Raw genomic sequence first — 71,941 nt, 5'->3', positions numbered from 1 at the left:
CATTACAGTTTATGGCCTGGCTCCTCCAGCCTTCCTAGTCAGATAAGCAGCTTTGACAGCAGTGATTTGCAAGGTTGGGAGCAGTGAACAACCAGCCAGATCAACAGTGTGGGTGGAGGAAATCGATTTACCCCTGAAGAGAAGGCCACCTCCTGCAAAGCCACTAGGACAGCGTGGTTGAGAGGGCCGCGGCGGCAGGGGGCGGGGTGGGCGGTGTGCTCAGACAGACTCGGCATAAGGATGGGCTCACAGGCACAGACACAGGCAGGCAGGATCTGGTTATGAGCCCAAGAAAGCAGGTATGGACCAGTTCCCCCCGGGGGGGGGGGGCCAGCAATGCAAAGTGCAAGAGTGGGAGAGGGTGGGGCAGGGAGATGGGCTCACCTACCACCGTCCTGCATGGAAGGAGGCAGGCACTCCTGGTCCCACTCCTTTGGGCGTGTGCTCAGCCTCCCTGAGCCTGATTCCCCAGGGGTGAAGAGGGCAGTAGCTATCTCCAGGTGTGTGACATTCGTGTGGAAGGGCGCAGCCCCGTCCCGCACCTATAAGGTTGCATCCTCCTGACCAGTCACATCTTCAGAACCTCAGGCCCAGATTCCACAGGTGTGACCAGCTGCGAGCCTCCGGCTGGGAGCACAGACACCAGTTTATTCATGTGTTCAGCTTGTCTGTGAGCTCCCTGCGGGAAAACGTTGGCCACATCTTATTTTGCCTTGTATCTCCTGGGTGTAGCCAGGGCTTGACCAGGAAGGTGCCTGGGTTCATTTGAAGGGGGCTGGGGACACCCATGGCACCTGGGAAGTCACAGTAAAATTGCGTCCACTGGGGCCTAGAGTGGGAAGGAGAAGCCTGAAGGGAAAGGCCCATTTTCTATTATCTTATCCTAAGTAACTCAGCCCCACTGAGGCCTAACGTGATTACCTGCCTACCTGTCTCACTCCCATCAGGCAGGCTTTCTAGAGGGGAGTTAACCAGTGTGTCCATATTACACCCACAGACAGCCAGTTTCAACTGGCCAGGTAGATCTGAAATGCAAATGTGGGATGAAGGGAAGAGGGTCCTCACAAGGTGGTGTGGAACCCTGGCCAGGAGGCCAGGAGGCCAGGAGGCCAGGAGGCAGGAACAGCATTACTGGGCAGAGTGACTTTGGCTCTCTTTAAGTCCTAAATGCACCTGGGAATGGGACTGTGGGTCCAACAAACAGTCACTGGCCCCTGCCTACCAGGCACTGTTCTAGGCACATTGCATGTGTTAGCTCATGTCATCCTCACAGCAGTTGTGAGGCAGGTGCCCTCAGAGAACCCATGTTACAGATAAAGATGCAACCACAAACAAAATAGGGCTACAGGCCCACCTGCTCAGGTGTATACCTGGTGACACAGGGAGGGGATGTATCTTCGAGCTTCGCCACCACAGCACTCTTAACATGTAGAGCTGGGTCATTCTTCTTTGTGGTGCCTTCCTGTGCATTATAGGAAGTTTAGCAGCATAGTTGGCCCTCTCCCAGTTGTGGCAACCAAAAGTATCTCCAGACATTGTCCAATGTCCCCTGGGGCAGAATCACCCTGATGGAGAGCTGCTGTCTTAGAAAGTAGCAACAGATGATTTCAGGGCCCAGTTTATTACCTGCCAAGAGAGATGGAAACTGGAATTCAAGGTGGGCCACTGAGAGGGCACAGGAAAGGGTGCTGAGCTCAACCTGGTGAGTCAGGTGGGAGAATGAGCTGGTGTGAAGATGGGGAGGGGTCTGCGGGGGAGAGAGGGGTAGGAGATGTCCCAGATAGAGGGACAAGGGTGGTGTGAAGGGGAGCTGGTAGCATACCAGGACCACCTCAGAGCTTTTCATAGATTCACTTGTCCGTGCCCATGCCCACTGAACCAGAAGCTTCAGGGTAGGGTCTGTAATCTTCCTTTTACCAGGCCCTCTTTATGTGCATCCAGCCAGCACTGAGGTTGGAAATCATAGGAATTGGTCATGGCTGATGCTTCACATGTGAGCAAAAGCTTCAGAGAGCCTCACAGGACTCCCTCAGCCTCAGGATAGAGAGCACTGGGTGTGTGGCTGTGGCTGTGGCCTACTCTGTCACCCCATGGAACAGGCTGCTCCTTACCTGAAATCTGGTTACACCTGGGCTTACCCACCTATTTGCATGGCCTTAACACAGCCGTCTGCATGGTGGGAGGAAAAAAACATAGATAGTGTTTGGAGTCGAACAGAACTCAGTTTGAATTCACTATTTGGAGTTTATTACCATTGGCCTTTTTAAGAGTCAGTTTTCCTATCTGTAATATAAATACAAAAGTCTCTACCACCTGGGCATTTTAAGGCTGCAACTATATGAGTGAAACATGATGACGCAGTCAGTTGTCATCAAAGGCTCCTGCTGTCGGCATCTGGCACGAAGCAGCTGTTCAGTACATGGCCCCCAAGTTCTCGATGTTTTGAGTTCATGTGGACCAAGAGAGACCACCCATCGGAGCCTCTGGGAAAGTTTATTAAAACACAGAGACCCAGGTTAAAGCCAGGCTTCCACGGCATGGGGCTTTCCTCCCAAATGTCCTCTAGTTCTAGCATCAACCACGACGTCTGGGGGAATATGAGGGATGAGCTGCGAGCCACATCTCTGCTTTGGTGACCAGAGCCAGGCACCCACTCAGGCTCCAAACCCGTTTCCAAGCAGGTTTGCCCAGTTTTTCCACACCCTGAGGGCCTTCCTCTGGTCCAGGGCAGCTCTTACCACCACATGCCGATCATTTCCCGGGCCCCTCACTGAGCCACTGCTGAGCGTGGGGCTTCCACCACCACAATTGCAACTAGGGCGATGCCTGTGTCTGAACGTTGGCCTTTCACTTTCCCTGCTTCTTGGGGGCTGCATTTCCATCAGGAGCTCTGAGGTCCTTTCACTCTGGGCCTTTTGTTTCACACTCAGCAACCAGTGACTTTACATGGGCTCAGTTTTCTCTGCACCATACCCCAAATCTGCTAGTTGCGCCCAAAACCCAATTTTAAACATGCATTTGCTTCTAGGTTTAAAAAAGTCAGCACTTTCTCTCACAAATAAAATTACAGCTATCAAGTACAGTAAGTGTTATTTTTTTAGCTGAGCCTGCAATTGGCAAATGGGTCCATAGGAAACGTACAGGAAACAGTCTTGGGAGCAGTTTTAAAGATGATACCACTGAGTGTGCAATGCGCACCCACGTGGGTGAGTAAGCAGGAGGATCACGGGGCTGACCCGGGGTCTGTCCCAGCCCCGCCAGTCTCTAAACGGAGGAGCCGCGGCAGGAGAAATCGATCCTGCAGGTCCAGGGTGGGGCTGCGGGAGAGTCCCCGGTGCATCCCGCAGAGGGGCTGGCACCTCAGGAAGACAGTGAGCACGTGTCAGCGACGCTTACTTCTCAGCAGGGAGTTTACAGCCCAGGGAACCTTTGGCGATGCCCCCAGACGTGTGCAGTTGTCACGATTCGAAGGGAGGATGCTACCAGCATCTAATGGTAGAGACCAGGGATCCAGCTATCCATCCTACACAGGACAGACCCTCTGACAGCGGAGAATTATCCAGACCAAAATGCCAGTAATGTCAAGATCGAGAGAGCCTGGCTTACAAAGTATCTTTGCTTTCCGGGTGAGGAAAGGGGGGCTCAGTGGGACGAAATCCCTTCCCCAATATCAGCAAGCAAAGGAAACAGGGTTCAGCTTGAGGTGTAGCTCCATAATAAACCTCGGGTCACTGTTTAGCCACAGGGAGTTCTCCGCACCCACCATAAAGATGTTTGCATGGCCTGTCTTAGCCCTTTATCAAGCTATGACGTTAGCCACGTGCCTGAAGGAAAACACAAATGAACAAATGCACACGCAGTATTTAAAGTTAGGGAACAATGCATAGCTTTGTTCTCAAACTGCCAGATCGCTTTTATCAAATCACTTACCTTCCCTAAACCTCACTTTCCTCATTTAAAGAAAATAATAGCACAGAGGTTATATTACTGAGAACTACCTAATACAGCCATGCGTGCCTGCAATTCCTCCAGCTAATTAATCAATGTGAAGATTTATCAGTCCAACCTAAATTCTGATTTGCTTGTAAGAGGGAGACATGCTTTAATCCAAAGGAATGAGAGGTGAATGATGGCATTTCCAGAAACATGGCAAAGGGCAAAGAAGATGATTGGGTGGAGGGTCACCTACCTGTTTATCCTGGAACTGCTGCATCCGTCATGGGGTCACGGGAAACCAGCCAGAGGTCAGAGCTGATGTGCTGAGGGAAGCGGAACCTGCCAAGACAGGCGCAAACCTCAGCAGCTGGGCCCCGCTCAGCGGCCAAGTTCACCGCTGCCTTGTGAGGTCCTTGCACCTGCTCTTGGGATAACACTTTGTCACGGGTGCCTTGCTCTCAGGGTTCTTCTCCTTCTGATAGGAGACCACTGATACCAAACCAAAGGGTTTGAGCTAACTTAGACAGGCAATGGAGTTATGGGGATCTTGTGCGTGGTGGAGTGACATCATCACTTGTTTTAGAATTCAGTGATTTAAAACCTTTTTGATGTAAATAACATAAAACTCTCTTTTATCTGTGGTGTAAAATTCTGAAGAACTAGGAGAAGCCTACCCAAAGGGCAGATTTCTTTTTCAGAGCTTTGTAGGGAGGAAGTCGGCTGCTTGGTCATTAGTGAATTTCCCATCACAGGAGAGTCAAACAGGATGTGGGTGGTTTCTTGCCCCTTTCCACTGGCATCTGCTCTCCCTTCTTGTGCTTTAACTGCATTATAGTTGGAGATATGACCATCTAGCACGGGACCACTTTTCCCAGATGCCTTTGTAGTTGGAGGAGGGCATAGGATCAGGTGCTCACCAATAGAAAGTGGCCGTTTGCCTTTTCATTGCAAGCAACTTCACCTAGTTGCCCCCTTCCTGCGAGTACGAACCTGGAGGTACATGAGACTCAGGTTACCATGAGGACAGAAACAACAGAGTAAAGTGGGAAGATCCATCTGAATGTTTCAATAGATGCAGAAGAAATTGACGAAAAGTAACTTCCATTTCTGAGAAAAACTCAGAAAATTATAGATATCAGGCAACTCCTAACCCTAATTTAAGGAGTATTAACAGCCTACAGCTAACATCATTGTAAAGGGCTCGGTGCTTTCTACCTCACATCAGGAACAGAGCAATGATGCCAGCTCTCATCACGTCACTTAACATTTCACTGGAGATCCTAGCCAGTGCAATAAGGCAATAAAAAGAAATAAAAGCCATGTAATTGGAAAGGAAAAAGTGAAAGTGCCTTCATTACAGACCATATGATTGTTTATGTAGAAAACCCTAACAAACCACAAAAAAACCTACAATGAATTTACATTCCTACCAAATGAATTTGTCAAGGCTGCAGGATAAAATTCAAACACAAAAATAATTTTATTTTCGATAATTAGCAATAAAAATTAGAAAGGAGATTTTTTTAAAAACTTCATCTAAAATAGAAAAATAATAGCATACTTAGATATAAAGTTAATGAAAAATGTTTGAGACCTCTACACTGGTAGCTGAGAAACAGTCATGAGTGATATAAAAGGCTGACTAAATAAATGGAGAGATGTACTATGTTAATGGATTTAAAAGGATTCAATATTTTTAATATAACACTTCTGAAAATGATCTAAAGATGTAAAGCAATTCAAATAAAAGTACTAAGAGACTTTTTGAAGAAATTGATAAGCTGATTCTAAAATGTATATGAAAATACAAAGAACCTAGAATACTCAAAGCAGTATTGAAAAATAAATAAATCAGAGGATTAACATTCCCTGATGTCAAGACATTCCATAAAAAAATTCGTATTCATATAAGTGTGGTATTTGCATAGGGACTGACAAATAGATAAATGAAACTAAAAAAAGAAAACCAGCAGTAGATTCTCATTTATAAGGATGTCTGATTTTCTACAACAGTGTTAAAAGCCTGGAACTGTAGTATCATATTAATGGAAGTGTAAAACGTACAACCAATTTGGAAAAAGTTTCAACAATGTCTTACAAAGCTAAACATATTCTTACCCTATAACTCACCAATTCTAATTTTAGGTATATCAGTTCCAACAAACTGGATATGAACTTTCACAGCTTTATTTATAACTTTCAAAAACAGGAAACACTCCTCACATCCGTTGATAAAAGAGTAGAAATGTGAAATGTGGTATATTCATACAATGTATTATTATTGATGAGTTAAAATGAATGGACTACTGCTACACATAATGACAAATAAATCTTAACAGCATTGTGCTGTGTGAAAGAAGCTTTATAAAAATGAGAAATGTTGTACTATTTTAATCATTTGAAATTCTAGAATAAAAAATCTAATATCTGCAGGAAAAAAAGAACAGTGGTTTCCTCTTGAACAGGTGGTTTTGAACTTGGAGGATCACAGGGAAACTTTCATGATAATGGTCTGTGTCTCAGCAGGTGTTTAGGTTACACAAGGTATGTTCATGTGCAAAAAGTCAGTGAATGTATACTGAACGTATATGCAGTTCATAGTATATGAGTTGTATATCAAAAGAAAAACAGTTACATACAAATATTGAACTCTAATAATATGCATGGTGAAATATTTAAGATAAAGTGTATTATTGTCTACAATTTACTTTAAAATGTATCAAAAAACTAAAATGGAATGATGGATGGTTAGAGGGATAGATGATTAGACTGTGATAAAACAAGTAGAGTAATATACTCAAGGTCAATTCTATATGGTAGACATTCAGGTGTTTACTGTAAAGAACTTTCAATGTTTGTTTGAATATTTTCATTTAAAAAATATTAGGTATATGCAACTTCAGTGCCTTGTCTTGTTCACTATTTCCTGGGATGAGAAAACCTTTCCATGGTAATTTTTGTTTTGTTTTTGTTTTTTGCCTACTCCTCTCCAGATTCCTTTGACCAGAAGGTGGTCATACACTTCAAGGTCCCTAAGGAGTGATATTTTATTAATAGGATCCAATCCTTATAATTCCATTATTCTTATCAGGGATTGGTTAACAATTCCAGCCAAATATGTATACAGGAAAGCCCTGTGTAGAGATTGTAGAGCAGTGTTTTATATTCTAAAAAGGAAGTTAGGGGAGAAACATTCTTTTTTTTTTTTGCCTTTGAATGATAATGTTTGTGGGGGAAATGAAAAACATGTAGGCTTTCTCATTACCTTCTCTGTGGAAGGCCCCAGTTATATAAACATGACATAGCATAGTAATGACACAGGTCATGTTAGCTGACTAATGTCTGATCATTCCTTGGCTGAGAGCCACTATTGTTCTGGCTTCTATAAGACTGGCCAAGGACTCTCCGGGATGTGGTTTTGTCCCCTACGTACACCCAGCTGGCTGCCACTGGGAGAAGAGACGGTTTTGCCCCACCCCCGTGTATGTTTGGTCCTGCCATCAGCTAAAATAAAGACATGTCTCATCCTCCTTCTGTTCCCCAGTTTTCCTCCAGACTATCTATATCTAGTGTGAACCTCCCTGGCCTTGATCGTTGGCATTACAATGTTCGACTTGAGAATCTTGGAGCTCCTGCAGCCATCTTTCAACCATAAGGAGATAAGTTTAAGGTCAAAAGCCAACATGCTGAAAAGGCAGAACAGAAAGGAGAGCAGAACTTGGGTTTGTGATAACATCAACCCACTCAGAACCACCCTTCTTCTGGACTTCTTATGAGAGAAGTATGGGGTTGACTGGAGCTAAGGCAATAAGCATGAAAACAAAAGCAAAAATGCAAAGGTTGGTGGAGCAAAAAGATAAAAAGTGTTTAGCTTTTAAAATATCATTATGAGATGCTTACACTCTCACCTATCTCCAGACTGCTTGTTAAATAAACAATAAACATCTGTATAAGTTAGTTGGGTATTATGTTACTTGCACATGAGAGCATTTTGAGTGCACACAGCCTTGAAAACAGAAAGCATACACAAGAAACCATGAGAAAATGATGTCCAAATTTATTAATTGAGGTTATTTTGTTTGCTACAACTCTGCCAGTCACTTTCTAAGAATAGGTTTTTGTTACCTGAAGTCATATGAAAAACTTTATGAAGAGAAGGAAACTGAGGTGCTGAGGAAGGAGCAGAATTTCACAGAATGGAGAACTCAGAAGCAAGGAAAGGCCTAAATAAGGGTCCAGATGTCATAATTCAAAACTCAACTGACCAGCTGAAATCCTCTGCCCTACCTTTACTTCACAGACAACCCAAAGTGGTTTCTAGGGATAGAGGAAATCTCCCCACTAAATGTCTAGAGGAAAAAATGCTTTCACTCAAGTAAACTTCACATGGAATGAAAACTACTCTCTTTGAATAGTATCAGTTATGATGCTATAGTTTCCAAGTAATGGGAAAACTCAACTGAAAGAGCTTACTGAATAAAGAAGCATTAGCTTATAAAACAGTAAGTCCACTGATAGGATAAGTTATAGGAGTAATTGGTCATCTCAGATGTGTCTACATGTAGCCATATTTTTCCCATCTTTCTGTTCTCTATTCTTGGTGCCTTCATTTTATCATTAGGCCAGATTCCTTCCTGATTGCAAGACAGCTGTAGTGGTTCTGGCATTTAATTGTTTTTCTTCTTCTGCCTCCTCTTGAGTCTTCACTACAGCTTCAGTATCACTTTCTTCATACAGGCTCCCTATGAGGCCCAGTTTGCCTAGTGGCATGTGGTAGTATGGTATTTTTGGTCTCCATATTAACAGCTCAGTGTTGCCTATTTTCTCATGGTCCCAACGCAATATGTCCTAAAGAAGAAAAAAAGGCAACTTTAATTGGGACAGCTTGGGTGTTATGACCAGTAGTTTGCACAAGGCTGAGCTATGTCAAAGGAACTTCTCAAACTTCTTGCAAAAATAAAAAAGAATGAAAAATTAACAAACAAAATATTCAAGAATGGTGAGACAATAAAAAAAATATGTGTAATAGGGATACCAGAAGCAGAAGAAAGAGAGAAAGCAGCAGAAGAAATTTTTGAAGTAATTTTGACAGACGATTTTTGAAAATTAATAACAGATATGGGACAACATGTTCAGAAAACATCAAGCAGAATAAATTCCAAAAAACAGACAAACATATATAGGCCATCATGTCTCAACTTCAAAGAACCAAGACAAAGACAAATCTTAAAAGAACCCAAGGGCAGGGCTTGGGATCAAACACATTACTTTGAGAGGACCAAGAATAAGAATTACATCAGACTTCTCTTCAGAAACCATACAAGCAAGAAGAGAATGGAATGAAATATTAAAAGTGTTGGGGAGGGTGGGGACTATCCACCTAGAATTCTGAATCCAGTGAAATTATCCTTCAAATGTGAAGAAGAAATAAAAGTTTGTTCAGAAAAACCAAAACTGAGACAATATGTCACCGGTAGTCCTGCCTTGCAAGAAATGTTAAAAAAAAATCCTTCAGAGAAGGAAAGTGGTATAAGTCAGAAATGTGGATCTATATATAAAAAGAGAGGGAATAAAGAAAGGTAGATAAAAATAAAATATTTTACTTTTCTTATTCTTAAATTATCTAACAGATAACTTTGTTCAAATTAATAATAGCAACAATGTATTTGGTAATTATAACTTATGAATAAGTAAAGTGAATGACCACAATGTTATACGGGAAGGGAGGGAGGAATTAGGAAAACTTTGTTATAAGGTACCTGTGCTACCCATGAAGCAGTATAGTGTTATTTAAAAGTGGACTTGGATTAGTTGTAAATCTAATTATAAACCTTAGGGAAACCAATAAAAATATTTTAAGAAGTAAAATTGATATGGTAAGAGAATTTAAAAATGGAATAATATAAAATGCTTACTTAAAACCAGACAAGGTAGGAAAATATTGGAAGACAAAAATCAAAACAAAGAGCAAGGACAATTAATAGGAAATGGTTACAAACATGGCAGATGGTAGATATGTCTCCAAATATATCAATAACTACTTTAAATATGAATGGCCTAAGTACATAAATAATTAAAAGAGTTTCAGAGTGAATTTCTTTTAAAAAACTCAACAATATGTTGTTTACAAGAAAGACACTTTGAGTATAAAGACATGGGTAGGTTAAAAGTAAAGAGATGGAGACAGATGTACCAAACTAACACTAATTTTTAAAAATGGTATATTAGCCCTGCCAGTGTGACTCAGCGGTTGAACATCGACCTATGATCCAGGAGATCAAGGTTCGATTCCCAGTCAGGGCACATGCCCGGGTTCCAGGCTTGATCCCCAGTAAGGGGCATGCAAGAGGCAGCCAATCAATGACTCTCATCACTGATGTTTCTATCTCTCTCCCTCTCTGAAATCAATAAAGATATATCTTTTAAAATAGTATATTAATTTTAGACAAAACTTCAAGACAGAAAAGCATCCTGGATAAAGAAAAGCATCAACTAATGATAAAAAGGTTAATTCTCCATGAATGCATAACAATCCTTAACAGGTATACACCTGGCAACACAGAATCAAAATATGTAAAGAAAACCGGATAGAACTGCAAAGATAAACAGAAAAATTCACTATCATATTTCAAGACCTCAACATCCTTCAATTATTAATTGACAGATCCAGCAGGCAAAAAATCAGTAAGAACTTAGTTGAACTGAACAGCATCATTCATCTGCTAGATTTAATTGACATGTATACAATATTTCATCCCGAAAAAGCAGAATATACATTCTTCAAAAGCTCAAATGAAACATTCCCCAAGATAGATCACATTTTGAGCCATAAAACACACCTTAACAAATTTAAAGAAATAGAAATCATGCAATGTCTGCTCTTAGACCATAATGGAATTAAACTAGAAATAAATAATAGAACAGATAGCTGGAAAAATCCCAAAATATTTAAAGATTAAATAACATATCTATAAATAATGCACAAGTTAAAGAAGTCTCAAGAAAAGTTTTTAAATAACATTTTGAACTAAATAAATATGAAAATACAACATTAAAATTCATGGAAAGTTGGAAAATGTATAGCATTGAATGCATATATTAAAAAAGAAGAAATGCCTAAAATCACTAATCTAATCTTCCCCATTAGGAAACTAGGGGGGGGGGGGAAGCAATATATTCCCAAAGCAAGCAGAAGAAAATAAGTAATAAAATTAAGGCAGAAATCAATGAAACTGAGAATGAGAAATAATAGAGAAAACCAAAAAAGTTGAAGCCTAGTTTTTCAATAAAATTGATAAACCTCTAACCAGACTAAAGAAAAAGAACAGGAATACACAAATTAGTAATATCAAAAATTAAAAAGGGACTATCACTACTGATTCTATAGACATTAAAAGGATATTAAAGAAATATTATTAACAACTTTTTACCACAAATGTCATAACTAGAATGAAATGAACCAAATCCTTGGAAGATACAAGCTGGCCACATTCAATGAAGAAAAAATATGCAGTCTAAATAAGCTTATATCTATAAAAGAAAATAAATCAATAATTAATAAACTTTTAAACAAGAAAGTGCCAAGCCCAAATGATTTCACAGGTGAATTCTACCAAAGAGTTAAGGAAAAAATGTTACAAATTGTCTACAATATATTCCAGAAAATAGAAGCTATGAGGTCATCATTACCTTAATGCTGAAATCAGATAGAGACCTAACAAGAAAGAAAAATAATGCACCAATATCTCTCACAAACAGCTGCGAAAAGTCCTCAACAAAATATTAGCAACTCAAATTTTAAAATGTGTAAACAAAATTATACACCACAACCAAGTGAGATTTATTATATGTATGGAAGGATCATTCAACCTTCCAAAAATAAATTAATGTAATCCATCACATTAATAGGCTAAAAAAAAAATCTCATGCTCATATCAATAGAGACAGAAGAAGTATTTTAAAGTTTTAAAAAATCCAATACCTTTTCATGACAAAAACAAACAAAAACCTCTCGGCATACTAATAATAAAGGAAACTTATTCAACTTGATAAAAAACATCTACAAATAACCAACTCATAGCATCATACTTAATTTTGAGAAACTAAATACTTTCCCATAAATCTGAGAACAAGGCAAGGGAACATATCCCCCTCTCACCACTTCTATTAAATATTGTACTGGTAGCTAACACAATAAGACAAGAAAAAAAAGTCACACAGATTGAGAAAGAAAAAGTAAGAATATCTTTATTTGCAGATGGCATCATTAGTTATGTAGAAAATCTCAAAAATCAACGAAAAACTCCTGAAATGAATAAGTGAATATAGCAAGTTTACAGGATACATGGTTAATATATAAAAGTAACTGTTTCCTATATAGCAGTATTGAACAATTAGTATTTGAAATTAAAAACACGATACCATTTATATTAGCTCCTATAAACAAAATATTTAGGTATGAATCTAAAAAAGTATCTACAGAATCTAAAAACTACAAAACTCTGTGAAAAAAATCAAATCATGAAATCAAATCACATAAATGGAGAATATTCTATGTTCATTAGTAGAAAGACGTGTTGTTAAGATGCTAATTTTCCCCAACTTGATCTATAAATGCAATGCATATCCAATAATTACCTCAGTTAATAGGCTTTGTGGACATTGACAACCTAATTCTTAAGTTTATAAGAAAAGTCAAAAGACACAGATTAACCAACACAGTACTTAATGAAGGAGAAGAACAAAAATGGAAAACTGACACTTCTCAACTTCAAGACTTACAATAAAGGTACAGTAACCAAGACCGTGCATTGCTGAAAGAGGCAAATAGTTCAATGAAACAAAATAGGAAGCCGAGAAATAAAGCCATGCAAATTTAGTCAACTGATCTTTAACAAAGAAGCAAAGACAATTTAATGTAGACAGGATAGTCTCTTCAACACATGGTGCCGAAACAATTGAACATCCATATAAAAAACAAAATCTAGATTCAGGTTTTGGACCTTTCACAAAAATTAACTCAAATTGTATCATAGACCTTATTTAAAATACAAAACTATAAAACTTCTAAAAGATAATGTAGGAGAACTTCAAAGTGCCCTAGGTTTGGCAATGAGTTTTCAGATACAACACCCCCAAGTCATGACTCATGAAAGAAAAATTTACTAAGTTGGACTTGATTAAAAGTGAAAACTTCTGCCCTGTGAAACACATTGTTAGAGGAACAAAAAGATAAGCCAAAAACCTGGGAGAAAGTCTTTGCAAAACATGTCTGATGAAAGACTTGTATGCAAAATACAAAGAACTCTTAAAACTCAACAATAACAAAAAAAAACAATTAAAAACTAGACAAACAATCTGGACAGACCTCTCACTGAAGAAAGCATACAGATAGCAGATATGCATATGAAAAGATGCTCAGCACCATATGTTATCAGTGAATTGTCAGTTAAAACAATGAAATACCACTGCATACCTATTACTATTGACAAAATCAAAAAAAATGACAGTACCAAATGCTAGCAAAAATGTAGGTCAAAGGAACTCTCATTCATTGCTGTGGGAAATGCAAATCATAAAGACAGTTTGGAAGACATTTTGGCAGTTTCTTACAAAACTAAACATAGAGTTATAATCAAGATGGCAAAGTAGGTGGACACTGTACCCAGCTCCTTCCTTGACCACATGAAAATTACAACTAAATTATGAAACAATCAACTCATGACCATGTGAAGACTAGCTGAACAGAAGTCCTATAACTAAGGACATGAAAAAGAAGCCATGTTGAGACTGGTTGGAGGGATGGAGAAGTGAAACAGGCAGGCCACACACCCAAGTATGGCAGTTAAAAAATCCAAAGAGATATCTCAGCTGCAGAGATCCCCCTGAGGAGTGAGGGGTGTCAGCCCCACATCAAGCTCCCCAGCACAGAATTCCAGGGCCAGGAAGAGGAGCCCCATCTGACTATAAAAAACAGTGGGAATTCTATTCTAAAAAACAGGTGAGACTGAAGGATGCTGGAAACTCAGGCATCCTCTTAAAGGCCCTGAACACAAACTCTGATTTGCAGGCACTCACCTTGGGCTCCAGTGAAGAAAAAGTGGCTCAGGGGGTGCCAGAGACATAAAGGGAGAAACTGAGTGGTATGGCTTCAGGGCAACGGCTGCAGGGACTCCCACCATTGTTCCTCTATTGAGCCCTTCTCTGTGCAGACAACAAATACTGTCATTCTTATGTCAAGTCCTCCCACCATACAGTCAAATCTGAATCTACATTAACCTGTTGAATTCCTCTAGCTCCACCCTGACAACTTCCTCAGACCCAGCCACATTCAATTTGCCCACTGCCTGAAGCTCTTTGAGGAACAATCAGACAGGACCTGCATTGCGCTGTTTCTTTAAAAATTCCATTGACGCTCAGGGGTTGCCAGAGTCAGGCAGGGAGAAACTGAGTTGTGTGGGTTCAGGGTGAGGCTGGAGGGATGGCCATCATTGTCCCAGTGTTGAGCTTTCCCTGCACATGGCCAAACCTGATTCTGCATTAGCCTTGTGAACTCCATTAACTCCACCACAAATTCTCCCTGAGACCCTACCCCATCACAAAGACCTCAGGCCAAGGAGTGGCTGACCTCAGTGTATCTTGAGACTTTTGTTGAATGGCCTCATGTTCATCACTGGTGACAAATCTCAATCTGTATTAACCTGGTGAACACCACTCTCCCCACCCTGTCGACTCCCTGAGACCTTGCCTGGCCCTACTCAAATACTGCACAGGACTCTTTCAGCACCTGAACCTTACAGGCTGTGAGCAGGGGGTGACAAGTCTCCAAGTGCCTTGAACCTTTTGTTAACCTTCCCCAGGCCTGGTCTGGTGCCAGCCAGCCTCAATATGCAGTGTGGCCTTTCCCACATGCAACCAGTCACAGCACAGACAGCTACCAACCACGGATAATTTTATAGCTTCTAACACATAGCCCTAAGCTGGTCACAGGAAGCATTTGAAATTGACCTGCACCAGAGCCACCCTCACCCCAAGAGGCCCCAAAACCAACACAGTCAGTGAATAGCTTCAGACCACAAAGAGCACCACTCACTTAGCTCCACAAGTGGCACATTGAAAGTTTGAGAGGCACCAGACTCCACTGGAGCAAATCCCAATCCATGTGGTCAGTGCCCACAGAGCAACTCATATGCTGTGGTTGTGACCAATCTTCACAGGCAGTCAGCCTGAGGATTAATCCTACCCACTGATGTGCCAAGAGCAAACAAGGCTCAACTACAACAGGTGGCCACACAAGGGACACTCCTGGAGCACCCAGCTCAAGTGATCAGGGAGACTACACCACTGGGACTCACAGAATACCTACTAAATAAGGCCACCTTGCCAAGACTTGGAAACATAGCAGATCTACCTAATATATAGAAACAAACACATAGAGGAAGCTAAAATAGGGAGCCAAAAAAAAAAAATGTCCCAAATGAAAGAACAGGAGAAATCTACAGAAAAACACCTAATGAAATGGAGGTAAGAAGTCTACCAGATACAGAGTTCAAAACACTTGTTATAAGGATGCTCAAGGAATTTAGTGAGAACTTCAACAAAGACACAGTACACATAGAAAGGATAGAAACCATTTTTAAAAAGAGAAATGAATGATACAATAACTGAAGTAAAGAATACACTAGAAGGGATCAACAGCAGATTAAATGAAGCAGAGGATAAGATTACAATGTAGAAGACAAGATGGCAGAAAGCACCCATTTAAAAGAGCAAAAAAGAAAAAAATGAAAAAATAAGGTTAGTTTAAGGGAAGTCTGAGATGATATCAAGCATAACAGCATTCTCATCATAAGAATACCAGAAGGAGAATAGAGAGAGCAAGGGATTGATAACCTATTTGAAGAAATAATGACTGAAAATTTCTCTAGCCTGACAAAGGAAATAGAATAAAAGTCCAGGAAGTACACAAACTCTTAAATAGGATGGACTCAAAAAAGCACAAAAACAAGACATATCATAATTAAAATGGCAAAGGTTAAAGACAAAGAAAAAATATTAAAAACAGCAAGAATAAGACAGTTACCTACAAGGCAGCTTCCATAAGACTCTCAGCTGCTTTCTCAAAAGAAACATTTCATGCCAGAAGGGATTGGCATGAAATTTTCAAAGTAATGAAAAACAAAGACCTACAACCAAGACTACTCTACCCTGCAAGGCTATCATTTAAAATTGAAGGAGAGATAAAGAGCATATCAAACAAGAAAAAGCTAAAGTAGTTTATCACTGTCAAACCAGTATTACATGTTAAAGAGACTATTTTAAGAAGAAGAAGAAAGAAACATAAATATAAATAATAAAATGGTAATAATTACATACTTATCAATAATCATTTTAAATATAAACAGATTAAAGTTCTAATCAAAAGACATAGAGTAGCTAAATGGATTAAAAAATAAGACAGATACATATGCTGTCTACAAGAGACCCACTTCGGATCTAAAGACAAACACAGACTGAAAGTAAATGATGGAAAAAGACATTTCATGCAAATGGAAACAAAAAATAAAAGCTGGGGTAGCAATACTTACATGAGACAAAATAGACTTTAAAACAAAGGCTATAACAAGAGACAAAGAAAAACACTACATATAATAAAGGGATCAATCCAACAAGAGAATATAACCCTTGTAAACATTTATGCACCCAAATATATAAAGCCAGTATTGATGAACATAAAGGGAGAAATCAACAAACACTAATACAGTCCATCTGGCATGGTTCAGCAGTTGAGTATCAACCTATGATCCAGAAGATCAAGTTTCAATTCCCAATCAGGACACATGCCTGGGTTGCAGGCTCTATCCCCAGTAGGGGGCATGCAGGAGGCAACTGATCAATGACTCTCTCATCACTGATGTTTCTATCTTTCTCCCTCTCCTTTCCTCTCTCTGAAATCAACAAAGACATATTCTTTTAAAAAACACAGTAATACAGTCATAGTCAGGGACTTTAATACTCCATTGATATCAATGGATAGATCATCAAGACAAAAAATCAAAAAGGAAACAGCAGCCTAAAATGATACATTATATCACATGGATTTAATTGTTATTTTTAGAGCATTTCCACACCAGAACAGCAGAATATACATTCTTTTCAAGTGTACATAAAACATTTTTCAGGACAAACTATATGTTAGGCCACAAACAAGTCTCAATAAATTTAAAAGATTGAAGTCATATCAAGCATCTTCTCTGACCACAATGGTACAAAACTAAAAATCAATTACAAAAATAATAAAGAACACACAAACATATGGAGGCTAAATAACATGCTACTAAACAATGAATGGGTTAACATTGAGATCAAGGAAGAAATTAAAAGATACTTGAGACAAATGAAAATGAAAACAAAATGACCCCAAATCTATAGGACACAGTGAAAGCAGTTCCAAGAGCTCAATTGATAGCCATACAGGCCTACCTCAAGAAAAAGAAAAATCTTAAATAAGTAATCTAACATTACACTTAAAGGAACTAGAAAAAAGAACAACAAACAAAACCCAGAATGAGCAGAAGGAAGGAAATAATAAAGATCAGAGCAAAAATAAATGAAAGAGTCTAAAAAAATACAAAAGATCAATTAAACCAAGAACTGGTTATTTGAAAAAATAAACAAAATTTATAAACCTTTAGGCAAATTCATCAAGAGAAAAAGAGAGGACCCAAATAAATAAAATCAGAAATGAAAGAGGAGAAATGACAACTGACACCACAGAAATACAAAGGATCATAAGAAAATACTACAATTATATGCCACCAAATTGGACAATCTTAAGAGACAGATAAATTCCTAGAAACACACAATTTTCCAAGAAGAAACAGAATATATGAATAGACCAATTACTGCCAATGAAATCAAATTAGTAATCAAAAAATTCCCAACAAATGTAAGTCCTGGACCAATTGGCTCCATAGCTTTATTTTACCAAACATTCAGAGAACTAACATGTGTCCTTCTCAAACTATTCCAAAAATTTCAAGAGAAGGAAAGGTTCCCAAGCTCATTTTACAAGGCCAGCATTATTCTGATTCCAAAACCAGACAAAAGCATTTTTTTAAAAAATTATAGGCCAATATCTTCAATGAACATGGATGCAAAAATCCTCAACGAAATATTAGCAAACCAAATTCAGCGATACATAAAGATCATACACCCCAATTAAGTGGGAATTGTTCCTGCTATGGAAGATGGGTTCAATACTTGCAAATCAGTGAATGTGATACATCACATAAACAAAACGAAGGATAAAAATCATATGATCATATCAATAGGTGCAGATAAAGCATTTGACAAAATCCAGCACCCATTTGTGATAAGAACTCTCAGCAAAATGGGAACAGAGGGGACATACTTCAACATAATAAACACCGCATATGACAAATCCACAGCCAACATCATACTCAATGGGGAAATGCTAAAAGCATTTTCTTTAAGAACAGAAACAAGACTAGGTTATCCATTCTCACCACTTTTATTCAACCCAGTATTGGAAGTCCTAGCCACTGCAATCAGACAAGAAAAAGAAATAAAAGGCATCCAAATTGGAAATAAAGAAGTAAAATTGTCATTTGCAGGAGGCATAATATTATATACAGAGAACCTTAAAGATTTCACCAAAAAAACTACTAGAAATAATAAATGAATTCAGTACAGTAAAAGGATACATAATTAATATTCAGAAATTGGTTGCATTTTATACACCAGTAATAAACTATCAGAAAGAGAAATTAAGAAAACATTCCCATTTACAATTGTATCAATAGGAATAAACTTCACCAAGGAGGTAAAAGATCTATACTTGGAAAAGTATAAGACATTGAAGAAGATACAAATAAATGGAAGCATTTACTGTGCCCATGGGTAGGAAGAATTAATATTATTTAAAAGTCCATACTACCCAGGAAATCTATAAATTGAATGCAATCCCTACAAAATACCAATAGCATATTTCACAGAACTAGAACAAATATTCCTAAAATTTATATGGATCCACAAAAGACCCCAAGTAGTCACAGCAATCTTGAGAAAGAAGAACAAAATTGGAGGTATCATGTTACCTGATATCAGACTATACTACAAGGCCATAGTGATCAAACAGCAGGTCCTGGGGTAAAAGCAGGCACATAGACCAATGGAATAGAATAGAGAACCTAGAGATAAACCCACACCTATAAGGTCAATTAATGTATTACAAAAGAGACAAGAATATACAATGGGATAGACATTCTATTCAATAAATGGTGTTGGAAAATTTGGACAGAATCATGCAGGAAAAAATGAAACTAAACCACTTTATTACACTGTATACAAGAATAAATTCAAAATGGATTAAAGACCTAAATGTAAGACCCCAAACCATAAAACTTCTAGAAAAAAACCTATGCACTAAACTCTCTGACATTGCCTTTAGTAATATTTTTTCTGATACATCCCCTCAGGAAAGGGAAACAAAAGAAAAAAGAAACAAATGGAGCTACATCAAACTAAAAAGGTTTTGCACAGCAAAGGAAATCATCAACAAAATGAAAGGACAATCTACTGAATGGGAGAAGATATTCACCAATGATACATCCAATAAGTGGTTAACATTCAAAATTTATAAAGAACTCATACAACTCAACACCAGGAAAATTAAACAATTCAAGGGAAAAAAATGAGCAGAAGACCTGAATAGACCTTTCTTCAGAGAGAATATACGCATGGTCAGCAGACATATGAAAAGATACTGAAAGTCATTAATCATCAGAGAAATGCAAATTAAAACCACAACGAGATATCACCTCACACCTGTCTGAATAGCTATCATCAATAAATCAACAGACAACAAGTGTGCCTGGTGGGTACTAGAATCATTAGGGGGATCACTTCATAAATTACGTAATTGCCTAACCACTATGCTGTACACCTGAAATAAATATAAAATAATATTAAATGTCAACTGTAATTGAAAAATAAAATATTTAAAGAAAACTAAATGATGCCTTACTATATAAGACGGTTCTCCTACATGTTTACCATTTGAGTCGAAAAACCCATACCCAGACAAACTCTGCGCACAAATGTTCAGAGCAACTTATCAGTTATTTTCCAAAACTCGAAGTAAGATATTCTTTAATAGGTGAATGGATAAACAAAGACTGCTACATCCAAACAATGGAATATTATTCAACAATAGAAGGAAATGAGCTATCAAACCATGAAAAGACATGGTTGAAGCTTACACGTATATTGCTAAGTGGAAAAAACCTATCTGAGAAGGCTACATACTGTATGATTCCAATTACATGACACTCTGGAAAAGGCAAAACTACAGAGGAAAAAAATCCATGTTTGTTAGGAGTCAAGAATAATAACTAGTGGCCCCCGGGGCTTTCAGGGCAGTGACGCTGTTCTGTGTGATGCCGTAGTGGTGCACACACAGCATTGTTCGTTTGTCACACCCACAGGATACACAACACAGAGTGAGCCTTTATGCAAACCCTGGGCTTTAGCTAATAACGTATCAATATTGATTCATCAATTGGAGCAAATTACCACGCTAACACAAAATGTTAATGACCAGAAAGTGTGCATTCAGGGGCTGGGGGGTGTATGCAGAACTCATTGTACCATCTGCTCCATTTTTCTGTAAATCTATAGCTGCTCTAAAAAATAGTCTTATTAATTTTTTAATCACTTTTCTCATCTCACACTTTATAATGTCTATGTCCAAGTAAGTTTCCTTTTCCTCTGAAGTGGTTGTCTTGAAGCTGGACTCTCATCCCAGGAGTGCTCGCAGGAACCTCTGTCACCCTCCCGGGGTCTCCCTCGAGCTTCCCGTCACCGACACATGTCCTGGGAGAAGCCGCGACTTTGAAGAGCAGCTGCCAGTTTATCTGAACCAAAATTAACAAGTAGCATGGCTGATTACATTATTTTTTAAAGAAAAATAAGGCTGATTTTATGTGGCCTATAAATTAAATCTACAGACAATTCGCCACGTTGTGATGAAATGGAAAATTATTTCTAAGAAGGGCCACATCACTGGAATATGGTTGTAGCCTCTATATCTGGACTCTTCCCTAAATAAAAATAGCTTTATGTTATTTTTCTGGGTTATCATTTAAAATGTATACAGGAGAAGGAAATCCAGTTTAATCCCATCGCCGAAAGGAAAAAGTCAGCTTTCAGTCTAATCGCTGCTTCTTTGAAACTGAAATGTACCTTCCCTGTAGCTGCCTTTAGGATTCTCTGCGTTTTTTTCTTACCAGTATTCCAGTCATGTGTTTAGACATAGGTTATTTATAGCATTTATTTTTCTTAAGGTTTATAGCACTTCTTAAAACTGTGACTTGATGTCTTTTGTCATTTGGAGAAAATTATTGACCATGATTTTTTTCAAGTATGTCTTCTACCCCATTGAAGAATCTTCTCCCTCTGGGACTCCAATTATGACTCTGTTATCTATTTTCACCAGGCTCCATGTCTCATATTCTTTTTCTGTATTTTGCATCTTTTTTCTCTCTATGCTTCAGTCTGCTTAGTTTCTACTGACCTGATTTCCAGCTTACAAATTCTGTTGTAAGTTTTTCCAATCTGCTGTGAAATTCATATATTCAGTTCTTTTGAAAAATATTTTTTTATTGATTTTTGAGAAAGGAAGGGAGAGGGAGAGAGAGAAACATCGATGTGAGAACAAAACATGGATCAGCTGCCTCCCGCTCACTCCCCACCAGGGATCGAGCCTGCAACCCGGGCCTGTGCCGACCCGGAATCGAACAGCCACCTTTCGGGCAACCTTCCAGCGCACAGGATGATGCCTGACCAACTGAACCACACCGGCCAGGGCCAGTTCTCAATTATTATAGGTTAATGTATTTTTATTTCTAGAATGTTCATAAAATGTTTTTTATCATTTCCTGATAAAATTCTCTATTTTTTTCAGCTAATTCCTTGAACATATAGAGTTCATGTCTAATAAATCCAGTCTAAGGTGGCAGTGGATGGGAGAGTGAGTGAATACCTCATATCTAGGACTAAACCTTTCCTATTATACGTAGATAAGAGGGTTGCACTAGAGAATGCCTGAGGGTACTGTCCTGCAAAAATTTCTATGTTCTGATCTAGCTATTTTCCATCCTTTAAGATTTCAGTTTTGTGGAATTTATTTCCACCCTTTAAGCTTCACCAGTGCAGGGAAAACTATAATTAAAACAGTGCTGTTTCCTTTAGCTGTGTTTTGTCCCTTCAAAGCAGAAAGATCTTTCATACTTATTGTTTCATGTTTCTGAGAAAGCAAACACTGGCAGGCTCAGAGATGAATGCAGAGTATCTGTTCACTGTCCTATTAAGTCTTATCTGAAAATAAAATCTATTTCATGTTTATCATTTTTTATTGTTGCCATATTCATGAAATCATGATACTTTTCAGACTGCCATTGCCAGCAGTTCTCAACGCTGAATCGAAGCTTCAGATGGAACCGGGAAAGCCAGGGAGGCTTCAGCAGCTCGGCTCCCCCCACAGTGCTCCCCCCACAGCGCTCCCCTCACAGTGCTCCCCCCACAGCGCTCCCAGAGCTCTCCCCACGGTGGAGGGCTGGAGGCCCAGGGCTGAGCCAAACCCTGCGAACACATCCAAGCCTCTGCTGAGACAGGGCTGAGGTCATGTCCACTCACATTCCACCGGCCAAGTCCTGTCCACAGGGCAGACTCTGCTGGGGAGGGGAAGCATTTGTTGTCCCAGGGGTCACTCTGAGTTAATCCTTAGCAGTTAACCCCTGAGGGGTGAAGATAGGAAGAAAATGAGTCGCCACTTCCTGAGCGCCTCCTATGTCCCAGCCGCTGCTATTTTCAATTTCCACCACAAATCTGTAAGGAGAGAGTTGATATGCCCACATTACATACGAGAAAGCTACAGATCAAAGAGATAAATATCTAGCCCATTGTCACCAAGCCCAGACCAAAGGCAGGGTCAGGGAGGTTCCAGGGGCCCATCTAATGGCCCTTGAGCACTTTATAGTTCTTTAGGGTGCTCAGACCCACCGGCCATCTTATCTGACTTATGTATTTATTTATTCATTTATTTATGTCAGTTAACAGCACAATGAAATACTCTTCACAGCAAACAGAATAAATAAACTTTAAAAGACTCCAAACTAGCAAGTGTTTGGAAGGTGTGGCGTAGCAAGAACTCACACACAGCTGGTGGCGATGGAAACTGGCACTTTGGAAGACAATTTGACATGATCTAACAAAGTCCAATGCGTGCTCTGTTATAACCCAGCAAGTCCACTCCTCCTGAGCAGAGTGAGATGTGCATAGATGTTGCCGTCGATGGAGACACAGACGTACAGACAGACAACAACTAAAACAGTCTCCACCTGCGAGGACTGAAGAGGAAGGAAAGTCACTAGGCGCTTGGAAGAGCAAGACCATGGAGGTAACATTTAACAAAAAGATGCAGAATACAGAGGCGTTTGCTGCACCGCACGTGGGATGAAGGGACTGGGGAGCTTGAACTCGGGGTGGGAGCTGAAGAGAAAGGGATGCATGAGGGTCATGTGCTGGAAGGGGCACGGGGACAAGGCTGGTGTCATTTCTACTCAGAGCCTCAGCCGCGCTCCCCGGGGGTGGTACCCAGGGCCAGGCCTCGGGGCGTATCACAGACACTGAGGCTCCTCCCTTCACACACACCCCTGAAACCATGCTGTGGGCAGAGCCGAGGCCAGGAGACTGAGCTCAGTTATGTGTCCTTGGTATTGTCCATGTGTACTTTTTTGAAACAAAGGGACATAAATGAATCGCTGCTAAATTTCACCTTCCTAAGTCAAGCTCATTTTCTCAGCCAGCTGAGGTCTTTTTGGTATTTTAGTTTTTGACTTGCTAACGATGTGTCCTGACCTCACCTGGTAAGGGCCCCATCAGCAGAGCACACCACTGGGTTAGGCCAAAGAAGGCCCCAGCACAAGACAGGCGGACAGAGAAGTGGGGTAACAGCCCCGCAGCCCACCTGCTGCGGCCCTCCCTCTGTGGCTCTGCGGGGCCGTGTTCCTCCAAAGCAGCAACTGTCAGGAGGCCCCCACACGGGGCTCTGCCCAGGCCCAGCTCTCATAACCTGCTCCTTCTCAGCACTTTGAAACCTGAGTGTGGTTCATCCTAGGATGCCAAACAGGCCCCTCTAAACTCTCTGCACAGTCACCCTTTTCTTTAAATCCTGACCTGAGGATATGTTTTTATTGATTTTAGAGAGAGAGGAAGGGAGAGAAAGAAACATTGATGTGAGAGAGAAACATTGATTGGTGGCCTCCCATATGCACCCCACCAGGGATCGAACTTGAAACCTAGGTATGTGCCCTGATGGAGAATCAAATCCAGAACTTTTGGTGGACGGGACAACGCTCCAACTAACTGAGCCACTGGCCAGGACTACTCATCCTTTTCAACGGTGTCACCATTGTCCCTCCAGGGTCCTGACTAATTCACCGTCACAGGAAATGATAGTACATTGGCATTGGCACCCCTCCCCACTTCCTTTCCCCTCTCTCTCCAGATGTGGGAAAGGTGCATTATTATATTTGGCTCTTCTCTCAGTAGATTGTCTCTGTAGCCCTTAGCATGACCCTTAGGGCAGATAACCTTCGTGCCATCGACATTTCTGTTCCCTCTGTGTGAAGTGAGAACATCCACACTTCTCCCCCACCGCCATCAGCCATGGACCTGGACTTGTAAAATGTCAGTGTTATCGAAACCGGCAGTCTGCTCAGGGATCTCCGTTGTCATTGCTTGTTTTCTATTGGCTTATCCTGAACCTGAAAACCACCTAACAGCGGTGGTGTGTGGTCTCTATGGAACTGTTTCCACTGCAGAGCCCAGTGCTGTGGAACACCTGTGTCTCCTGTTCTTGGGGTCTCCATTTCCCAAAGGAAAATGCCCCCCAACTTGTGGCAAAGTGAATGATCTTTTCTCATACTTCATCAGTGGCCCCAAATCATGATGTTTGAGTTAGCTTCATACTCAGACCACTTATTAATACAGCTTTTTGTTTGCTTTCTGGGTTTTTAGTCAACATTTCTTTTTTATTTTTATCTTTATTGTCGAAAGTATTACAGATGTCCTCCATTTATCCCCTCCACCTTGTACCCCTCCCCCTGGGCCTTTACCCCACTATTGTCTGTGTCTATGTGTTATCCATATATGTATATAAATTCTTATGTTAATCTCCCCCCTCCCCACCTACCTACCCACACCTTCCCTCTAAGAATCATCAGTCTGTTCCATGCTTCTATGTCTCTGGATCTGTTTTGTTCATCAGTTTATTTTGTTCATTAGATTCCACATGTGACACTTGTCTTTCTCTGACTGGCTTCTTTTGCTTAGCCTAATACTCTCCAGGTCCCACCATGCTCTCTCCTAGGGTAAGGGATCCTTCGTTTCTACAGCTGCATAGTATTCCATGGTGTAAATGTCCGAGAAGATGCTTGATATGATTTCAGTCTTCCTGAACTTGTAGACTTGTTTTGTGTCCTAACATGTGGTCTGTCTTTGAGAATGTACCATATGCACTTGAGGAGAATGCATATTCTGCAGCTTTGGGGTGAAGTGTTCTGTAAATGTCAATTAAATCCATCTGATCTAGTGTGTCATTTAGAATGACTATTTCTTTGCTGATTTTTTGTCTGGAAGATCTATCCAGTGAAGTCAGTGGGGTGTTAAAGTCCCCGGCTATGACTGTATCGCTGCCCATCTCTCCTTTAAAGTCCTACAGAAGTCCTTGCTTTGTTTTTGTTTTTCCAGCCTGTGTGAGTCTTTTGCTCTGAGATTGGTCTCTTGTAGACAGCATATATTTGGGTCCTATTTTCTTATCCATTCAGCTACCCTATATATATTTTTTTTAATTTTATTTTTGTTTAAAATGTTACAGATGTCTGTTTTTCTCCCCAATGACCCGTTCCACCCCGTCCCTTCCCCCTCCCCAGTCCCTCTCCCCACCATTGTCCATGTCTCAGCTACCCTATATTTTGATTGGAGCATTTAATCCATTTATATTTAAGGCTGTTATTGATAGGTACTTATCTATTGCCATTTTATTTCTTTATTCCTATGTTTCTCATTCCCTCTATTTCAACTTCTTATTACAGCAGTCCCTTTAACATTTCCTGCAATGCTGGTTTGGTGGCAATAAACTCCTTTAGCCTTTCTTTGTCTGGGAAGCTCTTTATTTCACCATCTATTTTGAATGATAGCCTTGCTGGATAGAGTAGCCTTGGTTTCAGGTCCTTGTTTTGCATTACCTTGAATACTTCATGCCATTCCCTTCTGGCCTGTAGAGTTTCTGATGAGAGTCAGCTGGAAACCTTATGGGAGCTCCTTTGTAGGTAACAGGTTGCTTTTCTCTTGCTGCTTTTAAGATTCTCTCTTTGTCTTGAATTTATGGCATTTTAGTTATGATGTGTCTGGGCATGGGCCTCTTTGGGTTCCTCTTGCTTGGGACTCTCTCTGCCTCCTGAACTTGTGTGACTTTTTCTTTCACCAGGTAGGGAAGTTTTCTGCCATTATTTCTTCAAACAGATTCTCTAACCCTTGCTTACTTTTGACCTCCTCTGGCACTCCTATACTGCAAATATTGTTACGTTTGATGCTGTCCCACAACTCCCTTAAGACTGTCCTCCTGTTTTTCAATTGTTTTTCCTTTTTGGGTCTCTGAGTGATTTTTTTGTACCCTGTCTTCTAATTTGATGATCCGATCCTCAGCTTCCTCTAATCTGCTGTTCATTCCTTCCAATGTTTTGTTGGGTTTTTTTTTCTACTATGTTATTCTTAATTTCCTTCATAGTTTCTGTATCTTTTTCCATGCTGTTGAGCATCTTTAGGATCAGTATTCTGAACTCTATATCTGATAGATTGCTCATCTCCATTTTGTTTCACTCATCTTCTGGAAAATCCTTTTGTTCTTTCATTTGGGGCTTGTTTTTTGGTCTCCCCATTTTGGCTGCCTGTTTGGATTTGTTTCTATGTATTAGGTAGATTTGCTAGGACTCCCAGTCTTTTGGATGGTCTCAGGTACAGGCCATTCAAAAGACACTATTTGTGACTTGCCTTGAGTACCCTGTTTGAAGTTTTCTGCACTCCACAGCTTCTGGTTTCCTCTGCTGGGGCTGAGTGTGTTTGGACATCCAGGAGAAAATCAGGCCAGGTCAACATTTCTTTTTCCCTTGTGGGATAGCAATGCATGCATTCTCACCACATTCTCAGTAGTATTTAGCTGCTCAACTGTCTTGTTTCCTGCAGTGTACATCTCTCCTGAAGGTCCCCATTCTCCAGGACTTACTGAAAGCTCTAGAACCTCCCCTCTTCCCCCCCACTGTTTGGACCCTGCAACTCTGCTGACTGGGCTAGTTGCCTTTTCTGGCAGACTTGATTCTCCAACAGCTTACTTCTGTGTAAGAAGTAACCTTTTTGAGTCTTTCCATAGCCAAAGCCATCTTTATTCTTTATTCACAACTGATGTTTTAACCAGGTATAAGATTTAAAGTTCAAAGCCATCTCCACCCCCAGACTTAGAAAGCAGCCCTCTAGTCTCAGTCAGTGGTGTGAGCTCTGAGGCAGGCTGACTTTACTCTTCTGTAGATGGCACCCGCCCCCCGCTGCCACCCACCAGGCTCCGAAAGCCTTTAAAAGTCTTCACTGTTTCATTGTTGTTCTGAAGTTACATAACATATAAACACATCTTTAAGGTCAGCCCTTCCAGCCTGAGGAGCCACATTCTTCTCCAGCTCTGACCTGTTTCCTTCTCCTCTGCTTTATCTTCTTCATATGATTTATGTCATTTTCTCCCTTCTCTTTTTTCTGCTCACTCTTTGAGCAATTCAGATTAATTGGACCTTCTATATCACCCTTCACTTGTTTTCTTATGTCTTCTCTTGTGTTGCTCTCAGTCTAGGAGAATTTCTTTAGCTTTAACTTTCACCCCTTTAATTGATTTTTCATTTCGGCCACTGTATTATTTCAGGAATTCTTTGCTTACCATTTGCCTTTCCTTTTCCTAGCACACCACTCTTATTTTATGGTTTTAATATTTCTCAAATCTCTGAGCGTATTAAAGTTTTGCCTTGTTCCTTTGTTTCTTTTAAACTCTCTTCTTAATTATTTGTTTCTCTCCCTGAGGTTAGTGTGTCCTTTTGCTCCCCTTGGCCCTTTCTTTCCAGCCTCAGTTCTTCCATGGGTCTTGGCTGTCGGACAGAGCTGCCCATCTGCATTTGTTAATTATTCTAAAGGCTGGTGAGGGGGTTCCTCTCCTGTTGTCCGAATCCATCTGTTTCCCTATAAGCTTTTCTTCTGGGGGGCGAACTGGCTGAGGGTCCTGTGTTTCTGGATTGTGTGGTCTCTGCTTTAGGGCGAGAGGAAGGGGAGCTTCCTGACCACCAAGTCCCAGAAACAGGAGGCTTCACTGAAGGCGGCTCCTTTCGGCACTAGCAGCCTTGGTTCTCATAGAATTTCTTAATTATCTTAAAGACATCTACACGTTTTTGTCTCTAGGAGCAACTTCTGTGGTCAACTTAACGTTTTATACCCAAAGGTGGGGATGTGGGGAGGAATTGCCCCCACCCCAAGTGGAGCTTCAGCCAATCTCCTTATATTCATTCATCCCCACTTCCAGCCCCACCCTCCTGCTTGCTGTATCTGAGCCCAGGGCCCTGGGGCTCTGACTGGCTTAGCCTCTCCACCCTTTCCCCCACACACACACCCCAAGGCCACCCTGCAGCCTCCCCAGGCTTCCTCCAAGTTGGAGCCTCCATCTCTCTGTGTCTTCCCCTCAACATGCTCCACACCCCATCCAGTTCCCGGAATTCTGAGCCTCTTCACTTTGTGAGCTCATTTCTTTTATTATCTATCTCTTTAAAATACAATTGTAATGGCCTATTGAAAGGCAGAAAATACAAAATATGCTAAGTCTATTGCCTTTAGCTATACATTTGAAGGAATTTACATGAGAAAACTAGGTAAATACACCCATGTCCTGTGGCCTAAGCATGGCCTTTCCCGTCTGTAGGTGGGCATAGTCACAGCTGGCTGTGATCACGGCGCACTGTGTCTGCATGTGTGTGTTTCTGGCTGGGATCATGGCACACTATGTCTGTGTGTTTGTTTCACAGGGTAGTTTTGCAGTTTTCCTGCAGTGCCATGAAGCCTTTGTCTTTGTCACCTTAATGAGCGAGTGAGCCTCCATAGGGAACCTGCACCGACCCCCTCAGAGCACACCGGATGTTCGTGTCATTAACCCCACTTTGCACATGAGAATATTTGGAGACAAAGTCACTCAGCAAAGTGGCAAGTGGTGAGCCAGGAATGAGAAGTCATGTTGGCCTCATTCCAGTTCCTGCTCTGTCCTTGCTCACGAAATTGTTCTGGGGACTAAATGAGACCAAACATGTGGAGCTCATCGAAAAGTCTGGCAAATGTAATTACCATTCCAGTTCCCTTCTTGGTCCCAGGCCTACATACCCCAGCTTCCTCTCTCCTCTCTCTACAACAAAAGCTGTCAGGAGGAAGCTGCCTCCTTCCCTTAGGGGACTCAGAGTTCAGTTGGTAGCAGCTAGGAATGCGAGTTTCAGTTCAGCTTCACACCAACTTATACCCAACGGGAAAGGGCTGTGATCCAGGCAGGGCTGCCTGGAAGTTAGTAATTCGCCCTCTAATTAATGAAACATTTCCATTTCTGTATGTTCTGATGGGAACATTGGAACTTGCCCAGCAACTCCCTGCCTCCTTTCCTTGTGTGTCGGGGCCTCCTGCGTGAAGGGCCTCGCCAAGTGGAGCCATAACACCAGGGGCACAGGGCTCTGCCCCAGCCACCAGGCTGCACAGGAGGGTGCCAAGGAGACAACTGGTAGCACTTTCCAAGCAGAACTTCAGGTCTGGACAAACCTGGTTCAAATTCTAGCTGTCATCAGGCAGCGAGGAGTTATGAGCAGTTACTTTACCTCTCTGTTCCTCCGTTTCCTTTTTTATAAAACAAAGAAGAGGGAAAAGGAAAACCAAAGAAGCAAAACAAAGCCCCCCCTCAGGCTGACCAGTGGGCTGTGTTCTTCCCGATTCTCTCCTCTTCCCCGCCTGAGATTCGGGCCCGCCCTACCCCTGCCCTACCCCTGACCTTCCTTCCTTCCTCCCTCCCTCCCCCCCTTCTTTCTTTTTTCCAGTCTGAAGCTTCCTCACTTTTCCCCTCTAGTCCACAACAGGTCAGCTTTTAGAGTTGTCAACAACACATGAGATTTTGCCCACGGTCACTTCAGACTCCTCAGGCCGCCCGCCCGGCGTTCCTGCCGGGTCTCAATGCTGTTCCTCTGTCCTCAGGAATACAGTGGTTAGGAAGCTTCCAGAGGGAGCCCATTCTGGATGCTTAAAGATTGGCCCCTGGATGATGTGCCTTGTGAGTTAGGGCCCGGGTGTAGCTCTGGCTCTCACAGCCTCATCAACCTGGGCACCCCCCTCTGTGCCCCGCGAGCTGAGAGCCAGCCTTGAGCGGAGCCTGGAGGGAAGAGGGCCTGGCAGTTCGGGCCTGGCGGCAGCATTAGGTCCACTGCCTCTCAGCCCCCGGCCCTCCGCGCTTCCAGCGCCTCCTCAGGAGGATCTGTGCGCTGCTGGTTGCTGGGGAAGGGCGGCTCCTGGCCCAGGAGCAGGCCCCAGCCCTGGACCTCGTGCTTGCCTGGGCCCACCCGCCTTGCCCAGCCACCCCCCACCCGCACCCTCCTCACCCGCCGGCCACAGCCCGCTGCTTCTCTCCACTCCTCTCAAAACGGGCAGAGCCACAATTCGGTTTTCTTAAAAGCTGCCGACTTGCCAACAGATAAGTCAAACTATGTTTCTGTACTTACGCACAAGAACAGGAAAAAGGCCCAAGGAAAATATGTTTGCAACGCACATGAAAAGGTGGTGTTGTCTTTCGTGTATAAAGAGTTCAAAAACTCAATAAGAAAAACATGAACCACCCCTGTGAACAAGGAACCAGCAGGAACGAAATATTCACTAAAAGAACATCAACTGATAAAGAAGCATACAACAGCATAGCCAACCCTACTAGGACCTGAGAAAATGCACACAGATCATTCCAGATGTGTGTCATTACATAATTCTTCTTGATCTGAAATCTGATGCTTAATTCTGGCAGGAGGCTCTGAGGGGAGCCCTAGTACATCTCACGACTGATTGCTGCAGCCACAACCCATGAGTGCATCCAAGTTACAACACACTCCTAACCTCTGACTCAGTAATTTCATTGTTGCAACACAAGGTAACAAAAAAATATGACATGCAGATATTTATGTTCACGTGGTTTATGGCAGCACAATTTAACTGGCAACGAAGAGGGAACAACTCAGTAATTAAAACAAATTAAAGAGCTTTATACTTTCATGCGGTGGAGATTACGAACAATTTGGGGTGTTTTTTTTCCTCTCCATTTAATTTTTTTACACAAAGAGCATCTATTACTTGGACCAAGGGCAAAAGTTTTAGAGAACCCAAGTAAAATGTGCCCGCCTCAGCCTGTAAGAGCTCACAGCCTGAGGACAGAGCCCTCCCCCGGGGGCAGCCCTGAGAGCGTTAGTTTGGGGTGGGGATAAGGCCGGCAGGGATCCCCTCCCAGGAGCAGCTCCCGCCCTGTGCTGGGAGGGAGGAGACAGCCCCCCTGACCCCATCGCACCCTCTTACCCCTCAGGGCTCGGCTCGCACAGCCATCCCGCACACCACAGCGCTGCCCCGCAGGCTCAGTCCTCGCTGCTCAGCCTTGGACAGGTTCCCGTCACCAAGCCCACCTCAGTCCCTCACCTTTAAAATTGGGCCGTGACAGTCTCCTCTTTGACAGTATTTATGGGAATTAAATGAGATAAGAACTGTTTTATTGTTACAAGATGTAGCTGAGTTCTTTCTACTCCCTTAATAAATATGCAACACACAGACACACTAATAATGCATTTCAGAGAAATATAGCCTAATTTTTCATAAAATTATTTTACCTTCTTAAAATAGCCTTCATTTCTGTAAAATTAGACACTTCCAAGGTTAAATCTTCTAAAATATATCAAATGTTTCCCTGCTAGTTAAACTACTCAATGAATATTATTTGCCTTCTTTTCAGAATGGCCTGAGGTCTTTCCTGTAACCCAGGAGTGCCCCCGAAGGAGAAGGGGACAGACGAACAGCGAGCGTAATATCACTAACCCTGAGGTGCCCGGTGAGACATGGTATTATCCCATTAATTAAGTGTTAACTATCTAATGTATTGCTCACCAAAACCTAACTGCAGATTGCTCCAATGTTCTAGATGAGAAAACTGAGGCTCAGAGAAGTTCAGTGCTGAAGGTTACCCAGCTACAGGGCAATGAAGATGCAAACCCAGATGGAGCCTGAAAGCCTGGGCTCCTGGACTGCCCCGGCACCTCCGCACCCCCACTCGTGGCCAGAGCCCAGAGGCTTTGGCTGAACAGTAAATGCCACTTGACTCTTACATTTGACCTCTATAGTTTGTCAAGCTTTACACTGTTTGTTTAGTTAGTTAATTTGGTTTTTGGCTTCTTCTTTCTAGAATTCTTGTTATGTTTGGGTGCTTTTAACCTGTCCTAGCCTGAGAAATCAAATACGCTAATGTCTTATGATTATGTCTAAAGGCCAGTAAGCCTCTGAGAAGCCCTCCCATAGTGAGATGTGACGACCTGGGGACTTGCTCATTGGTCACCTGGTTGATCTTTGACTTCCTTCCAGCTCCCCAGCTGCATTTCCAATAATTTAAGTTGTTTAATTTATGAACTCTGACCCAGGAAATACTATTATCCAACATAGACCTATATGCATTACAAAACAAAATGTTAAACTATTACACTAATCATCACTAGCTTCTTTAAATGGCTTTTCTACCCCCACAGTTATTTTCAAGACTTTGCCTCTGTAAAACCCGGGAATGGGAAGTGTTCTCTTCTCCATGTCAAGACTCCTCCACACACAACTCAAATACACATATACACACCTGGCCAGAGGTATTCTGCAAATAGTTCACTGGAAGTCAACATGTCCATGGCCAGTATAGAAGTTTCACTGAAGATTTATAAGCAAAGTGAGGTTCTTCAGTACAGAACTAAAGAGAATTACGAACGCTTTCGCACTGTCAGCCCGGCGTCCTAACAAGGATGCCTGGAGCTAGCCCAGCCCAGGCGGAGCTGGGCAGGCATCTGCTGCACACCTCCAGGGGGCAGCCTCCTGTTGTGTTCAGCATGAGCGCTACTCCCACTGGCATGCACTTGTGCTGACAGCTGGACCAGCGGCCTGGGGCTGCAGAAGGGAAGGGGGGTTCCCAGCAGTGCGTGGAGGACTGTTGGGTAAACCACAGTGGAAATCCCCACAGGGAAGATCAGACATCAGAAAAGAGAAGTACAGGGTGTGTCTCCTGGGGCGCGATTAATACGGGGTGACACGGTCAAGCCCCCTTCCTTTCTCTGGGGGAGGAGAGTACACCGCTCGCTACATTTAACACAACAGGTTAAATGCATGGGGGGGGGGGGGGCTCCATTTAACTAAGCAGTGCGCCAAAACCCAAGTGGGGTGTTTAGTTGTCTCGGTGCAGTGGCTTCTCCACAAACGTCCACTTTCACTGGAAGCCCAGACGAAAGTGATCCAAACACAGCACCTGGCGGTTGTCCAGCAGTCCTTGGGGCTGAGGCTCCGTCCCGAGCGTCAGCCGGGCTCTGGGGCAGCGCCCCCGACGGGCCGGGCGGCAGGACCGCTCCGGCCAGAGCGTCCAGCCAAAAGTCCCACGGCCTGTCCCTGCTCGGTCACCGTCCCGCCAGGCCCGCCGGCCTGGGGTCGCAGCTGGGAGCTTCTCAGTCCCCGGGGAGTCTCCGCCGCGGCCTCTGGATCTGCTGGCTGCAGATGGACACACGGACGGTTAGAGAAATGTGATTCTTGAGCAGGAAAGTGGGAGCGCGGAGTAGCTCAGAAGTGGGCGGGAGTGTGTTTAAAAAAAAAAGGGTGGAAACCCCATCAGCAAGTCTGCCGAAAAAAATAAGTGCGGTCTGCGTATCTGGGGCGGGGCCCCTCCCCGCCGGCGGCGCAGTGCGACCCGAGGGCCGTCCCGCGCGGCCGAGGTCAGGCGCCGCGACCCCCGCCCGCCCGCGCCCGCGGCCCCGGCCGCCGGGCCCCCGCTCCGCGCCGCCCACCATGAGCAGCCGCAACGCCACCTCCACCGCGCACCCCCGTGAGTACCCGCCGGGAGGGTCTGCGGGTCGGGCCCAGCTCCCGCCCCGCAGGACGGGGCGCAGCGGCCGAGGCGCGGCCACGGGCTCGGGACTCCGGCCGCGCCCTGCCCCTGGCCGGAGGCGCCCGCGGGTCCAGGCCGGAGCCCCCGCGCCGTCCCAAGGCTCGCGGGGCCGGGTCGCGCGGGGTCCCCCTGCCGCGCCCCCTGGGACCCTGCCCCCCCCCCCCCCCCCCCCCGCTCTCTCCGGCCCCGGAGCGGGGCCCCGAGCTCCCGGACCCAGGCGCGCGCGCTCCGCGCCCCAGCTCCACCTTGAAGCCCAGCAGGGGGGCCCCACCGTGGCGCGGGGTCCTCGCCCGGCGCCCGCACCCGGGCGCGCGAGCTGTGCGCCCTGGGCCTGGAGAGGCCTGGGCGCGCCTCGGCCCCGCGTCTGCCCGCTGTATCTATTTGCGTGTGGGTCGGGAAGTCTCTGGCGAAACTTTCCCCTAAAAGAATAAACAAGTGACCTGCCAGAAGAGGCAGAGCGTTGAGCAGCCCGAAAGAACGTCACAAGCTGCTGCTAGGCCGCCCAGGCAGGGGATTGGGGGCACTTTTGGAGAAAACTCCAGGTCAGCGCCACCGCCCTGTACTTGCTCTCCGGGGCTGTCCGGTTTGGGGAGGGACTCAGGGTGAGGAGAGCGCTGCCTCCAGCGCGACCGTGGCGCTTTGTAGTTTCTCATGGCCTGTTTCTTTTCGACCCCGCACGTTTGTTGCTGACAGGAAATCGTATCCCCTGCGATTCACTGGGAGGCTGTTCAGACATTTCTGGGGCCTTCCCACCCCTCCTCTGGGATTTGCAATCAAAAACTAAAAGTTTATTTATAAAAAGAATGAATGTTTATCCCTCTTACCCCGACCCTGGCTGTCATTAGAAACTGAGAGAGAATAAACATTGAGTCTATATTGCAATCATGTTAGCTAATTAATAGGGTAACAGTGTGGGTACTGGTGACACTCACTCGTTTTATGTCTTTAAAACCAGGTGGTTGTGAAGCCTTAAGGGCAACCGGAGGTGGATGAGTGCGAGCAGGCCCGTGTCTGTACTGTGCGCCTCAGTGTGCAGGGTGGCTCAATTGGGTCTGGGTCTGACAGAGCGGAGTCACAGAGTGGGGGCCTGGCAGCATGTGTTGGGATCATGTGTGCCACTTATTAGCCAAGGACAGACTCTGAGCCACAGTTCTGTCATCTGAAAAATGGAAATATAAAATATTCCTCATTGGGCTGTGAGAATTCAGTGTGTGTAAATGGCTCAGCACAGAGATTGAGGCATACTAAGTGTGAGATCAATGTCAGGCATCTTTGTTTTACATGAGACTGTGGATCTGTTAGCTCATGTGTGTTTCCGTGTGTCTTTGAGTGTAAGTCAAGACACTACTGAGCACTGTAATCCTTGCGTGTGGGTGCTTAGGAAGCTCAGGACTGCAGACAGGCCCCGTTTGGAGAGGCCAGGCTTGCCTGGCCCAGAGCATGGGCCTGGCCCCGCCTCCAGCTGTTCTCTGGGATTCAGGTTTCAGATCTTGACCAATGACCGCAAACACCGCCCTTCTGAGACTGATGGGATGCAGCCCTACTTGCATGCCATTCCAGATTACCCTTAGGACTTGGTTTCTGGCAGGATCTCTGGTGTGGGGAAGATGGGGCCCTATTTCTTGCTGCTAACTAAGGCAGGATGTCTCAGTTTACATCACTGTTCCTCAGAACCAGAGGTTAGACTGGAGAGGACCCACTGCTCCCTGACCAGGCCAGGCCTGCCCTCCTCAGCTGGGCTCCCAGAAGCTCAAAGGCCAGTTATTGCAAATGAGGGTGTGCAGAAATCCATTGCCTTGCCCTTTGATGAAAGAAGTCAACGTTCAGTAAGGAGATGGCCCAGTTTGGCAGCCTTGTGTAGAATTTGTTGCCTCTGACAGAGCAGAAAGGATTGCACTAGTCCAAATAGAATTCCATCTCAGCCATTGCTCAACCCCTCCAGACACCGGTGGAGTAGGGAGTCACGTGACATTGACACAGTTGGCCTGGGCCTCCCAGGGTGCCAGGTATCGGCATTTATTTCTGGGGCTTGCAGCATACCCTGGGAAGCAGAGGTGTGTGGGGACCAGGCATTCTGTGCTTGCAGTGGGACACATCAGCCCACCTACAATGAGTAAGAAGAGGCCCCTCACCAGGCAATCTGGGGGAGGTTGGCAAGTCAAGTCTCTTTGACTCTGGGTGGCAAATACCCTTCTGAGACCCCCACGGAAACACCTGCTAGAGACTAGCAAACACAATGGTCCCAACAAGCACAAGCTAAAAAAAAAAAAAAAATTGAACAATGAATGACGGAGTTAATAATAGAAAAGAGGAAGACTTTCTGCCTGCCTCAAGGGCAGTTGCTTTACTGATTTATGAGCATCCTTCTAGGAGTATTGTATGTATATACAATTACTTTTTATTTTACAAAATAAAACGTCCTTTATGTATTCTACTTCATCTTGTTTTTTTTCTTAAGAATATATGTTAAAGATTATGCCAGTTCCTCCTCGGGTGGACATGTAAGTTGTACACAGTCTGTATTTGATCTTTTCCTAACCAGACACAGCACTGCCATGGCAGCCCTTGTAAGCAGAATTGTACATGGATGGGGTTGTGTACTGCCAGGATAAATTCCCCCCAGAATTTAATTTCTGGGACAAAGAATGTGTACCTTTAAGATGTTAATAGACACTGAAAAAAATTGCCCTCCAACAGGTCACGTGATTACCAACATCACCAGTAGTCAATGAAAGTTGCCGTTTCCCCATATCCTTGCTCACTCTGCCGCTTTTATCTTGGTCAGTCTGATGAGTAAAACACATTGTGACTTTTGAATGTACTTCTGTAGCTACACGTCAGGCTGGGCAGGTTTTCCTGCCTCTAGAAGACAGTGTAGTTTTTCTGGAAAGTACCTCTGTATGACCTTTGCCCGTTTCCTGTCAGGCCCCTAGGCACCCCCTATGGGAAACACACCCCAGGAGTTAATGACGTGTCCCGCCTCCCATGGCAAACTAGAGGCAGAGCAGGGGCCCAGGTCGCACACGTGCTGTGGTCACCCTGGGTTTATCCTGCCTCCACCGCTTGCTGGCTTTGGGGAGGTCCGCAGTTCCTCGGAGCCTCGGCTTTCTCGTCTGCACATGGAGTAACGACAGCCACTTCCCAGGGCCACGTGGTGAACAGAGAATAAGGCTTGGCACCGCGCCAGGGAGTAATGGTACCGTGGCTGTTGTTAACAGATTTTATCAGCGCAAGCCCAGCCTGCAGGTGCTGGTAATCTCCGTCTCGCATGCAGACAGCTGCCGTTTTGTTGCTGATAATGTAACATTGACAACAGCAGCACCTAGATGCCAAGCCCTATGGGAGGCCTTGCCCGGGTCACCCCCACAGCCTGGTCTCACAGGCACCTTCTTACCTGTTTCTCTGGACACTCAAGGGCCACCTACCCCTGGGTTCCCAAGTACTGAGGCCTCAGCCAGGTGGTGGACACAGGCTGCAGACACCAGGGCCACAGAGGCCAACCTGAGGGGGTGTTAGGGTGCATGTGGGCCTGCTGTCCCTGTCCCCGTGGACCAGGCAGGGCATCCTGCCGCTCTCCCATCGTGGGAGCCGTGCCTGGGTCGTCACTGCTGTAGCTTTGCACTCAGGGGACTGCGTGTGGCACAGACACTCAGAACCTGCCAAACAACCATGGCTTCTCAGCCAGTCCTGTGGTCCAGCCTCGGCTCACCACTGCCCGCCAGCGCTCCCTTTCTGTGGTCAGGCCTGACCCACACTGGGCCGGCTGACTGCTCTCCTCCCTGCCTCGCGCAGGCAGCTCGGGCCACTCCCTCCTCCTGTCTGGACTGCCCTGCCCCCCAACCTCACCCTCACAACCACCCGCTTCCGCCCCCCACCCTGACTCTCTGGGTACCTCCCCCACCCCACCAGCACACACATGCACACACATGCACACACTTGCACTGCCTGTCTAGCGCACACCTGCTTGTCAGTTTAGGCCTAGTAAATGCACTCCCACCTCCCTGGGCCCTCCTGACAACCAGAAAACCACCCACCGTGGCGCTAGGGATGCTTTTCAGCCCCAACAGACTCCTAGGTCTGCCCCCTTCACAGAACTCTGACCTCCCAAGGGTCTCCATGACCCACATCCCCACCACATGGGCTTGGCTTAGACTGGTGCTTAGGGAGTGACTTGGAAATGAATGGATGACTGCAGAGAAGACTGAAGGCCAACGCTCCCAGGCCTGTGTCCCCTCCAAATACCAAAGCACCTTTTAGAAATCATACACGCCATAGTCCCCAGTCCAGAGCTCAGCATATTCAGGGGGTTAGTAAATAATAACTTAAAAGCACAGAAAGTCAAACCAAAACAGATTCTAGGACATGGCTAAAGGGCCCAGCAGTCACCACCGAGCTCTCCGTCCCACTCAGCATTGATCCTGGTCAGGTGCTCCCTCCCTGCCTCCCTCACTGCCCCATCTTTGCCTAGGCTTTCATTCAGATCCTATGAAATCTGAACTTCTAAGGAAGTGTTGGCTCCTTCCCTTAATTATTACAAATTTTCATTTTTGTACATTCTCCCAGGACAATGCTAGTGTGCAAAGTTTGAGCCTCAGCACATGCTGACGAGCTAGTTTCCTCCCAGGCCAGCAGAGCTGGAGCCTAGGACTGGGGCTGTCACAGGTGGGCGGGTTCAGCGGGATCCCTACATGACCCCCCTCACCCACCCTTGCAGCCACAGAGTCTGTGTGGTTATCACCACCTCACATATGTGCCGCTGGGCCTGGGCAGACGAGCCTGCCCTGCCTGGGGGACAATGGCTGAGCAGGACTTGCTGCCCCCTGTCTGGCCCTGAATCCCTGCTGGTCCTCTGGGCAGACATCTTCACCACCTTTCATTAAGGATTCTTCAAGATTGGCAAATGCAGGAGGCTCAGTGTGGACAACTCTGAGCATTAGATCTCCAGAGGACCCAGTCATGGCGAGGTAGGGGGGAGCTCCACAATATTGTGAGATTTATCTCCTGCAGCTCCACCAAGTTCCCACAATAAATATCAGAGAAAAGTAGCCCCACGCCCACCCCCTACCCCATAGGAAACCTGCTCATAGGCCTGTGGGGTGAGGAAACAGCCTCAGGAGGAGAGGAAACAGCCATTTGGAATTATGCCAGAGCAGCTGTTCACAGTAAGCCCAGGCCTCAGGGCCACTGGGCAACCAGAGCCCAATCTGCTGGGGCACCACCAGAGCTTAAGGGCCTGGGAGGAGAGAAACCCAGCTCCAGCCCCTCCAGCCCTCCATCCCACCTGAGGGGAGAGACAAAAGCTGAGATGCATTTGGGAGGCTCCCAGTGCAGAGGCCAGGTTCACTGGGCCGGAGACCTTCTCATAGGCCTGTGGGGTGCATCCCCCTGCCTACCTCTCCCCAATATCACAGTGAATCCTTTACCTGGCACATCACCTCTGGCTGTCAGAAAACTTTCAAGGCATAGCAAAGGCAAAAAAAAACACATGCTGTGAAGAGACAGAGCAAGCCTCAGAACCAGGCATGGCGGGGATGCTGGAATTGCTGGGCGGAATTTAAAACAACTGTGATGAATAGCTCTTTATGACACTTTGTTATATGCTCCCTTGTTTCTGCTTCTCTAGCAAACTCCTTCTGTAAGTTAAAGCTACGCGTCTTTTCTCTTATTACCAAATATTGTGGCCCTCGTGCTATATGGACTCAGTGGACACACCCCTGACCCCTTCCGGGTCTGTGAAGGAAGCTGGAATTTCAGGCACTTGTGAGGGGCCAGACCTAGGCAAGGGTGCCCAGTTATCTCACTGTGCCTGTCACACCCTGAAGGAGACACTGATCTCCACTTCAGATGAGGCCTCCTGACTGGCAGAGAGCACAGCCGGAACCCCTTGCCCCCTCCTGCTGTGTGCAAACATGTTTTTATGAAGGGTCCGACCATTCAGCTGCCTGCTGGCCTGGGCCCCAGCTCTGCCGTTTCCCCCTTGGACCCTGGAGGAGGGAATCTTCACATGTCGGTAGCTGTGGGCACACGCATTCTCAGCAGAGTCTTCGAGGGAAGGATGTTATGGTCGCTAGGTAAAGGCTAGGCATGGCATTCACGCCTGCCTCTTGTGTTGGGCCCAGCCTGTGGCTTCTGTGTTCACCAGGCAGCAAAATCCGCTGGCTGAGATGTGGCACTTTCTCTATGCTTGTCAAACCCTCTCTCCAGAACCTTACACACAGCCGTTAGCAAGCAGAGGCTTCAAGTTCAGGTACTTCTGTACTTTTCTGAGCCATTTAGTCCAAATACACGCTGCATCGATTTGTTAGTGACAAGGAGGTGAGAACACCAGCTTTAGAGTCCAGGATCTTGGGTTTGATTGTGGACCCCCACTGCCCTGGCTTTGGCCTTGAGCACATTGCCTGGCCTTGAGCACATTGCCTGGCCTCTGCATCACAGTTCATTGAACCGGGCTGGCCTCATGGGTGGGTGGCCTGTGCGGTCACGAAGGCCTCACTCTCAGGGGCCCACACTCACCAGCTTTAATGCTCTGCTGTCGCCATCCTGAAATTCTTAAGTTTTAAAAAGGGTCCCCATTTTCATTTTGCTCCGGACCCCAGAAGTTCCAGCCAGCCTTTGTCTGGCAAATGGGGATAATAGTCATTTCTGCCTCAGGGTTTGCTCTGAGATCCGACTGGCTCATCATGGATCCAGTCCCAGCGTAGTTGCCCCTGCGTTCCTCACTGGGGCTCACCGAGTCCCAGCGTGCCCTGAGTGAGAGCTAGTTCCCTCCCACTGCCCACATCTCCTCGTTCCCAGCCCTTACCTCTTCGAGCCCATTTGCCACTGAGAATAGTCCCCTGACACAGGATGGCACAGTCTGCCCTGGTCCTGAGCTGGCACAGCCCTCTGGCCCAGCAGGGGAGCCGCCCTGCAATAGCTCTGGGAAGTTGCTCCCTCCTGAGTTGTGAGAGCTGCCTCCAACCCACCTGCCCTTCATGTTTCTATCCAAAAATGGGAGCAATACGTACAGAGCAGCCCAGAAAATGCACGAGGGCCAGCGTCTCAGCTTCCTGTACATGATACCCTGAAAGGGCCATCCTTGCTCCCCCAGCCTCACCTGAACACCAGCTCCTTAAAAAAAGGGCCTCACTGTCTCCTTCTCCATGGGAAAGAGAAGACTCTTTAAAAACAATGAATGAATAAATGAATGAATATGAAATTCCAACCAGTGTAGACAAAGCTGATCTACACAGAGAGCGCATGGGTCCTGGATTCACCTGAATCCCCTCCCAATCCAGGGTGAGACTCCGCCACTCAGTGGCTTGCGTGACCTCGAGCTCCCCTGGTTCTGCCCACTGGCCTCGCCCTGTCCAGTGGACCTTGTGTGCCTTGTGCTGTGCACACACGGGGCTCCTCCCCTCCCCACCTGCCCTTATGCTCTCTGCCCTTCCATGTCTTCTGTCAGTCTTGCTTTTCCGTTCCTTGGTGCTGCCATTGACCAGGTTCACAGCCGGACTCTCTCCGGGGGCCCTTCAAAGCAGAGACCCCCTCTCCCCTGCACCCCTGCCTGAGCTCCTACAGGAAAGTCCGTGCTTCCTGGGACTGTGTCCTAGGACTGACTGGTCATTTAAATTGTCACCCTTAAATTCTCATTTTAGTGAATTAATTTCAGCTATGGCTGGAAATCTGGAGTAATCCATTTTTCTTTTTATTTCGTTTCATAATCTCTTTTTTTCCTTTTCTTCAAATTCTATAAATTATCCTGACCTACTCTCCTCTTATGGTGACTGTCTCGCTGACTGAAAGCTTCATGTGGAGTAAGTTATCTCATTTCACCCGGAGCAGCCCTGCAGGAGGTATTTTTATCTCCGTTTTGCACGTGATGACACTGAAACTGGAGAGGTGATGTGACTGCTGAGAGCCACCGCAGGCTCTCGAGTACAGGGGATCTCAGGGCGGGCTTAGCAGCCCCAGCTGCACATCAGACACCATGCTCAGGGCCTCCACCGCTTCTGGAAACCCACAAACACGTTTGTCTCCTTTAAAATCTAAAGGAAAGTGATGAACATTTAGGACTGAACGTTACGTCTATCTTTATAGCAATGCCATTGTCAAAAACAACCGATGCAAGCAAAGCACCCAGGCCGATGCAGGTCACACTGCGGCCCTGTCTGAACCCATCCGAGACCAAGGAGCCGGATGCCTGCTGGTCCCCACGCTGTCAGTATCCCACCCGGCCCTGCCCTGCTCCTTTCTCTCTGCTGCCCCTCTGCAGGGCTGCACTACCTCAAACCCTCACACCCCTCCCCGGGTGTCCTGCCCAGTCCCACAGGACCCCTTGTTCCTGCCTTTACCTCTGCCCTAGAAAGAGCCACAGAGTCCAAGTAAATCCCCAAGGACACTTGGGGCTCACTTTGTCTCTCTCTGTCTCTGTCTCTGTCTCTATCTCTGTCTCTGTTTCTCTCTGTGTCTATCTCTATCTCTCTCTCTTACTCTCTTGGCTTTTTAAGCAGGGAAATTGGGCTGCTCTTCACTTAAAAGTTTAAAAATAAGTTTTCTTTGCCCTGTTTCATTACTACAGAAGCAGATAATGTTCCCTATAGAATTTTGCAGACAAGACCAAGGGGAAGAGTGAAGGAAGATTCTTCCTAGAGCAGGGTGACTTTCATATACTCAGGGGACTCCCCGGTGACAGCTGGGAGGCTGTTCAGAGAGCCATCTGGGCAGAGATAAAGGCAGGAACCTCAGTGTAAAGAGGCCCCCAGGAGGCACCCAGAGGAGCCATGCAGAGCTCTGGGTTGGGGCGGAGGCGGTGCTGTGGGTCTTAGCTCACATGCCAGGGCGGGCTGGTGAGTAGCACTTGGTGAGCGCCCACTCTGGCTACTCCACACCCGCCGGGATATACACGGTACGTGGGCTCGATACTCTTAATGCCAGTTTAGCAATATGGAAACTGACATTCAAAAAGGTTATTTCCCCAGGGCCTCACTGGGCACCACAGGCACTGTCCAGCCTTGAGCCAGGTGTGTCCCTCCACCCCCCGGACACGGCAGCCACTGTGACATGACAGGAGGGGCTTGCATGACCCCTGTCCCTTCTGCCCAGCTCCATGCAGCCCTGGGGTCACTCTCCTTGCCTCAGAAGAAAAAGGGTATCTTTGTTCACCCCACCCGGCCACTTATGCTGGCTCTGCCCTCCGCCAGCCCCCACCTGTGGGCCTAGCAGCTGCTGATGAAATGCACAGAGAAGCACACAGGGCCCCTTGTGACTGCCAGTTCTGCCAGCTGAGCCAACCCACACACAGGTCCCCCTCTCCGCTGGGTAAGCAGTGGGCAGCTGCCTCTCGGGGTCACCTCAGGGGCACCAGGAGGGAATGATGCCCCCACCGGGTCTTGGACCGCCTCTCCGCAAAGCTCCCCCCTGAAGTTTGTCTGTTGAAATCTCGCAGCTGTGGGACCATAGCTGCTGTGCGTGTTAGACTCTCCTGGGCACTTTCAAGCCTGTTTCTTGTCTTTATTCAAGAGCTTTCCCCCTCTGACAGGGCAATAAAGTGAAGCTCAGACAAGTTACATGGCTTGTAAGAATTCACACAGCCAGGTGTAGGAGGCAGACGAGAGCGGGGCGCAGGTCTCCGGTAACTTTGAGGTGCACTGAGTGTGCTACAGAAACTCAGTCATCAGGATCTTAAATGGGGGACAGGGTGGGGTGACGGTGAGGATGCTGGGACTGCATGTCACCAAAGGGAAGAAACTGTGATGCTAACCCTGCATTACCCTGCACTTCTCTGCCCTACACACGTACACACACACAGACACTGACACACGCACACACGTGCCCGTACACACATGGATACACATGTGCACACATGTGAACGCACACACATACACCCCTTACCACTTCCTTGCGTTTCTCAGTGACAGACTGGTGTCAGCCCAGGTTCAGAGAGAGGGGCGCTCTCTTAGGGGTCTGGCTTGGTCCAGGGCAGGGCAGGCAGGTCCACGGGGGCCTGTGGCCTCCCGGAGATAACTGGAAACAATGGAGGAACTGCTGCCTACAGCATCCTTGCCCTTGGGCTTGCCTTTAAAACTTTCTCCCACACCATCACTTTCCAGGCACCATTCCCATCATCTACCTCAGTCTAGAGTGTCCGCATTGCCTAGCTATTGGCGTCGTGTTCTGTTTCTCAAAGCCCCTCTGTCTGCTCTCACCTGGGGTCAGGCCCTTTTAACCTCACGTGGCAGACGGGGCACACGGGTCTGGAGAATTCAGCGTAGTAGTTTTGGTTATTTTAGGGTTGGGCTCACCGTCCCTCCTGAACACACCCCGAGTCTATTAACGAAGACAACTATTCATGAACCTATTAATAAAGGCAGCCTTCCCTCTGGTGGGGAGTCTGCAGGTTCCAGGAGTTAAATTCTGGGCCGTGTCCCAGATTTACCCTCCTCACACCCCTCTTCACTCCCAGCCTAAGGTCCTATTACAAGTCCCTAGTCTCTAGGCACCCCTTGAGTAGCAGGTGACACAAGCCAGGCGCCTTCAGCTTTCTGTCCACTTGCGGGGAATTCAGTGCAGAGGGCCAAGCTTGATCACCACGATCGAGTCTGACACACCTTGACTTTCATCCAGCGAGCGCCTCTTGTGAGCAAGGGCCGCATAGACACCAGGGACACAGGCTTTGTCTTCAAAGAGTCTTCAGCCTCATGAGGGTGGAGCAAAACCCAAGAACATGGGAGGCAGAACTAACGAAAGCCATTTGTCCCTGAACCTCTAGAAGTGGCTTCCCTCCTGGGGTCCCCACTCCACAAAAAATGGTGTCACAGCTACAGATTTCCACTGCAATCATTTTCATCAGAAATGACAATTCTGCAGAATAAATTCTTGGATAAAACCTGAAAGTATATGAGATGAAAGCCCATTTGATGCTGTCCTGCTGGAGATGAGAGGCCTGGTGGCCACACTCCGAGGACCCTCCTCGTTGTTGCCTCTGAAGGCACCTCTGGACACAGGGCTGCGTGGAGCCAGGCTTGCAGACTCCTGCCCGGCACCTTCTGGAATGCGCCTGGGGCCCAGCCACTGTTCTGCTGCCCCTGAGGGCGCTCTGGGGCTTGGAGCTCAGAGGGTCCTTCTGTGCCGGACACTTCCATCACCAAAGCCGTCATGCTCTCCCTGGGGTGACGTGTGTGCCTGTAGCCAGACTACAATGTCCACCCAGCTGTCAGCCATGTACCAGGTAATTCCATGAGAGAAGCTCTTACCAGATTTCAGGAACCCTCAGGCTCCATGATGAAAGTCTGAAGAGTTGGAAAGGAAACTGGATGGAAAATTTTTTTATGACACCATCTATCTACAAATGCTTCCTTGCCACCATACACATCCCTGGTTCATCAACGGAAACACAGTGTGTCACGGTGTGTCCCTCCTGTCCCTTGTTCCAGGGGTTGAGGAGGAGACACAGCGTACAGGACCCCTGCCCTCAGGGCATTGCTGGGCTCTCGGGGCACAAGGCAGGTACCATGGCAGGAATAAAAAGCATCCAGTCCTCGGTGAGAAATTCTGCTCAGTAGACACCCGCATATTTAAAGAACCACTTCAGCTACTGTAACCCCACATGTAAACTGAGACCTAATGTGAGCTCATGTTGATAACTAATATTAAATGGTGGTGAGTTTCTCCTGACTAGATGGAGATTTATCTGGTCGGGTGAGGTTCTGTGCGAGAAGCTGTCAGTGATCAGTGCTGCTGGGGAGAATGTCCTAACCCCGGGCACGACTTAGGTAGAGCAAGTGGCAAGGATGTAAAAATAGAACCAGCTGCACTCACCCGGGTGCCCACTATGGACGGGTGGTCTGGCCTGTCACAGGTGCCAGGGAATGTGAGCCAGGGGCCGTCACTGGCCACCAGCCACCCCCCTCCCTGGGAGGTGGGTCTGCGGGCCACACCTGCGCCTCAGGACACAGGACTGGGTTGTGAATGGAAGGGCTGTGACTTGAGCCCAAGTGGTCCAAGCCCTTGACCATCTCTTAGCCCCTGCCCACCCCACCTTTCAGTGGGCAGGAAATGGGGAGTTTCAAAAGCCAGCAGAGGTTCCTTTCACGGGAGGAGTGAGAGATTGGTTCAATGGGCTTTTTCACCCCATTTATTTACACCAGGCCCTGGTACTCACCCCCAGGTCATTGCCTGTTAAGAACGTGAGCTTCTGAATGACTTTCTAGAGCATGTTGTTTTAAAGCAACTCATTTGAGTGAAATGATGTCTTTCTTTCACTGAGAAAACAAACAATGCTGGAGAAAATCCATATACATTTTTGAGGACATTGCATTCAGAGGCAGATGAAATCCACAGTTTTCTTGAAAGTTCAGGCCCCTGTGAGGCTGCCTCCCACTCTGGCCACTTCTGGGCCATTTATTTCCTGAGCTCTGATCTCTGCCCCCAGCTCCTGACCATCCCTTCCCCTCTGTTTCCAGGGTGTCCCCTCTGAGGTTGCACTGCCCCGAGGCACAATTTTCTGAGTTCCTGGCCATACTTGCCGTCCTTGCCCCTTGGCCGTGAGAACAGAGGCTTACTGTCTAGGCAGATGAAAGGCCGACCTCTCACTGCCCTGCCTCCTGCCTCTGGGTCCCCAAGCTTCTTTGAGCTCGAGTGGGGCCGTCCCCAGGGAGAAAAGAACAGAAGGTGGCATTCTTCTCTGCCTTAATTCCTGATGTCTTTTTTAAGCCAGCAACCTCCATCGGGCCTCCGTACAGCCATTAAACACTGCCCCATCTCCTCCAGCCTCGCTGGACCAGAACCTCAGTATAGCCAGACTGTGGCCACTTGGATAGGCCATTTGTCCTACTTTGGGACCCAGTGGCCTGGAGCTGAGGAGTCCCTGGATAATCTGTCTGTGGTCTGTGGCAAGGCACACCCATCAGTTCAGTCAGCCCGAGAAGTCACAAGGACCAGGCCACAGCCGTCCCTGGCAGAGATGGCCTCCACCCTACACAGGGTTTAAATCAGAGGCAGGACTCACCTAGGGCACCTCCCAGCTACTGTGTCAACTTCACCACCAGGGAGGGTGACTTCAAGGTAGTGACTTCACCCACATTGACCTCCACAACCCTGGTGTCCTCACCACCTCGTAGGGGTTCAGGATGCAGTGGGCCCAGGTGCAGCTGGACTCTAGTCCATGGCAGGTGGGTGTGGCGTGGACAGCGGCCTATGTTCTAGTGTCATGTGGGTTGAAAGTGCAGACTTCCTGCATGACAGACCTGTGTTCAAGGTGCACATAGCCACTTCGTGGCCCCAAGCTCTCAGCACCTTGAATGCGAGGTGGAGGTGGAGGCCCAGGTCTTGCTGGGGTGTGCACTGGGCAAATGTTAGCCTCAGAGGGAAGAGAGAGACCCAGTGATGCAGAGACTTAAACGGGGGCATGCAACTGAGGCCCGCAGGCCGAATGCAACCTGTGACCTGCTTCAAAGTTTTATTGTAGCACAGCTGCACCCACTGTTTACGTGTCTGTGGCTGCTTTCATGTGACAGTGGCTGCTTTCATGTGACAATGGCAGAGCTGTTGCAAAGAGCATATGTGCCACAGAGCCTAAACTATTTACTATGTGTCCCTCTATGAAAAAAGTTTGCCAACTGCTGACTTAAACCAGCAGGAGAATCTCTCATGGTTCCACTTCTGAGCCTCGAGCCCACCTGGCCCCATTGTACCTTGCTTTGGGGACACAGCTTCATAGATGGATGAGAAGCCATGAAAAAGACCTGCAACAGAGGTCAGGGACCAGGCAACAGGCAGGGAGGCCCACTCAGCCCAGCCTGGCTAACTGGGGCACATGACGCACCTTGGTTCCCGTGACCTGATCTTCCCAGACCACCAAGAAGAGGGTCCTCCTTGTAGTTTCTTTCTCGCACCCTCCTACCCCTCCCTCTATTACACAGGCCCTCAGGGTCCTGTTGCTAACAGCAGACAGCCCTGACCCCAGCCGGGCAGGTGTGGGCAGAATGGCCACACATTGGACAGGCTGCCTCGTCCCGCAGCTAGAGGGCCAGCCCGCTCACTGGGCCTTCAAAGAGCAGCGCTTCTCAGCAGCGTCCAGGCAAGGGACATACCTTCTACTCCACATGACAGTGTCAGGCCAGGTACGCTGCACCTGACCTGTTGGGGCCTCTCTCCTCTTCTCAGGTTTGGAGTTGGAGATTCAGGGACAGAAGTATGTCCACATTAGACCTGATATAAAATGGTGGGCTCTGAGTTCAGCCCTGGTGCCTCTGCATCTATGTCCTGTCCTTTGCTTCTGCCACCGGCACCAGCAAGCTTGTGGCCCAGCAGTCACATGCCAGGCACACTTATCGAACACCAAGTGTGTGTCAGGTCCTGGTTGAGGCCCTGGAGATGTGACAGTGGACCAACCAGCAGCAGTCCCAAAGGGGAGCTCACATTCTGGTGGGGATGGACAGATGGACACAAGATACGTGGGTAGAGTGCTCAGTAGTAAGATGGTGCTAATCAGTCTAGGAAGGGAGATAGAGAAGGCCAAGGAGTGAGAGCGGTGCCATATAAAGAGCATGGCCAGAGAAGTTTCTGCTGGGGGAGGTGCTGTTTTAGAAAAATCTAAAGGAAGCCAAGGAGCCAAACACGGGAACATCTGAGAGGAGACATAGGAGGCAGAGAGCATAGCAAGTGCAAAGGCCCTGAGGCAGGAATAGGCCTGGCCTGTTCAGGAACAGCCAGGAGGCCAGTGTGGCTGGGGAAGAAGGGTGGAAAGAAGAAACTCGGAGATGAAGTCAGACAGGTGAGGTGGCAGAGAGATAATGGAAGGACCTCCCAGCCCCATTGTTGGAGCTGCTGGTTTTCCCTCTTCTTCCTGAGCTGTGGGTCCTCCAAGCCCGCTGCTCATGACCTCTAGAATGTTCATGACCCGGACATAGGAGGCCTTCAGCATCTCAGTTCTCCAGCAAGGGGCTGAGAGCAGGGCCCTAAGCCAGCATTCCTTGTGGTGGAAGCTGAAAGGGAAGGAAGAGAGGGCGGAGGACTCCTGAGGAGTGCCTGAAATGCAGGGGTGGGGCCAGGAGGGCCTTCACCAAGGGTCCAGTGTGTTCTCAGTGGTCCTGAAAGGTGCCTTAGTTGTGGGTACAGATGTGCACACACACGCACAAGCTTTCAGAACCCTCTCTGATGTTGTTAGTTGTATGTTCTGGGTGAAGCTTTTCTGCACAGCTGTGCTGGGCCCTGCTGGGGATGAGAGGAATATGCATTGGTCCTTCACTTGCATCCTGGGTCCCTGAAAGGTGACGGTGCCAGCCCAGCAGAGAACACAAAACAGTGGCCTTCCCCCTAGGGGTACAGGACTGGCCCAGCAGGCATGAGGAGAACCAGGAAAAGGTGTGGGCAAGCGTGGTCTTGGGCTTCTGCTCCTGGGGAACACCTGCTACCTGCTTGGGAAGGGAGGCCCCTAGACCACGCTCAGCCTCCCCCAGTCTTCCTGGCAGAATGAAAGCACAGCCCAGAAATATGGGCTTCTCCTCAGGTTTCTACAGCTCAGGTTAGAACCTAGGATGCCACCAGCTCAGTCTCCCCCACAGCCCTGTCAGAGGTGGCGACTGACAACTCCCCGGAGTAATTGCATGAGCACCCACGTTCATGGGCTGGAAGGGTGTGGGGAGGGTGTTTCCACATGCTCTACACGGTCCTGCCATCCTGCTCAGTCTGACGAGCAGTCCTGGGAAGTCCAGCTGGGAGACCAAAGCCACCTAAACAGGCCCAGCAGCTCATTCCCAGGGCCTCCTCCCTCAGATAGCGTGACCCCAATGCAACAATCCAGTTGATACAAGGGACTGACTCAGCATCTCCACCTGAGGGCCCTGTTGGAAGCCTGGCCCCTGGGCTTTTGTTTGTACTGGAGTCTCACACGCATTCATGCTTCTTATCTCACTGGGTCCTCGCTGCAGCCTGGTGTAGGGGAGGGCAGGGGTGCAGAGGGCGTTGGCATTTACTGAGCTCTCTACCAAGGAGCCTGGGCTGCCCGCCTATGGCCACCAGAAGGAATGTGCTGTTTCACACCTGCTAAGAAGAGGGTCTGGGCCCTCATGCAGCCACGTGTCTCAACTGTGTCTGGGGAAGGTGCCAAGGCCACATGAGTAGTGAATCGCAGAAGTGACACTGCAGTTTTCACTGGATTCCACAGCCTCTCCACCCATAGCCTCCCCACTGGGCTTCCAGTGTCCTCTTGCTGATGATGCCATGTGCTTCATGTGTTTATATGCTACAGTTTTAAGGAGACAGAGGGCTTCATGCTTAAGCATTGCTTGTTTCCCCCGCCACACACACATGCGGAGGAGACTGAATGTCAGCTCAGAGCTCTGTGACCTTCAGGCCCAGGTGTGGGGTCTGCACGTGCTCCTGAAGGATGTATGGGTGCCTGTCCCAAGCCCTAAGTGCAGCCCTTTGCCTCTCAGGCGGCCCCCACCCACCCATCATTCACACAGATGGAAATGCTCTTTCCCCAGGCTGGGCTCTGATAAGGCTGCAGGCAGTAAGGAAAGCAGAGCTGAGCCTCTTATCAGGCAGCTGCAGGGGAACGGATGCCTGCGCTGGGCAGGCCTGGTGCTGATAAAGTGGTCCTGGGCCCGGCCTCTCACTGGCTGATTTCTCAGGCCCGTCCCTAGAGCCCAACCCTCAGAACGGGGACAGCAAGACCAGGGAGCTTTACTGTCTTAGACACAAAGCAAGCTTTTGGTGGCACAGGCAGTTGGACCTGTGGGGAGCAGTCGGAGACAAAGGTGTGGCAAGGAGGGGTGATGGAGATGGGTCTCCAGAGAGGCCTTGAGGCTCGGAACGTGGCGGAGGGAGCTGTGCCTCCCACGGTGGATCAGGGCTGTCTGCGGGGTTCGAGCTTGCTCAGGTTCCCTGTGAGGCACGCACTACATGTTATGGGCAGGACACTGAGACTGGGAAACGGAAGGGGTTGAGGTGTGTTGTCTAACATGGGATCAGGTCTGAATCCAGGTTTGCTGGCCCCTCAGCTGCCTCCCTCCTTCCTGGGAGCTCTGATTGGAAGTAGTGCATGTAACCAACTCATCCCCCACCCTACACCCACCACCACGCACGCCCCATTTAAAGGCAAATTCTACCTTGAAAAGTTAGCTCCCTTTCCTTTAGGCTTGGGTCCCTGTAAATGTCCTGTCTTTAGGGAAACAGACTGTCTTTAAGGTGGGGTAGACTGGGTTAGCCAACTGTTTGGGGGCAAGTGACTAGCCTTTCTGACTTTAGTTGTCCAGTCTGTAAAATGGGCTGGGTGTCCCTGCCTCACAGAGCTGCTGCACTCAGTGCACCCCAGGGACCACAGGACTCCACAGGTACCGAGCACATCACCACTACTGGCCACCAGGACACCATCACCAGCTGCCCCAACCTAGAGCCAGGGCAGGGCCACTGGAGCAGCAGCAGACCCCTGGGTACAGGTCTGGGTTTGCATCCTCACTGAGTCCTTGGCAAGTGATGATATCTCTGAGCCTGAATCTTTTCCTATATAAAGTAGGGTGTAAGTACCTGCTGGCAAGGTTGCCTGGGGATTTCAGCTAATGAGAGGTACACAGGTCATCCCACAAGAGTAGGTTTTGCTGAGAAGCATCATCAGTGTAGCTAAGACACAGGGGAACCCCAGCAAAGACCCATAAAAAGCAGCCAGGGTTAGCCAGGTGACCCCCTGGCTGCCCTCTGCCCAGGCTCTTATGCTCATGGATGCAGATAGAGGTGAAGGGCCTCCAGATAAAGCCGAGACAGCAACCTTCCCACAGGGTGGGTCAAGCAGGGCAGCAGGGCACCCTGGCCCACTGACTAGGAGCCTTCCCTGGAAGGTGCTGCCACCCAGAGGTGACCCGCATGATGGGTGCAGGGGAGTGAGTCTTGTCCTTAGAGGACCTGCTGGAGGGCCAAGGCCCCTCAGAGCAGGCCTTAGGGAAAGGCCAGCAGCATGGCCAGGGGGGCAACGCCTGACTCAAACCCCCAAACAGCACCGTGCAGTGGTCTGTCTGAGATGGAGACTGATCTCCAGGCCTGGGATTGCAACTGAAATATCGAGAAATGCGTCTCTCCCAGACAGACACCAAGGCTGACAAATGCCGAAGCCAGAGAAAGGGCAGACTGAGGGGGCGGGCAGGAGGCCAGCCAGGTGGCTGCTCAGGTGAGCTAGTGTCTGGGGAAGGCGTGAGGGGTCTTCTCAAATCCCTTCCCTGGAATCCATAAGAGCATCATCATAGTCATTAGAGTCACAGGAGGAGGCATCCAGTCCGAAGCAACAGCATGAGCCAAAACCAGGGAAAGTGAAATAAAATCAGAGTCCATGTGACCTGCATGGGGCCCCTGTGGGACAGGTGGGATGGGAATATGTGAGATGACAATGTGGGATGCAGATTGGCTGTGCCTGGAGCTTTGGCTCAAGTCTGGGAGACCCTAGTGCTGTCCTCTGGGTGTGTCCCTACCAAGAAGCGCTCAGGTTGACAAAAAAACTGAACAGGCTATGGAGTTGGCATGTAATTTTAGGACATGTTTGTACTAAAAGAAAATTATTTATCTCAAATTCAAATATAACTGGGTTCCTGCATTCTATCTGGCAACACTAGGAAGATGGGACCTGGGCACGGGTGGTTTTTAAAGGGTCACATGTGATTTGAATGTAGAGCCAGAGCTGAGAGCCATGAGCAAGAGGCTCCTATTGCTGCTGTGAGCCACCCACCTACTTGAGTCCCAGGTCAGGTCCCCAGCAGCAAAGACTTCTGCGTAGATGGAGCATTGCTAGTCTTAAAAAGCCTCCCAGGGAAGCTTTCAAGATTCCCTTCTCACTCATCCTTTCCATCCATCTCACCTATGCCTCCCTCCCATAATGGTTAAAAAACTATTTTTATGTAAATTTGAAAATCTGAAACACATCTTAATTTTTAAATAATTTGAAAATTACTTTAAATAATATAATTGTGAAAGCAAAATAACAGAATATATTTAAACATAAAATAATAAATTATTATTCATAGCCCTTCTATCACTCCCATCACAATGATGTAACCTTCATTAACTAGTAATTTCACTCTTGCCAGAACCTCAAATTCCCTAACCCTCAAAACTCCCAGCCTTACCAGGTGTGTCTTCCTGGAGCCCTGACTTCACACCATACCTCCCTCTCCATGTCCTCTACTCTCAGTTCTGTTGGTCTCTCATTCTTGGTAGTTCCCAAGTGCTTTTCTAAACTTGGAAGAGAGAAACCCTTCCTTCTCTTCATCCCTCAATTACTTCAATTTCTAGAGTCCTTTTTTCTGTAATCTCTCACCTGCTCATTGCCCACGGGAAAAGACCCAGCTTCTCTAATCTGATCTTTAAAACTCTTCATTGCTCATTATTCATCAAGCAGATAAATAACAAAGTTTATTAATGATTTGAATGTGGTAGTAATGGTAGAAGAAGTAATAAGACAGGGAAAAAGAAGAGAGCAAAATGAACTCAAGATATGTACTGGATTTAGTCATTCATTTTTTTCCTTTCTTCAACTAAAACTGTAGCTTTTATATTTCCCAAAACACAATTCAAAATAGTTATTTAAAATTAAAAGAAAACCAGCATTTTTAATATAAAATCATCCATACTAAAATGAATAAGATTATTTGAAATGTTAGACCATCTGACTTACCTGGGAGTCCTTAATCCTGATCACTCAAATGGACCCAACCCTACAGGTGGTGAATGTCTTTTTTGTTTACTCTGTTTTCACTCTGTTACTTGGTTTGCTTAAGAAAATAGTACACCAGACCAGTCTGACAGAAAATTGTGTTTGTACTTACCCGTCTCCCCCTAAGATTATGTGTTAGATTTCAGACCTGCTCTTGAAATGCTGAGATCACTGATAAGGAAGGGGGGCAAAGCCTCGTGTTTGTGTGGACTGCACTGAAACAGCAGGAGTGTGCCAGTTCACCACTTCTGCTGGTCATTGAACAATAACCGGTTGTTGAATTTCCAACCACACTACCTACAAAGTTCTGAAGTGAAACAAGTCTAAGTCTGTTGGCTCTCTTTGATTAGTCTCCACGGCACTTACTGAGTTCTATGAAAGATCCATTTAATTTAGATGACAGTTGATTTGCATCATGGAATTTCAACTGACAGAAGGAAGAGATATGTATGTGCTTATAGCTTCTTTGCTTTTGAGATATTAATGTGCCGGAAGCATCCTTCACAAGACCTGAACTGGGGGGCTGGGGCGATGGAGCAGCAGTGTGCCTGGGTGATGGATTGGGACATATTATAGAGAATCTCCACTGGCCAGGAAATCAGGCAAGGAAAGGGTCAAGGGGTGGTGGGGCAGGAGCAGTGAAGAGAAATGGCTTTTCCTGCCCAAGCACAGACAGACAGCGCAAGGGTTTGAAGCAGGAGCCGGCCACTTCCTGGTTCTGTTGTCTGATGCAAAATGAGGTAAATCACTGATTTCCTGAAGCTTCTTCCTGTCCTGACACCCAGAGAACAAAGGAGACTAACAGCTGGGAGGGAGGTGCTCAGGAAGCCCAGATGTCCCAGAAAATAAACAAGCCCTCCCTGCTCCCCAGGAGCTGACCTCCTGCACCTCCCCAGCAGAGACCCAGAGTCCAGAGGCTGTGTGGGGGGAGGTGGTGGTGATGTGTGTAGTGGGTGTGTGTGGTGTGTGGTGTTGCGGGGTGTGTATGTCCTTAAAAAAGTGAGGATGAGAGTTTTCATGGGTTGGGCACTGCCTCCTGGGAGCCATACAGGTGCACCCGTCTCTACAGATGAGTGAGCTAAAGGCTGGAGAGGGTGCAGGCAGCCGGGGCACAGGGAGCCAGGACTCACACTGTCTCCCTGGCATCACATCAGGATGCCCCTGGAAGCACGTTAAGATGATTTCTATAAAGAGCATTTTGTCGATGTGTATCTGCCTTTCTCGTCACCACCCCCAGCAATACACTTCCAATATTTAAATCAAAATTCCCCCCTCTTGCTAGCACCCTTTTCAAACAGGACTCCAGCAGAAAAGCAAGTCAGTCCTACCCTCACGACGTCAGCATTCGTGCTGCATACAAACGCCTGCTGCCCTGTCTCGGTGCCTCATCTCATGTCGCCCTCCCAGCCGCCCTGTGAGCTGGGCTCCCTCCGGTCTCACTGTACGTGTAGCAATAGTGAGGCTCAGCACCCCACAGGCAAGGTGGGAGATGCCAGCATCCCTGGGAGGCCTCTCTCTGGCTTCCTGCTCCTGTGGCTGTCCTCCCTGACGGGACCCTCCACTGCGCCTTTACCTTTTTGGTCCTAAACTGGAGGCCCTGCCGTCTCTGGGTCACCGGCCTCCCCTTACCTCGCCTTGTGGGCAGTGCAGCTGTCCGTCTGTAGAAGGAAGCACTGAGTGCCTTCATCCCACAGGCTCTGCCAGAGGCTCCGAGCCGATACCCGAGGTAGCACGGTCCCCTCACCTCCACCGCCCTCCCCATCAGGCTGGCTTTCCCAGAGGACAGGGGCTCTGCAGATCCTGCCTGTCAAACTCGGTGAAGGAAGGAGAAAAACATCCTCCACCTCCTGTTTGCCAACTGATGAGCCTTCTGGAAACCTGATAACAAAGCATGGCTAACTAAGTCATCATTATTCTCACGTGCAGCCTGATCGAGGACATTTAGTCATGTAATTAGGTACCTAATGGTGCTGAAAATGCAATTATATGATTGTTTTAAGTAAATTAACTGCTCCAGAGAAGTGGTAACATTAGCGCACATGATCCCGCCCGACAGCAGGGACCACAGAAGGCAGGTCAGTGTGACCCTGGCTGCATGGAGATCAAGTGGTGTCTACTTGAGCCACACATGTAAGCACACATGCACATGCACACGTGCATAGGCATGTATGCATGCACACGCATACACACATGCACACATGCACACGCACATGCAACACACATGATGTCAGCTTTACCTTTGTGTCCTCAGGACTCTAAGAAGACCTGCTGCATACCAGGGACTCAATAAACGAGAGCCGTTGATATCACTGGGAGCTCAGTGTGCATCTGAGGAGTGACTGTCTAATGGATGACTTGAAAAGTCTTGGGGAGGTTATTTATGTAATGTGTGAGATGCAGGTGTCTAGAAAAAAATAATGATAAAATAATTAGTTGGGACATATCAGGATTTTTATTCTACATCACTAGTTCATTCACCTAGCACTGTGTCAGGCTGAGGTATAAAACGCAGTCCTTGTCCTCCAGTAGCTCAAAAATTAGTGTGCAAAGCATTTTAATGGTGATTTGAACGAGTTGTTCAGCAAACCATAGCCTGTAAACTAAATCTGGCCTGTGGCCTGTTTAGGTGCAGTTGGCTAGCTAAGAATGGTTTTTACATTTTTAAAGGGTTGTAAACAAACAAACAAACAGTTAAACAAGAAAAATATGCAGCAGAGACCATATGAAAAAGCTAGTTGCTCCTGAAGGAATATTGGAAGGACCTTTGCACAAGTCAGAGAAGGCTTCTCAGAGGAGGTGATGTGACCTGAACTCATGACTGAGGCCCCGAGTCTACAGCAGGGTCACTGCCTTTTGGGAGCTTCCGTCCATCCAGCCAGCCACCCCACACATGAGAAACATGACCAAAGACCAATTTGGAGGATGCCTGAAATGAGAGCTATGAGAGTCCTGAGGTTCTGGAACTTGGACTAGATCTTTAGCAGAAGGACCAACAGTCCTGCAGCCAGACATGGCTGGCCTGTCCCAAAATACCAAAGGGACAGATGACTCAGCATGTCAAGCCCTTGGTGGCTTTAATTACAGTGACTTTAGCCCTTGAATTACGAGGTGGTCTGTTCTGCAGACTGAATGGTGTGAGAGAGAAGAGCACAGAAAACAGCCCCACAGGCCTCAGATATACAGACTCCAGGACACCTGATACCCAAGCCTTCTGGTCACTCCCATGCTCAGACCTCCCCCGAATAGCTCAGCTCCTCCGCAGCTGGCCCAGTCTCTTGGCTCCCTAAAACCTCTGCCCATTGGGACCGAGATCTCCTCATTGTAAGATCCATCAAGATGCTGGAGAACCCAGCCAGGCCTCCAGCCCTCCCCTCTCCCTTGAGCTCCAGATCCTGTGTTCAGTGGCCTACCCCACGCCTGTGCTTCATATCTAATGGGCTCCCGAGCATGACATGTCCTGCACTCGGCAGTGACCCCCACCCCCGGTGTCTCCAGCGGACCTCCTCCAGGGTCCCCCTCCTGGTGGACGGCACCCCCATCCTTCTTGCTCAGGACAAGACCTTGACACCTCTCTTTGCACACTTCACTCCTGACCCACCAGCAAATCCTACTGGCCCCACTTTCCAGATACACCAACAGCCTCACCCTCCCTCAGCACCAGCACCACCACAGCCCCGGGCCAAGCGCTTGCCTGGCCAACGCCCTAGTCTCTCCCAGTGTACAGGAGTCTGCCCTCCACGAAACAGCCCAAGTGATGGCTCCAAGCACAGCTCGTACTGCGGCTGCTGGGGACCGTCCCTGCCTCCCATCCCCTCAGGGTAATGAAGCGCTTGCCCTGCACTGTGGCTCCAGGCCCACATCCTCCAGCCTGCTGTGCTCTGAAGCACCTCCTAGTACTTTGCCCTCACTTGCTCTGCTCGGCCACATGCCCTCTGGTTCATCTGGAACACAAGCCCCCCACACACACACCGGCCTCCCCACTGGCTGATGTCCTCCTGGCTTTCAGGAGAGGTGGAAGGTGGATAACAGCTATTTGCTTAGTTTTGGGGGGCCATTATTTACTGAGACCAGTTCTTTCCCCTTGTAGCTTGAATGTGACATCTTTTCAGGGCATGATGACAACAATCCATGAAAGAAAAGAAAGTGTATTTGACCTTTTTCCCCAAGGAGAAAAGCCAGTTAATAAACTGCAGATGTCAAGTGGTTCCTACTTTGCTTTCATAAGAACTTTGAGGCCAGAGTCTAGAGCAGGAACCAGAAACTGCAGTGAGAGCCACAGAGGACTTGCCATGGCTCTCCCTCACCAGTTGTGCTCCCCCCAACCAAAACCAGACTCACGCTAAGGCATCGCCAGCTGTGTTGTGGCTCTCCCGACCAGCTCTCCACAGCCATCGTGGACACCGTGTCATGGCGGGGACTCTCCAGGGATCCCCCGACACCCTGTGCTTCCCTTCATGATGTTAAGGCTAATAATCTCCCTCTCCCCAGAACACCCAGCCCTCCTGTCTAAAGCCATCCTCACCCCCACTCCCAGGAGCTCACTCCCCCGGAGTCCTTCGCCCTGCGCTCAGGCTGGACCACGTGGGCTCTGGGAAACCAGGCGTGGGCACTTTCTCTACTACCCGAGGCACAAGGTGGGGAAGGTGAAGATAGAGCCTTGCAGGAAAAAGGAGAACTTCCCAGCACAGCTTCGCGTGAAAACTCAAGGGAAGGGTCGGTGTGTGTTCCTGGGGCAGGGCCTGGCCACTGCTCACTGTCACCATCAGAAACACCAGCCCCCGTCCCCCAGGATCCAGCTGCTGCAGACGTCCTGCATCCCGTCAGCTGTACCCAGGCTGCCAGCTGGGGCGGAGAGTGTCGCCTACATGGAGAGCAGCACCTGTGTGCCCTGCTGCCTCCCAGGAACTGTTTGCCTTTGACCAAAGGACAGGCTGTGGCCGCCCTGTGGACCCAGGGCACCAGCAGGGACTGGGCTGCAGCCAGACTGCAGGCTGCACGGGGAAAGCCCCTCCCAGGCCAGCAGCGGTGCTGCGGTGCTGGGGAACCCAGGCTGAGGCACAGGCTCTGCCCTTTCTTCAAGTGAGATTTGGACAAGTTGCTTGACCCCTGTGGGCATGCATTTTATTAACTGTAACTTAAAGAAAGGAGAGCCCCTCCCTTTGTGGCTTGCTAGATTAAATGAGGGAGTTGAAATGACAGTCCCTCCCAGCAAATGCATGGAAAACCAGCACAATGCTTCTCCTCGGCCTCCAGGACACATACCATCGCTGCCATAGTTGAGGTACATTCTCCCCACACCTGGGATTTCCAAGGGCTCCCACCTCCCCGCTGTCCCCAGCACCCTGTGGGAGGTGTGGGTGCAGGAGCAGGTCAGTCCCCCCCTTCCCTTCCCTCTCAGCGCCCAGCAGCTCACTGGAGGCATCCGTTGTCCCTGCACTTGGCCGCGTGGCCCTGGCCCTGGCCCTGGCCCTGACCTCGGCCTTGAGGCAAGCCTGCAGCTGGGCGTGCACCCGGGGGCTCAGAAGCTCGGAGCTGTGGCAAACTCAGCCCTCTGCCCGGCACCCACGGCAGCTGTCCTGCGCTTTGTTCTCCGCCCGCCTGCCCATGGCTCGGCCTCTCAGTTGAGTTTTACTTGAACGAAAGGCTGTAGGGCTAAGGATTCGGTTTAGTCCCTTTATAGTGTTAATGTCCCAAATACGACAGCGAGTGTAGCCCTGGGAAATGTCCCTTACACTATGACTCAGATCCCAGGGCTGTGGTGCGTGTGCACAAGTAAACCAAGCTCCACCCAGGGGTCCCGACTGCATGCGAGGGGCTCCCAGCGCTCCCTAAGCTCTTCTCTCTGTTTGTCTCTGTGTCTCTCCCTCCCCGTTCTCTGTTCTCTCTCTCTCCCCTTCCCTCCCCCTCACCTCTCTCTCTTTCTGGTTCTGACCCACAAGTGGGTTGAGACTTACTGTGTGACAAACACTGCCCTAAATAAAACTCCTATGTCACGGTCACGCCTCCCCGGGAGGCTGTAGCCCCTGAGGTCAAAAACTCACTGTCCATTTCTTGGGACCCACCCTGGTCCCTGCAGCCACGTGGGGACCCAGAGATGCCAGGCACCAGGGTCGTTTCACTGTCAGCGGGACAGTGCTGGAAATCTGTGGCCAGCGCTCATCCTCTGCGTGGGTCACAGGCCTGTCAACGGGCCGCTTAGGCGACCGGCTTCAAATTACAGCGAACAGGAGTGTTAATAAGAATTAGAACCGAAGCGCGGCCGTCCTGAGTAAACGCCTGTTCTGAGCTGCGCGCCGTGTATTTATTATGTCTACATTACATATGAAATAGCTCTCATTTCTTATCCCTACCGCAGGCTGGGTGCCATTAGCCTTGTTTTACGTGAGCAGGGACTAAAGGCAGCCGATATGGAACAGTTTGCTGACCGCGCCGCTGTTACACTGGGTGAGCCAGGATTTGAACCAGAGCTGTCACCACGGTGATGTGGCGCAATCGGAGTCTCAAATCTGTTCCCACAGATGGCTGGGCCCACCCCCAGCATTTCTGATAGAGTAGGTCTGGGGTGGAGCCTGAAGACGCGCATTTCTAACAGGCTCCCAGGAAATGCTGTTGTTCCAGGGACCACACTTTACTGTCTCACACCATCCCCACGGTCCCAGATGGGCCAAAGCTTCCTCCTCTGCCAATTCTGACCTACGTGGCAGTTCTGGTCCTGCTGCAGTGTCACTACCCTCAGTCAGTAACATTATGCAGCTGGAGCACACTCAGCCCTGCAGAGCGGCAAGGGGTAGGGGGCCCAGGGAGCAGCTTCCCTGTCCACCGTGCCCTTGGCGGACACGACCTTGAAGGAACCCATGTTGGGAGGCTCTGGGGGTACCGGGTCCCACCAACCCCAGCTGGCTGGCCTGCAGGAGGGCTTCTAGTGTTCCGGTACATCGATTTAGGTACACAGTCCCCCTAAAGACAAGCAAAGAAAAGCCCCCCAAGTGATTCAAGCCAAGTGCCTCTGCTGCTTACCCAGCCCACCCAGGTTTGCACTGGCAAACCTTCAGCAAAATTCATTGAGGAAAAAAGAGAGAGGATCCAAATAAACAAAATCAGAAATGAAAGACAAGTGACAACTGGCACTACAGAAATATAGAGAATTATAAGAAAATAGTACGAAAAATTATATGCCAACAAATTGGACTTGAAAAAAATGGATACATTTCTAGAATTTTCAAGCTTCCACTACTGAATCGGGAAGAAACAAAAATCTGAATAGACTCGTAACTACTAATGAAATTGAATCAGTAATCAAAGAACCCCCAGCAAACAAATGACCTCATTGCACTATAATTAATTATCTGAGTGGAAATGACTATTATGACGTAGCCCTCTCTGTTTCGATGTCCATCATTGTTGTAACGGGAACATGGGATGTCCATGTTAACATTGATATTTCCATGGTCTAATAAATTCTTCCTCTCACTCATCGCCCAGAAGAGAGAGGAGACTCTGTGCAGCAGCTCGAGGTTACGTGCAGGTTCCTGGCCCTCTGAGCTTTGGAGAAATGCACTTAGTAACTTGGACAGCACCACAGGGGCCCTTCCCTGGGGAAGTGGGTACACAGACCTGTAGAGGGGTCTCAGGAAGGAATCTCCAGGTGGGAGCCAAGGGCTTCAAGAGAGAAAAGGGAGTGCACCCCAGAGGGGAGAGCCCAGTCCCAGCGGCCACTGGGCAGGCTGTGTGAGCATGCGCATGTCACTTTCTGAGCCTCAGTGTCCTACCTGTGAAATGGGCTAATAACACTACGTGTGTTGTGGGGCTGCTGTGAAGAGCACATGGTATAACAGGCGGGAGGCGACTAAAGGGCACCTGGCTGGAGCAGGCTGTCCCATGCAGGGACACGCCACAGGTGGGCTGGTTTTAGCACTATCGTGAGGAAAGCTGAGGGTGCTAGCACCAAGCTGCAGTGGGCCTGCCTGTGTGCCACCGCACCTGTCTGTTGAGCGCCAGCAGGTGCAGGCCCCCTCACAGTCGGGGATACAGGGGGAGCCCATCACACACTCGCAGAGCCCCAGAGGTGCCCACACTGTCTGGCCACACGATGGCTCTCACTGTGCTCTCTGGCACCGTCAGCAGCCACGCAGAGCCTGGCACGACTCTGTGCAGCCCTGGCCAGAGGCCCATCTGTGCCACACGCTGCTGCCTGACCACTCGGCCGTCCACAGAGCTGCTCCCCCTGTGAGCAGAGGGTGCAGGCTGGGCTGAGATGCCACTGGTGTGGGGAACATCCTCTCTCAACCTAGGCCCCTCTGTTCTGTTCCCAGAGCCCGATTCTGGCATGGCATGGACGACCGTGGACATCGCCATCGTTGCAGGTGAGCTGGCCGGGGGGCCCTCAAGCAGTCAGCAGGGTCAGAGCAACGCCTGGAGAAGAACCCACCTGAGGGCTCAGGCTGGGGTGCCAGTGCTCTCCCTCCCTCAAAGACGGCCTTGAATGTAGACTAGAAGAGCCTGGCTCTGTCAGAAAATGTCCAAAACAGTGTCCCGGTGGCAAGGGTGAGGCAAGAGCAGGAGGGCACCGTGTATTCACCAAGATCAGAGGCTGGAGACAGAGCCACCCTGGGGCGGGGGGATGGACCAGGGCCCCCTGAACTCTCTATTTCCTCATCTCACCCCAATCATTCCCTGTCCTGGGTCCACGCCCCGTCCCCCCATCCTAAAGAAATGTGACCCTGGTCTAGCCTTGCTTCGAACCCAATACTGGCCCCACTAGTCACAGCTGTGACCCCAAACTGTGCCTCAGGAAAGACTAGATGTGGAAGGTGTTGCCTGCTGTTTCCTTCTGAGATTCACACACCTCCCAGCTCATTAACAACTCAGGGACTTTACGATTAGATATAAATAAGTAAAAGCTGCCCCTGAACTCCTGCGCAGTTCTGTGTAACCTGACGTTCTGCAGCCCATCGGACCCCCGAACCCTTCTCCTTGGACAGTGTTATTAATGTGCACAGAAGCACTGTCCCGAGGAAGCAGAATGTTTAGGAAACTGTTCCTCGAAGCTGGGACCTGGGAACAGTTCGCACCTCCCCATATTCTCTAGCATCTCCCACAGCCCACAAAAGCACGTGTCCTCTAAGTCTAGGCAGAGGGCTTGCTCCGTGGCTTCAAAGCAAATGCCTAAGCTCCCACCCTTCCCCAGTGGGGGTGGGGCATTAGCCCTGCTCAAACTCTAATCTCTCCCTCATCCCTCACCCCTCACCCCTCACCCCATGGCCCCTGTGCTCTCCCTAGTTCTGCTGAGCAGCCCTCAAACCTCATCTCTCCCCCTCCTGACTCCAAATGAAGGAATAAGTGTCCCCCCACACCCCACTCCCTCACACATGTCCCCCAGGATCCCCTCCCTCTTCAGGCTTTTGCTTGGCCAACCCTTGCTCCCCTGCAGACTCTTCCAGATCCCACTTCCCAGGGGCCCAGGGGAGCTGAGGTGGGGCCATGAGCCCTGAAACCACACTTTGCCCACCTGTCCCGGAGGCCCAGGCTGGGGCGCAGTCTGTCACCCTGGCTTTTCCCCTGAATAGTGCAGCCCGGCAGCCAGCTCCACCCAGCTTCCCAGCACCTTCTGGCTTCAGCACTTTAAGTCTCACGCCCAGGTAGCCTCTACTTTAAAACAGAAAGTTCTGAGTCCCCTGAACCCCTCGGTTTCGGGCAAACCACTTAGTTGCATTGCAGGAATCACCGACCATGCCCACAGGCGGTCTCCCTCAGTGCACTGCAGGCTCCTTCACCAGGGCAGGGGTGAAGACCGGAATGCCATTCCAGCCAGTCTGCCCAGTGCTGAGAGGGGCGGGAGGGGGGGGGGAGGGAGAGAGGGTCAGCCAGGTGAGGGGAGGGGGGGGGAGTGGAGAGGAGGGGGAAGGGAGAGAGGGTCAGCCAGGCGAGGGGAGAGGGCACGGGGCGGGGGGGAGAGAGGAGGGGGGAGGGAGAGAGGGTCAGCCAGGCGAGGGGAGAGGGCACGGGGCGGGGGGGAGAGAGGAGGGGGAAGGGAGAGAGGGTCAGCCAGGCGAGGGGAGAGGGCACGGGGTGGGGGAGAGAGGAGGGGGGAAGGGAGAGAGGGTCAGCCAGGTGAGGGGAGAGGGCACGGGGCGGGGGGGGGGGGAGAGAGGAGGGGGGAAGGGAGAGAGGGTCAGCCAGGCGAGGGCAGAGGGCACGGGGCGGGGAGAGCGAGGGACGGCAGCGCCCCCCCCATCCCCCGCCGCTGTCACAGCTGCGCCCCTCCCGCGCCAGGAGTGATCACCGCCGTGGCCTTCTTCCTGGTGGCCCTCCTGGCCCTCATCCTACACTACATGTACCGGCACAAGGGCACGTACCGCACCCACGAGGACAAGGGCACGGAGTTTGCGGAGAGCGCGGACGCGGCCCTGGAGGGCGACCCGTCGCTGCAGGAGGCCGGCGACGGCAGCAGGAAGGAGTACTTCATCTGAGCGCGGCCCGCCTCCCCGCCCGCGCCGGACTGCCGCCGCCTGCGCCGCCCGGAGCGCCCGCGGGCCTGGGGCTGCCCTGGCCCGGAGCACGGAGCGGCGGAGCTGCGCGGAGAGGAGGAGGAATCCGCCGGACAGGACGGCCCCAGGCCAGCCTCTGCTCTGCCGGGGCACGTCGGGGCTCCCTGGGCCGTGCAGTTCGTCATCAGTGCCTGGAAGTCCTTGCTGGGTGTCACTGGGGTGGGGGGCTGGGGCTGGGAAGCAAGGACGTGAGTCAGGCACTGCCGACTGGGTTCAATGGCATCAAATGTCAGTCCTTGGCATTTCGGGAAGAGCAGGTGACTGAGCTGAAGGCACCTTTGTCTTTCATTGATCCAGCTCTAGGTGATTGGAAATAAATCTGAGACGTAACTGAGCGCCCGAGTCTAACAGCCTCAGCATGGCTGCCTGGGGAAGAGGAAAGCGTGGGCGGCTGCGTGTCTGAGAGTCGTCCGTGTGCGTGTCTGAGAGTCCGTGTGCGAGCGTGCATGGCTATGTGTGTGCGTGTGTGCCTGCGAGTGTTTGTGCGAGCGTGTGCGCGCACGTGCAAGCCTTCCTGCGAGGGTGCTTGTGAGGGTGTGTGCATGCATGTGTGTGCATGCATGTGTGTGCGCACGTGTGTGGGGGGCTGGGCCGTCCACTTCCGGCCCCATTGTGGGTTCCAGTGCAGACAGCACACCGAGGGGCTCCTGGGCCGCTGAGGGAGGGAGGGAGGGAGGGAGGGAGGGAGGGAGGGAGGGAGGGAGGGAGGAGCCAGTTACCAGCATCCGCTCCTAAGCCCCCTTACTCCCCCTTACCCCCCCCCTTACAGGCATCAGTTTCATGAAATAGGTCTAAGGGTGAACTGTCCCCCTGGAAGTAGGTGGTCGGGGCCACCACGGCACTGGCTGGAGCACTGATTCTCTAATGCACGGTATAGAAAACACAGACCTGTCAAACAATGTGAGTGAACCCCGTCCTCCCCGTAATAACAGTTGCTGGAGCACAGGCCCCCTGGGTTTGGGCCCTGGCTCCCCTTCCCTGGTCCTGGAACTTGGTCACTTGCTTGGCTTCCGGCCTCACCATTCTTGTCCCTCTAGCGGACGGACCCTCAGGTTGATGGCCACAGCAAACCTGACAAGTGCTCAGTGCTGTTTTCAGGTCCATACGTGGTACTGGGTGTGTAGTAGGCATGGTGTATAGTATGTATGGGTAGGTCAACGAGTGCCTCCTTGCACCACTTCTAAATGCTTCCTCAATAGTAATTGTAATTTAAGATGAGCAGCAGGAAAGAAAGATGAACTTCCTAACCATCCTCATTCATAAGAATCCCTCTGAGACCCCCCGCAGCTCACACAGAACCCAGCAGCTCTGAGATTAAAGGCTGCTCCTGGCTCCCAGGAACTCCCTAGGACTTGGGTTCCCGAAGACTGCACCATCTACAACTGGGAGTGCGCAAAAAGCCCCAGTCACTCTCCCTAGGCAGATAATGGGATCCAAACTGTCAGGAGTGACCACCACCAAAGGAGCTGGAAGTCCTAGGGCTATCGTGGGAGAGAGCCAGAGAGAAGAAAGGAACCTGGCCCAAAGGTGAGACCATCCCCTGGTTGCCCAAGTTTGCTGGCCCTCCACCGTCTCATCTATAAAATGAAGGGTTTGTCTCTATCTCCATGTCCCAAGCTGTGCTCTGTAAAACACTGCTTGGCAACATGGTGGTAAACAGCCCAAACACAAAGCGTGCTCCAGGTGCAGATGGGTTTGCAAAACGACATATTAAGCCAAGTTAAAGCCATGAAGGCTTCCCCGCATTCAGTGTCCAGTCTGTGCCGCAACTCGAGGTGTGAGGGGTAGGGAAATGAATGCAGCCTCCCCAGGTGTCTTTGACCAGAGACCCCATTTCTTCCCAGAATACCTTCTACAAACTTGTGCACCAAGGGTTCCTCAGAATATATTTGGGAAACACTAAACAACTTCTAACATCCCTTCCTGTTACGACATCTCTTCAGGTTTTTGCAACTATGTGGATGTATGGCCTCATCTTCAAGGATCATAAGCATAGATCACTGTCTGGTGCACTCAGAACGCACACACAGACACTCCTTGCATTACCAAAGGTCTCGGGGGAGAGGATGAGCCCTGGTCACTCACCAGGCGCCCACCTGGTGGGAGGAGGAGCGCCGTTCACTCTCCCTCCCTCTGCTGGTCCAGCAGCCGTCTACACTGGCTGCTGTCTGAGAACTGGCCCGTGGGAGGTGGGCGCTCTGTGCCCTCTCCTCGTCTCCCTCACCTGCCCTGATCCGCACCCTCTTTGCCAACCCATTGTCCTAGAATACTCTATGGAAGAACGACCTGCTTCTGGCCCAATGGGTCCCCAGGCCCAGCCCTGTCCACGGTGACCAGTCCAGACACCCCCGAGGAGGGAGCTGCATGGGCTAACTGCAGAGGCGAGGCCAGAGCACCAACCAATAGAGCAACTTAGCGAGATGAAGTGTACATTCGTACACGAGCATGTGTGCGCACACACCCATGTACACACCCACATGCAATACACACTAGTGTGCAAATAAATGGTGCCCCTCCCCTAAGTCAGGAAGCACACTTTCCTCATCTTTGAGATCTCCCCAGCAGTGCCCTGAAGTCCCGGCCGGGCACCTATGCAAAACTATGCACAAACCACTCCTCCAAGAACTCCGGAGGAGGCAGGAGGGAAGTGGAGAGGAACGGAGGGGGAGATAGGAGGGGAAGGGTGGTGGATGGCTGGAAGAAGGAAATGAAACCAGCACACTGAAATCCCAGCTTCATTGCACACGGCTCCTCCTAATCCTTTAACCCTCGCAGGTGGATGGCCTCGTGCTCCCCTGAGACCCGTAGAAGCTGAGGCTCAGAAAGACTGACAGGCTTGTTGGAGGTCACACAGCTTCTCAGGACCAAGGGACCACCAGGAGGAGCCTGCTTCCTTCCCCAGGCCAAGGTGAATCCGAGGGAGCTCTCCATGGGATCAGAGCAGGTGCGCCAGGACTCAGATGCTCGAGTGACCCAGAGCTGGGCTCAGAGCACCCCAGGCCCGGCCAGCAATGACCTGGGCTCCTGCGCCAACATCCCCGTTCCCAGTGAGGACCTGGGACAGTGGCAGCTCTGAGTGCTGGGGGTTGGTGCCCAAGTAGGGTCCTGGGCTGTTGGCCCTTGGGATGGTTAGCAGGTAAAATGCTTTCAGTTCAATTGCACCTCATCCACCCCTCAAGCAATCCAGTCACTCTTATCAAAGAGGAAAATGACTGACTGGATGACATACTCCCCCTTCTTAAATGACTTGTGCTTTAAAAAGGGCTCAACCCCCAAATAAAAATGTTTAATGATGAATTTTCAGATCCAAAGACAGATGCCCATGTACCTGTGTGTGTGATTATCCAGCTGCGGTCCACGCACATGCATTAGGTACCTGTCTAAGGGCGGGGATGGCCTCGTGTCCAGAACAGGCCTTGCCTTGAAGGGTCAGTGTTTGGTGGGGAAGGTAAACATGCCAAGTTCATGGCCTTAAAGCGGTGCAGATGCTGTGAGGGACATGGCACAGCTCAGTGTGGAACACCAAGGAGGGAGAGGGGCAAGTCAATCATCATAAAATATGCAATGACCAAGGTAAGCAAGACACAAGATGAAAACGCACTGTGGAAATGTGTGAGGGGCTTGGAAAGGCTTACCACGCAGGGGCCCTGCCAAGGAGCGGAGACTCGGCCCTCCCGGGGCACGCCCGGCGCTGCAGCTGGCTCATCCCTTCATCTGGATTTCCCAGGACCCGCCCTTCCTGCTGGCTGGGAAAGGGATGTCACCCTCCCCAGAAGACAGGGCGGTCGGCCAGGCTTCAAGCTAACAGTCCTGTGGATGTCAGAGAACTTTTTCTTTGGTGGAAGGAACTACTGGTGAGTGTGTCTTGTTTATGTTCCTTTGGGGGAGACACTGCTCAGTTGTTTTTCATTTTTTGCTGGAGATTTTTTATCATCATAGCAACGTGGATGATTTAGGGGCCAACGGGATTTTTAAATGGCCTAGTGCCACACACAGATAGAACTAACTACAGGCATTTTGAAATGCCCATCAAAGGACAAGTGGATAAAGAAGATGTGATACATATATACAATGGAATATTACTCGGCCATAAAAAAGATTAAAATCTTACAATTTGTGACAGCATGGATGGGCCTAGAGGGTATTGTGCTACGTGAAGTAAGTCAGACAGGGAAAGACAAATCGCATATGATTTCACTTATATGTGAAACCCAAAGAACAAAATAAATAAAAGAGAAATAGACTCATAGATACAGAGATAGACTGATGGTTGCCAGAGGGGAGAGGGGTTGGCAGACTGGGTGAAAAAGGTGAGGGAGTAAGAAGTAAAAATTGGCAGTTACAGAATAGTCACGCGAGTGTAAAGTACAGCACAGGGAATATAGTCAATAATATTGTAGTAACTATGTATGGTGCCAGGTGGGTACTGGAAATATAGGGGAGACCACTTTGTAAAGTACATGATTGTCTGACCACTGTGCTGTACACCTGAAACTAATACAAAATAATATCGAATGTAAACTGTAATTGAATAATAAAATTTTTTAAAAGGCTGTCATGAGGGATAGTAACAGCACCCACGAAGCCTAGATCGTGGCCCAGACGATTCCGGATACATTTAGAAAGCCAGTGAAAGAGGGGGACTTAATTGCTGTACCTTTATCAGATGCATAAGCCCCAATGACCAGGAACCAAAATACGAGGCTAGGAGACAGGGTGACGTAGTATGTGCAATGATTCGGTTAAGCGCTAAATAAAGTGTACCCTCAAAAAAAAAAAAAACTACAGACACTTTCATGTTTGCAATTTAACGTGTCCACATGTTATCAAAAAAGAATGATTCTGGAATCAGACAGAGTTGAACAACAATCTCCCCTCTGGCACTAATGAACTCTGTGACCTTGGAAGTTACTTAACTTCTCGGCTTCAGCTCAAATCAACAACATGAAGATAAAATATTTGAATTTTAAGGTGTTTTGAATATAAAATTCACTGAGGATATAAGCTCCTTGGGACCCGTGAAGGGGCTGAGATGTTTCCTATGTGAGGTAGCCAGCCTTTGACCAACCCTTCCATGGATGTCGAGAGAAGACATGGATCCTGCTTGGAGAAGGGGCTTTACCCCTCACAGGAAAGGGGCCTCTACCCCTCACAGCAAAGGGGCCTCTACCCCTCACAGCAAAGAGGCCTCTACCCCTCACGGCACAGAGGGGGCTCTACCCCTCACAGCAAAGGGGCCTCTACCCCTCACAGCAAAGAGGCCTCTACCCCTCACGGCACAGAGGGGGCCTCTACCCCTCACAGCAAAGAGGCCTCTACCCCTCACGGCACAGAGGGGGCTCTACCCCTCACAGCAAAGGGGCCTCTACCCCTCACAGCAAAGGGGCCTCTACCCCTCACAGCAAAGGGGCCTCTACCCCTCACAGCAAAGAGGCCTCTACCCCTCACGGCACAGAGGGGGCCTCTACCCCTCACAGCAAAGAGGCCTCTACCCCTCACGGCACAGAGGGGGCTCTACCCCTCACAGCAAAGGGGCCTCTACCCCTCACAGCAAAGGGGCCTCTACCCCTCAAAGCAAAGGGGCCTCTACCCCTCACAGCAAAGGGGCCTCTACCCCTCACAGCAAAGGGGCCCCTACCCCTCACAGCAAAGGGGCCTCTACCCCTCACAGCAAAGGGGCCTCTACCCCTCACAGCAAAGGGGCCTCTACCCCTCAAAGCAAAGGGGCCTCTACCCCTCACAGCAAAGGGGCCCCTACCCCTCACAGCAAAGGGGCCCCTACCCCTCACAGCAAAGGGGCCTCTACCCCTCAAAGCAAAGGGGCCTCTACCCCTCACAGCAAAGAGGCCTCTACCCCTCACAGCAAAGGGGCCTCTACCCCTCACAGCAAAGAGGCCTCTACCCCTCACAGCAAAGAGGCCTCTACCCCTCACAGCACAGAGGGGGGCTCTACCCCTCACAGCAAAGAGGGGGGCTCTACCCCTCACAGCAAAGAGGCCTCTACCCCTCACAGCAAAGGGGCCTCTACCCCTCACAGCAAAGAGGCCTCTACCCCTCACAGCAAAGAGGCCTCTACCCCTCACGGCACAGAGGGGGGCTCTACCCCTCACGGCACAGAGGGGGGCTCTACCCCTCACAGCAAAGGGGCCTCTACCCCTCACGGCACAGAGGGGGGCTCTACCCCTCACAGCAAAGGGGCCTCTACCCCTCACGGCACAGAGGGGGGCTCTACCCCTCGCAGCACAGCAGGAGCAGAGACATCAGCACAATCCATCCAGTCCCTGTTGCCGGGGTCCCAGAGGGCAGCAGAGAGAGGAGCCCTGAGCGAGGAGACCCGGAACCTCCTCTGACGGGCAGTGAGGTGCCTGCCCTCTGCTCTGGAGGAACTAACTGGCTCCATCTTCCAGGGCTCCTCGCTGTGCAAACATCCCAGAAAAGATTGTCCAGAACAAAGAGCAGCTCATGCCTCACTCACAAGATGCAAGAAAAGTGAGAGACCCACAGATATTACGTCCCAAGTAGGAAGGCACCGCCTAACAGTGCCCGTAGCGTGAGTGCCGAGTAAATACCTGCTGGGTAAGTGTGCAGACGTGAAACCCCAGCCACGCGCTAACCACCTGCCTCAGAGCCCTTTAAAGTATCCCTGATTCTCACCAGCACATTAAAAATCATCTGCTTCTTGAGGCACATGGGGGAGTTTAAAGGTGAGCATTTCCCCATCCCTTTGCTAGGGCCTGAGGTTTGATTGTTTTTATTGGCTTGTGATCATAGGAACAACAGAGGCACACCCTGCGGGAGGCTAAATTCACGGGTGAGGTCATCCCGGCAGTGAGCTTGAACAGTATTTGCCAGCCTCTGTTTCTTCTTTAAATCTTCACCCGAGGATATGTTTTCATTGATTTTAGAGAGAGAGGAAGGGAGGAGGGAGGGAGAGAGAAACATCGATGTGAGAGACAAACATCGACCAGTTGCCTCCCATAGGAGCGTCTACCAGGGATCAAACCTGAGACCTGGGTATGTGCCCTGACCGGGAATTGAACCCCCAACCCTTCAGTGCACAGGACAACGTCCCCACCAACTAAGGCTGCCAGCCTCTATTTCTGAGGCCACCCTGTGATAAGAGGTCTCTGCCAGTATTACAGATCTCCAAAGGTGCTTAAGATGGACAGACCTCCCAGACTTCAATGTCCAACCAAACACTTTGGCCACCTTTTACTTTACAAACAACTGAAATTATTATTCTTATTCTCTCCAAGTCAAAATGCACCTTGAGATCCCTTCCTTGACACTCCAGAAACCCACAGCAGATCCCTCACGTCCTGGCCCTGGAACAGACTGGGCCTCCCCCAGCCTCCTCATGCAGGTGGAGTCAGGACCTTGCTACTGCTCTGCTCCTGGGTACACGTGTACACAGATCCCAGAGGGGGGTCC

General features: G+C 48.5%; 1 protein-coding gene across 1 annotated transcript; it reads left to right on the top strand.

Annotated features, from left to right (window-relative positions):
• The first annotated feature begins 33,887 nt into the window (after positions 1–33,887).
• On the top strand, positions 33,888–64,845 carry GYPC (glycophorin C (Gerbich blood group)). Its single transcript, XM_081142169.1, has 3 exons — positions 33,888–34,219; positions 62,276–62,326; positions 64,236–64,845. The coding sequence occupies exons 1-3, from the start codon at positions 34,183–34,185 to the stop codon at positions 64,430–64,432; spliced, it is 285 nt and encodes a 94-aa protein (XP_080998295.1). The 5' UTR covers positions 33,888–34,182; the 3' UTR covers positions 64,433–64,845.
• Positions 64,846–71,941: the final 7,096 nt, after the last annotated feature.

The sequence above is a fragment of the Miniopterus schreibersii genome, assembly GCF_964146895.1.
Source record: "Miniopterus schreibersii genome assembly, chromosome: 7".
In the NCBI taxonomy this organism is placed as follows: Eukaryota; Metazoa; Chordata; class Mammalia; order Chiroptera; family Miniopteridae; genus Miniopterus; species Miniopterus schreibersii.
The sequence above is the reverse complement of the archived record's forward strand: the minus strand, read 5'-3'. Positions and strand labels throughout refer to the sequence as shown.

Excerpts from the sequence above, each read along its gene's own strand:
- GYPC (XM_081142169.1), top strand. The coding sequence starts at position 34,183 with ATGAGCAGCCGCAACGCCACCTCCACCGCGCACCCCC. Across the intron at positions 34,220-62,275 it reads CACCTCCACCGCGCACCCCC|AGCCCGATTCTGGCATGGCA; the intron begins GTGAGTACCCGC and ends TTCTGTTCCCAG. Across the intron at positions 62,327-64,235 it reads GGACATCGCCATCGTTGCAG|GAGTGATCACCGCCGTGGCC; the intron begins GTGAGCTGGCCG and ends CTCCCGCGCCAG.